Source organism: Sorex fumeus, unplaced genomic scaffold (assembly GCF_029834395.1).
Source record: "Sorex fumeus unplaced genomic scaffold, SorFum_2.1 ptg000034l, whole genome shotgun sequence".
Classification (NCBI taxonomy): domain Eukaryota; kingdom Metazoa; phylum Chordata; class Mammalia; order Eulipotyphla; family Soricidae; genus Sorex; species Sorex fumeus.
In genome coordinates this window covers 42,296,520-42,368,608 of record NW_026606091.1, presented here as the reverse complement: position 1 = coordinate 42,368,608, position 72,089 = coordinate 42,296,520, and the positions used below count along the sequence as shown (strand labels likewise).

Here is a 72,089-nt window from a genome sequence, read left to right as displayed (position 1 = left end):
CCCTGAGCACCACTAGGTGTGATCCCTGAGCGCAGAGCCAGGAGTAAGCCCTGAGCACCACTGGGTGTGGCCCCCAAGCAAAACAAAGACAAAAATCTCCCTATACATAATCTAGTTTCCCCAGGCCTTGCCAAATCGTGTGGGGGTTGTTGGAATTATACTGAACAGTAATAGCCTCTTTTTTTTTTCCCACCCATGTATGGCTGGGATAGGCAGGATAATGACAGCCCCCTCCCCAATGATGTCCATGTCTCAACATCCAACCTGTGCATATGTTAATTACCCAATCAAAGGGAACTAGAATGCAAAGGGACTCACCATTGCTGATAAACCAGGCTTCACAGCCAGAGACTAACCAGTGGGTTAATGTAATCAAAGAATTTGGAAAAGATCCCAGTAAGGTGACTGAGCTGAAGAAAAAAGTAGTGATAATGAAAGCAGAGACACGGGCTGTGTGGCCACCAGCCAGGAAGATAGAAGATTCTAGGAAACAGTAAGTTTTAGGGCAGAAATGCACTGTCCCTGGAGGCTGCTGAGAGAAACAGCCCTCCTGGAGGTATTAACCAGTGGGCCCTCTGACCCCCCTGAACTGTCAGATCATAAATCTCTTCTGTGGTAAACTGTTAATCTGAGGGTCACTCCCTGCCACAGAACTAGGCGGCTAGGCAGAAATCCCTTGTTTGCTGACCCAGAAGCTCAGCCCTGACGCCCACCCCAGTCTCACAGTTCCTTCCAGACAAGGTCCCGGCTGACTCATTGGAACCACAATCTGCCTCCCGCTCCAGCTGGGGACACATCTGGGGCCTCCATTGCCTTGGGGTCACTGCAGCAGGTGTCCTTAAGAGCACTCAGGCCCACCAGCCCCTGGAGATCACCTTGCAGGACACACCTTCCCAGTGCTGCCTCCAGAGTCTTTCTCTGTCCCCATGACCTCACCCCTTGCAACCCAGACTCTGTCACTGAAGGAACTGGGTGGAATCTCCAACCCCACGACCCTCCGTCCCCCACCTCCTCACCTCTGCTCTCCAGGGATTGCTGCCCAGGGCCCTGCACACTCTTTAGCCCTTATGACTGTCCCCCACCCCCACAGGGCTGGGAAGGGCCAGCCTCCTTTGGAGTGAAATGATGAGGATGCAGCTAAATACCATTGCTCGGGCACTGAACTATCCAGCCACCAACCAAGTCCTGTCTTGCCTGGCGTTATCAGGCAGGCGTGGGCGGTGTGTGTGTGTGTGTGTGTGTGTGTGTGTGTGTGTGTGTGTGTGTGTGGTGGGGGGACATCCCTGGCTCGCAGGAGGCCACGCCTCCCCCACCCCCACCCCCTGGGGACCCGGCTCCTCCTCTCGGGAAGCCCCCTTGGATGCCTTTGGTTGACCACAGCGGTGTTGGGAGGGGCGGGAGGTCTCCCGCAAGCTGGGCCGGACCCACCAATCAATCAGACCCTGGCCCTGCAGCTGAGGCTCTCGTGGAGCTCCTTTGCATAATTTGGTTCAATATTTACTGCGCCAACCTCATTTTCTGGGCCGTCTCCGGGGCCGACAGCTGGGAAGGCTGTAATTACAGCATTACAGGCGCGCAGGGAAGCCGCGTGCGAGCGCAGCCCGAGGGGAGCCCCCGCCGGGCCTCCCCCAGATCCCCGCGCAGCTGGCACTCTGCCGGGCCACACCTGCAAGTCAGACTTGACTCCAGACGCAGCCCGACCACGACAGTGGCTACTGGCACAGTCACGACCACGTTTTTATCAAGGTAGTCCGAAGAGCTGGCTTTTCTTGGGGTGCTTGGGTGCGTGCAGGCGCCGGGCTAAGGTGCTGGTGTGGATTTTGCCCGTCCTCAGGGGATCCCTGGGAGGTGGGGAATCCAGGACGAGGAGGTTCAGGGTTTCAGGCCTCTGTTTGGGCAAAAAAAAAAAAAAAAATTGCAACTGCTCTCCCAGGAAGAGCCTAGCTTCAGACAGGGCTCCTTCCTGACTGAGAAGGTCGCTGTCAACCTTTTCTTCCATGGAGTCCTGACTTTCTTGGTAAGCACGGAGCTGGGTCCAGGAGCCAGGAGACCACAGGGGGTGCCGGGGTCACGAAGCTGGCTTGGTGGCATGCAAGGAAAGCGCCCTGCCTGCTGTCCTTCCCAACAGTGATGCTACAGCAGCCGGAGCTGTCACCTAGTCTGGAAACAAGGGCCCTGCAAGATCAAGACGAAGTCATCAGGTGGGCCTGAATCCATGTAACTCTTCTGACCTTACAGACATATGCAAATGAGGGTACGGATGGGAGCCACATTTCTGTCAAGCAAGGAACACCAGAGCTGCCAAACAACCCACCAGACACAGGGGATTGGCTTGGGCGGAACCCCTCTCCCCCCCACTCCCCACCAGCTTCCTGAAGGGAACCCAGTAGATAGTCGGATTTGGACCTCCAGATCCAAGTGTCAACAAATTGCTCCTTTTCAAGCCTGCCACCTCATGCCACCTTTGTTTTGGCTGTCCTAGCGAACAGATGCAACTAAGAGAAGCATTCACCTTACATGTCAGATTTGGAAGCTCCATCCTCTGTCCCACAGTGGACGGCTCCAGCCCTTGCATAGCAGTTAGCCTGTTTGGACCCGGGCCTCGGTGGCTGGAGAGAGACCCCCAGGGTCACTGCCATAGTCAGGGCCTCCACAACCCTGGGAGCTTGCTTGAGCGGTCAAGAAGAAAGAAGAGGGACCAGAGGGATAGCACAGTGGGTAGGGCATGCGGCCAACCTGGGGTTCGATCCCCGGCATCCCAAATCGTCCCCCCAGCATTGCTAGGAGTAATTCCTGAGTGCAGAGCCAGGAGTAACCCCTGAGCATTGCCGGGTTTGACCCAATAAAACAAAAACAACAAAAAGAAAGAAAGAAAGAAAGAAAGAAAGAAAGAAAGAAAGAAAGAAAGAAAGAGAAAGAAAGAAAGAGAAAGAAAGAAAGAAAAGGGTGCTGTCCCTCCTGAGAATGACAGAAAAGCAGGGTCACCATAAGTAGCTGGCTTCTGAGTCAGGTCCCTCCATCTAGGCTTGTCTCCTCCAGCTTCTGGAACCTTCCCTCTGCTCTTTTGCAGCTAACCTCTTGGTTCCAGCTTTTCTGCCAGCAGAGCCTGTGTGGTTTTTGTTGTTGTTGTTTGTTTGTTTTGGACCCACACCTGGTGATGCTCAGGAGTTACTCCTGGCTCTGCACTCAAGAATTAATCCTGGTAGTGTTCAGAGAACCATATGGGATGCCAGGGATTGAACGCAGCCCGGCTGCATGCCAGTCAAGCGCCCTCCCCGCGGTACTCTCTCTCCAGCCTGCAGAGCCTCTGTCTAAAAGGCTTTTTACCTACTTGCTCTCAACTTCTGGCAACCCAACAGGAAGCCTGGAAGTCCTGGAAGCCCAGTTTTATGGAGTTCCCTGGTAGGGCATTAACTAGCTCACTGCTGTTGTGTCCTGCCCCCTCACTGCACTTTACTCCTTCCCTACTCTGAGTCTCTGTTCAGGCACCGTTTCTGCAGCACCTCACAGAGCTGCCTGCCTCTCCTAAACTGCATTCTCTCCTCCACCCTCCTTTGCCCCATTGCCAGCTTCACCGCACTTGTCATTGTTAGAGACAGACATACTTTCTTAGGGGATCAGTTGAGGGCGTAAAGACACTGCAGAGAATTCAGCAGTAAGAAGCAGAGGGAATCAGCTGAGAAAGCAAATGTGGAAGGTAGCTTCCTCAGGGCAGAACCTTCCACCCCTAGCTCTGGAGGAAGGAAGGGCGGGCAATGGGCCCCAGGACAGAATGCTAGAGTCTGCTGGACCACCTGGGGCTCGGGGTGTGAAGTGGAATGCCCCAAATCCACCACAGAGGATCTGAAGTGCGAACTGAGGAAGGCTGGGAGTGGGGAGGAGACGGGAGGAGCAGGGAGGGAAAAAGAGAAGAGAGGAATAAAAGCGAAGATTGGGGAGAGAGAAAATCCCCTTCTGTTTACTTTTCCCCAGTGTTTCTGTTTTCTCTGGACAAACCCAGACAAAACCAGTTGGAAAGAGGACCTGGGCAGGACCTTTCCTTTTAAAAAGAATTTTTGGGGGATAGTAAGGGAGAACAACTGGCAGTCATCAGGGGCTACTCCTGAGTCTGTGCTCAGAGGTCAGCCCTGGCACTGCTCTAGGGACCATGCAGTGCCGGGAATTGAACCCAGACATCCAGCATGCAAAGCCTGTGCTCAGCACATTGAGCAATCCTCTGTCCCTGAGGCCTTTTCAAGAAAGCCTCTGTGTTAGGGAAGGGTCTGGGAGCAGACTGGTAAATGATGGGCACCACTGTTCACATCCATTCAGGCTAAACTGCAGGTCTATTTCGGATAGCAAGCCTCCGTAGGCTCACTCCCTAACACTTAACCTTCTAAGAGCCCACGAGCCCTTCTACAAAGATTGACCGACTAAGGCTGCTTTCTGTTCCTGAGACACAGAATGTATTGGAGGCTTGGTTTAGACAGCCATTCGACGTGGATAAAAATAAACCACCCCGTTCCCCCCTATTGGTAGCGATGAGTCAATGAGAAAATGTAAGTATGCATGCCTAAAATTAGAGACAGCACATCCCAGGGGCTCCGCAGAGGACAGCAGATGGATGGCATCAACTCAGCTGTTTTCCATGGGACTTGGCCGTGGGATTCAGACCCAGACAACAATTTCCTATGGACTAACGTGTCTCCTGACTCAATAAAGTCATTTTCAAGAAACAAGAGCACCATTTTCAACAGGCTTTGCCCTACACAGGGCCTCTTTACAGTAATGATCTCATTCGATTCTCCCCTGGCCACGGGAATTCCATAACAATTACCAATACCTGCCGAGGGCTCACCCACGCCGGCCGCTGCGCCAGACACTTGCTGCATCGATCCATTCTCTTCTCTTCCTTATGTAGAGCTGGGGGAAATGCGGCACAGACAGAACTGGCATGGCCGTGACCATGGACCACACAGCCCCCAACGGTAAAGACCAGAAATGATCTGGCAGCACTTCGCAAGATGATGATCTAGCTGTTTCTACAGAAATCTGAGTGAGGGCGATCTCAGAGCGATCTCCACTGTAAAGCTGAAGGTGGGGTGCCCCCACTTTCTCTTTCCCACATTCCAGCTGGGAAATCCCCACCTCCGGGTACCTTCCCTAGACAAACAGCAGAGTGCTCAGGGCTTAGTTCTCCAGTGTGCAATTCTGCTTTTCCGGCCAGGGTCAGAGTGCAGAGCCTACTCACCGTGCCAGGGTGGGGGTGGGGCGGAGGGAAAAGGGTGCAGGGCAACAAGAACAGGGATCTCCTACTCTTCTTCCCTGCAGGTCAAACCTGCAGGACCAGTGAGCTGGGGCAGGCGATGGGGAGGTGGCGAGGGGCAGACTGGCTGGTAGCTCCTGGAGCCCCAGGCAAGCCTGTCTGGCTGCCTTGGTCCAGCCCCCACCCCCGTGCACTCCGCGAGCACCGGGACGTGTCTGACGGCTAAATCCAAACAAGCACAGGATGACTTGCTCCAGTGGGAGTTTTTCCACACGCCGGCAAAGAGGAGATTCCCACCAAGACAACAGTGAGCTAGCCAGATGCCGCCTTCTGGGGCAGCCCCCACACACCTGGGGCAGCCAGCGGCTCCCAAGGGGGTGATGGCCACAAAGTCTTTGTGGGAACAGCAGGCAGGAAGGCAGGAAGATCAGAAGTTCGTTTCTGGGCTTCTCTGGGGGTAAGGCTCTGTGTCTTATGCACCCGAGTTAGATCGCTGGCACCACATTTGGACTCCTGCGCATCACCACGGGTGATCCCTGAGCACAAGGCCGGGAGTAAGAGAAGTTCATATCTCTGGGATGCTAAGGGCAAGGCTACTGTATCTTGGATTTGGTTCTTCTGAAGCAGTGAAATTCACATTAAACCTTGGTGAACAGCAAAGAACCGTGTTAAATCTTTGATGGTGAGCAGTGCACCTGGGTTACTCATGTATTAATGTGCTGGGTGATGGATATACATTCGCTCTTCCTTATCTCCTGAAAATCTAAAATTATTCCCCCGCAAATTGTTTTTAAAATATTGGGGGATGGGGTGGCTCAAAGATGGCTCTGCGATGGAGCCATAGTACAGTGGGTAGGGCACTTGCCTTCATGCGGCTGACCTGGATTCAATCCCCTGGCGCTCCCATGTAGTCCCCTGAGTCCACCAGGAGCGATCCCTGAACGCAGAGCCAGGAGTAACCCTTGAGCACTGCTGGGAGTGGCCCCCAAACAAAACAAAACAAAGTCAAAAGAGATGGCTCAAGGAACTGGAGCCGTGCTTTGCCTTCAATGCTTAGTATGGCCATGTCCCTGTTAGTGACTCCTGGGCACCCATGAGCACCACTGGGAAGGGCCCCAAAACAACAACAAAGGAACAAGGGAAGGGGGAGGGGGAGGAGGGAGCGAAAAAGAAGGAAAAGAATCAAGAAGAGAAAAAGGAAGCAAGAAAGGAAGAAGAAAAGGTAGGAGAGAAGGGAGCAATATGGAATCAAAAGAATGAAGAAAAGGAAGGGAGAGAGGGAGGGAGAGAGGAAGGAATAAGGGAAGGAAGGAAGGAAGGAAGGAAGGAAGGAAGGAAGGAAGGAAGGGGGGAAGGAGAGAGATTGGGAATGATGGTCGTGACTAAAGCTCCTATCTGCATGAGACCTCATGTCCCTTGATTTTTTTTAATTTTTGGGTCATACCCAGCAATGCACAGGGGTTACTCCTGGCTCTGCACTCTGGAATTACTCCTGGCGGTGCTCGGGGGACCATATGGGATGCTGGGAATTGAACCCGGGTCGGCCCCATGCAAGGCAAACGCCCTACCCGCTGGACTATCGCTCCAGCCCCTCAAGTCCCTTGATTTCTTACAAATGCTCAACTGCTAAGTCACACCCCTGGCCCTCAAATTTTCCCTTCTTTCTTATAACCTGTGCTTTCACCAATGCTGCTCCCTCAGCTGAAACACCTTTCCTTCCCTTTCTCCTGCCCTGTACATGCCTCTCAAGCCTGATTCAGGAAGCCTTCCTTGATTTCTTGTCAGCTTTCCTGAAAGCTCCATCTCTGTGCTGACTCTGCCTCTGCGATTGGCATATTTAATGGCCTCGTGAAACTCTGCCCTAGAACCCCCCCCCCCCCAACAGGGTTTGAACCCTGTGTTCCCATTCTTTGTCTTTAGGCTTTCTAGGCTCTGAGTGCCCATCAAACATTCTATGGAGAATGGGAAGCAGGAGGGAGCAAAGAAATACCACCAACTCAGTTCATGGTAAGGAGATGCTAGCCAACATGTTGGTGGCTGGCCCTGGCGGGGTCAGCCCAGGGCAGTGCTCCTCACTATTCACAATAGCCAGAATCCGTAAACAACCCGAGTGCCCCAGAACAGATGACTGGATAAAGAAACCATGCTACATCTACATAATGGAATACTACACAGCTGTTAGGAAGAATGAAGTCATGAAAGCTGCTTATAAATGGATTGACATGGAGAGTATCATGCTGAGTGAAATGAGTCAGAAGGAGAGGACAGGTATAGAATGACTCTATTCATTTGGGGGATATAAAATCCAGGACGACAGGTCAATATTTGGAAGCTTGCCACAGGAGTGTGGGGTGAAGAGCACAGGTAAAGGGATATACCTGATAACTTCATTATCTGTATTGCAAACCATAAAGCTCAAAGGGAGAGGGAGTGAGGGAGAGAGAGAGAGAGAGAGAGAGAGAGAGAGAGAGAGAGAGAGAGAGAGAGAGAGAAAGGGCAGTGTGCCTGCCATAGTGACAGGGTTGGTGGGACAATGGGGGGAGATGGGGGGGACTGGGACCATTGGTGGTGGTAAATGTACACTGGTAAAGGGACGGGTGTTGGAACATTGTACGACTGAAATCCAATCATGAACAACTTTGTGTTTATCACTGTGAAAAATAAAAACCTTTCCTATAGCAAAAAAAAAGAATAGTGCTAGGGAACAGTCACTGGGTGCGTGTGTGTGACCCTAGAAGGCAGCTGTCGGGCCTCTCACCTGGACTGTGGAGAGCTGGGGTTGCCTCCTCCCATCTCCAACTGAAAGAGCAGCTGGTGAGGGTTGGCTTCCAGGGGCTCCTGCCCCTGTGATCTCTTTTCCAGCACCCACTCCCACTCCGGTTGGAGGCTTAGAGAAACCCTGTCCTAGGTTTCTCCAGGCCCTGCCCCTGGGACCTCCAGAGCTCCCTTAGGTATCTGTGGTGGTCAACCCCTGGGGGGGCGGGGTCTGTCCCCATGGCCTCTTGTGCTGGGTACAACTTGAGTCCCCTTCCCGGAAGTGGGGCTTCTTCCAGCTCTGAGCCCCATCTCCTTCATGATCTCTAGTGGCTGGAGGGGCTGCCTGGTGATGGAGGTCTGAGGGGGTCTCAATAAGCACACAACCTTCTGTGCATCTCTCAGAAGACAGGAAAGGCCACTCAAGACCCCCCAGAGAACTCAACCAGGTCCAAAGTGGGGACACCAGCCCAGGGGGTGCTGCACTCACATTGTGACTGTTGACCAAGCAGGGGCTGCTGGGGCATGAAACAGCATGGGCACACTAGCTGCTGTCATCTTCAGCATCATTGTGCTCATCCAGTTTTTATTAAGGGACTATGCCTGGGACTCACGGGCTTCATTCACTCTGGGGGGGTAGGGGGTCCTGTTATGAACTTCCGGGTTATGAACTTCTGGGTCTACAGTGCTGTGGCCCTACAGTGCTGCGGCCCAAGCTCAGGGCTTCACACAGGCCAAGTATGTGCTCTATCACTAAAGCCACATTGCCCCTCATCAGACTCTGGAAGGGTGTAATACCCATTGCTCAACTGTGGGGTGCTGGAGAGCAGACCAGGACTACCCTAGCGCAGCCTGCATCGTAGCCCCGACTCATCTCCCTGGCTAGAAACAGGCTTGTGTTTCAGATGAGAAGACAAAGGCCACCCGCATCCAACGGCTTCCCCAAGGAGTCACAGTTCAGTGACTATCAGATGAGTAGAGAGCACCAGCATCCTTCCATGACAGGGACTTTGCTACCTTCCCCCCCCCCCCCACCCCGCCCCGCCAAGTTCCCTCTGCATCACTGGGGAAGGGTGATGCATCACTACATCGCTGAGGCACGGCTGGAATTACTGCAGAGCGTTCAGTGTCCAGGAGTGCAATCAAAGGCATCACATGCGAGTCTTGTCCCTGTGGTGCACTTTTTTTAAAAATTTTTTTTTGCTTTTTGGGTCACACCCAGCAATGCACATGGGGTTACTTCTGGCTCTTTACTCAGGAATTACTCCTGGCGGTGCTCAGGGGACCATATGGGATGCTGGGAACTGAACCCGGTTCGGCTGCATGCAAGGCAAACGCCCTACCCGCTGTGCTATTGCTCCAGCCCCTGCTGCAGACTTTTGGGAATGGAAGCCATTCCTTGGCATCTCAGGAATTATTCAGATGACTCACCTGAGCCTTGAGCCCTGATTTATTTCTTCCACCAAACATTATCGAACACAGTAAGACACAGGACCTGTCTCAAGGAGTGGAGACTGGTGAGGGGGAAAGGAATCAGATGCTTAACTTGTGTCTGGGGCAAGACACAGGGTTCCAGCTTGATTCACTCTGGGGATTGTTGGGAAGCTCTGACACTGCGGGGGATCCCAGAATCGCCTCTGCTCAGTGAAGAGGTCAGTGGGAAGCTCTCAGTCCAATGGGGGTGGGGGGAGTCATGAGTCTTCTTGACCACTATAGGATATAATGCGAGTCTTAATCCTGAGTTGGGTATCTACGGAGGCTTGGGAGGATGTCAGATGAATCACAGAACCCCGAAGTATTTCCCAGGTGAAGGGGGCAGGAGTAGCCTCGAGTGCAATAGGGGAGCACTTGGTTCATTTAAAGAAATTAGATTTCAGGGGGCTGGAGCGATAGCACAGCGGGTAGGGCGTTTGCCTTGCACGCGGCTGACCCAGGTTCGATTCCCAGCATCCCATATGGTCCCCCGAGCACTGCCAGGAGTAATTCCTGAGTGCAGAGCCAGTAGTAACCCCTGTGCATCACCAGGTGTGACCCCTCCAAAAAAAAAAAAGAAACTAGATTTCAGAGGGGCCCCCAATTTCCTTTTTCTGAGAAGGGACGATTGGCCCAACAGGCTCAGCAACCTTTGCCCTCAAGCATTCCCTGCAGAGGGCCCTGGGTGCAGAACAGCCAGCTCTCTGTGCAGGGCCGATTCTAGTCTCCTACTAGGCAAAAAACAAGGCCCAAACAGGGGCCAGGCACTAGTTCAAACCCAGCAGGGCTCAGCGTTGTAGAGCTCAAGAGGAGTTTGCTCGCAGTCACAGAGGAGGCTGTCCAGACCTTGGGCCACAGGGAAGGAAGAGCTTCGAAAAGGATGTTGGCTCCCATCCCCACCCTGCCCTATCCCATGGTGGTGGTAGGCGCTGCAGGGATCTTATGTTGAAGAATCTACAAAGGAAGATCACTGGTTCACTCATAAAGACAGAAAACCGCCCCAAAGGAGAGCTGGAGGGTGGGGGCAGAGGCCTGGAGTCCTTGTTCCTTAATTCTAATACGGAGACAGGTGTTTCTACCTTCCCATTCCATGAGCCTTGGCTTCATTGAGATTGTCTAAACCGACTTCCCTTCTCTCCTTTCCCTGGATAGCCCAGGCAATAGTGGACCCCTAGGGCTGGGTGTTTGAGACTAACGTTCCGACTAACATTCAACCCAGCCCTCTCTGGCTGCTTCGGCACTTCCAGGAGCCGGGAGCTGCTGGCTTTCTCCACCTGCTGTCTGGCTCAGATCCCCATGGAAACACAGCATGGCCCCCCTCGCCGCCAGGGGGCGAGCAAGGGTCCAGTGGAGAACAGTTTTCCCGTCATCAACTCCTGGCATCTCCCTATCACAATGTTGGGTTTTTCATTTTTTCCTTCTAGAAAGTCAAACCAAGCCTCCTCCTCCTCCTCCTCCCACTCCAAACCTGTAGCCAAGATTTCAAAACACAGCGTCTTCCAATTTCCTTGTGAACTGTGGGTGCTGAGCGCCTACTGCCCCCGAGTTGTGGCATGTTCCTTTTGCACTGACACAAAGATACTCATGACACAGGTGTGCACATAAATAACTGCGGTCAGGGAGGCTGCCTTTGTTGTTCAAGATGCTGGACTTGGGAGCCATCCTCTGCAGGCTCCCAGGCACTAAAGTCTCCACAGAACAAGGAACATGGAAGTGGGCTGTAAAGGTTGCACAGGAATTTGAGAGAAATATGGGGGGATTTTTAGGCAGAGGGATATGCATGCGGAGAGGTGTGGGTGGGCCTGGATAGCCAAGTCCTGCTCTATGTGTTGGAGAGACACCAGCTGGAGGGTTCAGTCAGAGCCAGCATGTAAAGGTAATGAAAACCCAGGAGGCGGTTAGGGCTTATTATCCCAAAAACAGGAATGCAGGGCAGGGTGGCAGAGGGGCATCAAACAAGAGCCTGGCATGATGTAACAACCAGCAGATAGAAAGTGGCACCTCACCAGGACCTGGGACCTTCCTCAGGTGTGTTTTCTGCATTATGTCACAAGCTTACACTGGAACGACTATCATCCTGCACAGTGAGCCCCTAATTTGCCATTTGAAGACTCCTTTCTTGCCTTAAAAATAGAAAAACTTTATGGCTCCAATCACCAGTACAGCAAGCAAAAGGACTGAAAAAACTAGAGTTTTCTGTTCATGTGGGTTATCAACATTTACTTGAATATTCAAGTGGGAAACCAAAAAAAATCTAATTTATTTAGAAATAAACTCACTACATAGTAACCTTTTTTTTCTTTTGCTTTTTGGGTCACACCTGGCTATGCACAGGGTTACTGCTGGCTCATGCACTCAGGAATTACTCCTGGCAGTGCTCAGGGGACCATATGGGATGCTGGGAATTGAACCCGGGTTGGCCGCGTGCATGGAAAATGCCCTACCCACCGGGCTATTGCTCCAGCCCCTATGGTAACTTTGGGGGGTGGGGTCTTATTGGGGTTCTTCATGGTAAAAAATAAGTATTGGTAAAGGGAAATGTGTTTGATATTTGCATGACTGAGACCTAAACCTGAAAGCTTTGTAACCTTTCCCACAGTGATTCAATAAATAAATAAATTTAAAAAAAATTAAAAAAATATTGAAACAAAAAAAAATAGGCTTACCATTTAAAAACTAGCAAGGACATGTAGACTCGGGCAGATCTCTTACTCTTTACAGAAGACAGCTGCTCCTGCAAATCTGTGAGGTTATTGCAGACCTCACAATCTTTCTTTCTATTTGCTTTTCAGTGCTAGGGAGCAAACCCAGGGCCTGACATGTGCCAGGCTGAGTTCCATCCCAGGCCCCGCCATGCGGCCTCTGCGGCCAAGAGTGAGAATGGAAACAGCAGTCGGTTATGATGAAAATAGGTTTGACCCTGCAGACCCCCAAAGAGCTCCTCATGCCACAGATCCAGGGCTGCAAAGCTACAATAGCCAGGCCACTTGCCAGAGGAGCAGATGCTGTGACCCAGCGAGGAGCGATGAGAGCTGATTAGAGACAAGACAGAGCTCCGATGTGAAGAGGCAGGGATGAAAGGGTGGGGATCACCTTAGCAGGATTCCAGAGGTGAGAGGAAGGCCAGTCTCCCGGCCCTGCCACTGAGGAGTTACCTCAGTTAACCCTTCTGAGAGTGGCAGCAAAGCTGGTGGAAGAGAGGGGCACCAAGCTAAATATCAGCTCCCTTCGTGTGGGGCAGAATACAGAGAGTGTGACGAGAATGGCAGCACTTGTTCAAGAGCGTGGAGAACAGAGGTCAGATGCCCAAGAGCACGGAAACCTGGAAAATCCGGACCTGTTAGCACAGCTGTCTGATGCAAAGAGACGATGTCATGTGGCTGGCCTAAGGAGCAAGCTCCAGTTCAGAGTGCAAGGGAGATGAGTGCACAGACCCTTGAATCCTAAAACAGTGCTGGAAGGAGATTTGGGCCATTAAGGAGCGCTATAGATCATTGGAAGTCGTTAGGAAAACTCATCACTCATCTAGACCTAAAAGACTGACACATAAAGAAGGGTTGACAGACTCTGGGTGATGCCTAAACATGGTCTATTCAGAGGAAGGGACACCTGACACCTGCGTGTTCAAGGAAAGGCTGGTTATCAGGTGTGGGGCCAACCTGTGTCTGGCGACTCCATGGCACAAATCAGCTGCATTGCCCCGGGCACACTGGGAAGACCATCAGGAAAACAAAAGACAAGCTCCTGGGGAGGATGAAAGCAGCCAAGGGTGTTTTGTTGGGCAGGCTTGTTGGAATCCCTGCCCAATTGATCTGGCGGCAAAAAGCAGCCTCTGAGCCTGCCTCCCTTTGCCTAGAAACCAACAGGAAAACACTCGGCACTGCTCTGGGTTCAGAGGGATGAAGATGGTTTGTCTCAAGGATCCAAATCTGAAGCACGTTGCCCATCTGAGTGAAAAGCCAATCCTGGGAGGTGCTGCAGCCGGGGACAAAGGCCCCCTGAGATCAGACTGGGGAGACAACCTTCCCATCCTCCGGCCAAGGCAGGGAGGCAGCCAGCACCACATCCAAACACCAAGCTGGCCATGACCCGCTGTGACACGGGCCTTCACAGAGGAAGCTGGAGGACTCGAACGGTGACACAGCCGATGTAGGTGCTGATATGCAGTGTAAAGACAAGCCCAGGCCAGTCTGACTGGGCAAACGCTGACCCCACGTGGCTCCCGCCTGGCCTGAGCAGGGCTCCTGGGGGAACAGCTGTGGTCAGTACCATCTAGCACATGGCAACAGAACCCCACTGGCTCTGCAGTCCACCAGCTCTACCGGGTCGCTCAGCAACAGGTACCAAGGTCCCCACACCGAGGATTTTCAGACACTTCATGGTGCCACAACTTTTTCGTCAGCCTCTGGATGGATGAGTTGGCAGAAGAGGCAAGGAGCCTAGAGCCCTGGAAAAGATGAATGTCTCCCTATTTGTTGCCCTCTTTTTTTTAATTCAGCATTTACTGGGAATCTTTTAGTCTAGCTCAGAGGCCCCCAAACTTACTTGCCCTCTTCTCAAGAAATGAGGGGGCCAGGGCGGGGAAGGACACAGTGCTCACCGCCTCTCCACACTCCAGTTGCACCCAAGGACCACTCCAGTAGGTAGCGTCAGTCCCTGCTGGGAAAGAGCCCTGGCAGAGGCTCTCCTGGCCTTGCAGACAATTCCACTTCTGGGTTCTCTGGGGGTTATTAACAAGTGACTAAGGAGGGCCCCTGGTCCAAACAGACAGCAAAAGAGTGTCAGGTGAAGAATTCCTGGAGGAGAGGCCCCCTATGGTTTGGAGGAATTAGCAAGGAAAGGAGGTGGGAACAACTCACAGGTCAAGTGCCTGATCCTAGGGGTTGCTCCTTACTTGCTTGGTGCACGAATCAGACAAGTGCCCTGGGACGAGACACAGGCGTCAGTTCATTCATTTTTGGCGCCTCTGCGAGTAGTGTGGCCTGCGCTGAGCTCCTCTTCTTTAAGGACTCCTCCCGGGAGCCGGCGTTCTCCCACAGGCGCTGAAAGGCACTGGCGCCAGGCCCATGTTGCTGGTCTCCGGGAAAAACTCACCCAGCATTTGAATTCCATGAGCTAAGAGATTCCAGGCAACTAGGGACTGCACTGTGGCACAGCCTGGGAACAGACCAAGGCCTTCTCCTACCCTGGCAGATACGTAGCTTGCTGCTAAATTCCTGAGGAATTCGTAAAACACATCCTCACCTCCACTGATGCCCAGTGAATACTAAAATAACTGTCAACAGGAGAGCCCCAGCTGTGTAAAGCAGTGGCTGTCCAGGGGCCAGCTTGACACTCTTAACAAGAAAGGCAGTCGAAGGCTGGAGGCTGATCTGACACCCAGGGGAGGTGAGAGAAGTCAACAGAGCTGGGCAGGATGTGAGCCCAGTTTCTGCTGTCCAAGAAAGGCGCTAGAGACAGAAGGGGAGATGCTGCAGTGAGTCCCGTGGTGTTGGAGTTAAAGGAAATTCACCCTGCAAGTGTGCTCAATCTCTTTATCAACAGAGGAAAAGACGGCTACTGAGCAGACTCCAGGAGCACTACACACTCCTAGCACCATGTTGTGCTTTCAAAGTACAATCCTCACGAGGAGCAACCAGCACCCCCTAGAGAAATTAATTAACCCAAGAGGGTACAGAAAACACAAGAGCCTGAAATATAGCCTTTTTGGGGGGAAGGAGGGCGGCAGTGGGCGGGGGGCGGCTTGGATTATCCACCTGGTGTTACTCAGGGATTACCCCTGGCTGTGCTCAGATCATATGGGATGCCGAGGGTTGGACCCTGGTTGGCAGCGTGCAAGACAAGTGCCCTACCCGCTGTACTGCTCCAGTCCCTCGCCTGGAAGATAGTATTGAGGCAGAAAGAAGCACACAAGAGTCACGAGGTGATACCAAGCACAGCAGGCAGCTTTGAGAACAGAAGCAATGGCAAAACCTGGGGTAATTTGAGTATCAAATAATGACAGTTATGGATTGGATACTGGCTAATAAAGCAAGGATCTGAGTCCAAGAGGATACACATAATAAAGGGGGACAGAAGTGCCAGAATACAACAGGAGGATAAGTGTAGGAATGATACCATTTGAAAACCACCACTTGGCAACCAACTGAGACAATAAATAGTAAAACGAAAAACAAGTATTAGAAATTTATTTTTGTGTTTTTGGGTCACACCCAGCAATGCTCAGTGGTTACTCCTGGCTCCACACTCAGAAATTACTCCTGGCAGTGCTCAGGGTAGACAAGGATTAAACCTGGATGTGCTGGTTGCAAAGCAAATGCCCTACCTTCTGTACTATTGCTCTGACCTTATATAAAACATTTAAAACTTGAACACAACTTAAAAAAAATAAAAATGGAGAGCTCCCCAAGCAACACTTGCTAAATACAAAGGGGCACTAGCCCCGTGCAGTTCCACACTGGGACAGTGGAGAGAACACAGGCGTTTCTCCCCAAATGCTTGGTTTGAGTTCTTTTATGAGGAAACACCAAGCAAAAATTGAGGGATGCTCTGTAAGACTATTGTCAAGTAAACGGTAAAAAAAAAAAAAAAGAAAAAAGGTCAAGGTCATACACATCAAGGACTAAAAAAAACTATGCTTTGAAGGACAGCAACTAACTGAAGTGTGTTATCCTAGATCAGAACCTTCTATTGTGAAGGACATTATGGGGAGAAATGCAAAACTCTGAGTGGGTTGACAAGATTGGTAAATAGCTCTGTGCTGTTCCTGCAATGTTCTGTAAGCTTAAAACTGTAAGAAAAAAAAATTGTTCATGTTCTGCAAAAATGTGTAAAATTAGTAATACCAAAATCAGAAATGTGAAGTATTTTAAAAGGTGAAATAAGTCCTTTCTTCAATTTCCTTAAAACTGTAGATAGCAAAAAGCAGTCAAAACACTGTCATAAAAGCAGAACCAGAGATCTGAAAACCCCTCCCCAAATACACTATACTGCAAAGTTGCAAGAAAACCTAATGCCAAAAACCCATCTCAAGATTCATAATCTTTAAAAAATTAGAACCCCAAGCTGTTCAAATATGTATGCCATCATTTATACTCACCTAATCTCTTAACCAAATTCAAAGTAATTAAGTGTTCTTTTCATCTGCTATTATATGTGAATAAAATCCAGACTGAGGGCCAAAAGACAGTACAGGGAGTAAGGCACTAGCTTTGTACTTGGGCAACTGCATTCTGACCCAGGGCACCACATCGGTCCTCAGCCCTGCCATGTGCTCTGGTTCTTCCCCACTTTCTCCCATGCAACAAAAAACCCCAACAGATCATCAATTTAACCAGAGAATTAATACAAGTGTAGAGCTCCCCAACAGCTGACCGCAGCCAAGTTCTTCAGGGAAGAAGATAAGGTTCCAGGAGGCTGAGGCTCACAATGCCAGCTCCCCTGGGTGCCATGAAGCCCATCTCATGTTGTGGAGAGGATATTGTCTAAGAGTATGATTCATTCTCATGAGTCAGATGAATGAGGATCTTAGAACAAGAAAAGGAAATGGAGGCCCAAGACAGAGAAATTCAGGATGACAATTTTCCAATGTGTACTCCAGAGAAAGTTGTGTGCTCTGTTAAGGGATCCGTTATCATCCAGATGGATTTTTAATGATCAAGCCCAGTGGCAGAGACCACTGCCTTCATTCATTTGGAACCTGAAGAACCACCCATACAAAGTGTATTATCACAACTGATGTTTGGCCCACTTCCTCAGTAACAATGCTTTTTCCAGGTCTAACCAATTTGGTAAGACCTTTCACTTGTTACTGTCACTGTCCCCATGGCTTCCTAAACATTGCTGGTCAGTGCTGCATAAGCTTTGCTCAAGTCCAAGCTTTGGTTGCTGCCTTTCCTATCTTCCCGTTTCCTAACCCCCCACCCCCCAAGCTGCCCACACAGAATTACGAAAACCAGTTCAACACCCAGTCTGGTCCAGTAACTCACTCTAGGTAGGGACCATGCACCCATTCTCCTTCCAATCATTCCAGGTCCCAAAGGTTCGTAGAAGTACTCATCTTTCTGCCTTGGTTGATTTTTCACTATGTCAGGTGCTTTTAGAGAGTATGTTTATCTTACTTTAAGAGCAACTGCACAGAATAATTCTGGTACCTTAAGACACTACAAACATGTCAGGCCAGCACAATACTCTTTCATTTGACAGTCAAGATATTGGGGGTGATACTCCTCCAATAAGAAACTGATGGTTATGAGCAGACCAAATCGAAGCTAAGACCCCCAAGTCAAGAGGACAAGCATGCTAAAATTGGAATGAAAATATCTAATTTATGACAGGGCAACTAAAGTTTAGAAAAGAAAAAAATTTGTGAAGGGCTGAACAGCAATTATCGAGGGTTTTTAAGACATCCAAGCATAAATCTCTATTGCAGAGATACTACAGTCAATCTGTAAACACACAAGCAGTTTTGTTTCAAGAAAACTATGGGCAATTAAATTTGAGTAATTTCTGCATCATAAAAAATTTTTTTTATAGGAAAGATTTAAAGATACAAAGACCACACTCTTAGGCAGTAAGCCAGAAGGTTTGGCCAGTCCCTGGTTTCGAAAAGGCAAACAGAAAATTACATGGGAGGGCAACTAAAAAAACATGTACTCATGTGGGGGCTGAGCAACTCACTGAAATACATTTTGGTCAGGAAGCACTAACTCCCTGAAACTGCTTAATTATTAGCTGGACAGTCGGTAGGAGTCTTAGGCTGACTGCTGTAAGACAAGAAACGTAGAAAAGCTCGAATTCACTGAACTAGCTAAAGCCCCAAAGAACGTCAACTTAGGCTCTATCAAGTAATCCCATCTGGGTTGATGTTTTGGTTTAGAAAATCAAGAGACCCAATGAAATTTATCTTGTGCTGGTGTTCTCTGTGCTACGTTCACCAATTACTACAAAAAAAAACAAGCACTGGTTATATAGGCATTGTCAGTTTCAGTATGATTCTCTTTCACAAAACAATTTCAAAAAATGAGAAATGCAATGTTAGATATATTGAAAATATTTTATAATTCTAGCCATTGCAATACAGGAGGAATTTATAGGATGGAACACTACAGTATTTTTAAACAATGTAAAGACATAGTTGGCTAGAGGATGGCAATTAGAATATCAACTTAAGCTTCCTCACATTTTCCACAGAATAACTGACATTAAAAATATTTCATGAAATAGATGACAGAATACTTACTTCAAAAGCAAAACTCCAAAGTCAAATAGCCAAGTTAACATTGAGATTTACCAAGACTTAAATGAAAACTAACAGCAAAGGTCACTGAAAAGCCTTTATCTCTCCATAGTGTCTTGGTCAATTCTGGAAGCACATTAACAAGGTACTGTAAACAATGATTTGAAACTCGGCCTGAACTGTCTTTTTGTAATTATTAATCCCAGTATTTGTAGTTTTGCTGTCCAGGGCACAAACACCCACTGTCACTTTCCAGAGAAAAGAGGCAGCTTGGTATCTGCCTCTGCCCTCTGCAGGTTCTCGCTATTCTGAACAATTAGGGAGCACACACAATAGCATAAAATAAGCGAGTACTCCATTATCCAAGCACAACACATCTTCCCAACTCATCACTGTCTTGAAAAATGAATGCATTTATCAATCCTCGTTTTATTCTCCTGAGACAGTTTGCATGATTTGTTATAAAACACACAGGTAATACAAAGTCCAAAGGCCTGTCACACTTATGGAATAAACACATGAAGATTATAAACTAAATGAAAACAGAGTGATGAGAAGTCATCAATTTTCATGAAAGAAGTTATAGTGTATGATGTAAAAGGTTAAAGGTTATCATTAAACTAAGGATCATTGCAAGAGATTTTTAGGAAGATATCTGTGCAAATTCATTACAAATAATAGGGAAAACAGTACTATTTCTTTAAACATTCTTCTTTATATTCAGGAAAATAGACTTGACAAACTGAACAGGTAGACTTCTACCCCAACCCCCATGATCAAATAACAAAGCCAATGAATGAAATTCCAAAGAAAAAGCTGAGATGAAAAAAAATATATCCAAGTAAAAGTCAACACTGCTATTCAGAGTTTTCTTTTAATATGCCATGAGATATCTTGATTGTATATTTTCCAAAGTACTTTTTCAGCTGCATTTACCAAACCTTCCAAAAGACGTCACCATTCTTTCCAACGCAGTATCTGGCTTATCATTCTGTCCACCATCTCTTTTTAAGAGCAATATAATCCTAATGACTTAATGGTCATACAGTCTTACCATAAGGAAAAACATTTACAAATATCAAAAACCCAATTTGAAACATTCGCATTAATTTTGAACAGAATCAGCATTTTGCGGGTTTTTAAAAAAGGGGCAGCAGTTTGAACTCACAATTTGCTGACCAACACATTCCTGCTGAGGGAAGGGGAAGAAAGGGAGGACAGATGTTGCATTTCTCTATTGGCCCCAAAGTGCTCATTTCACAAAGGGATACATCAAAAGCAAACATGCAATGGTGTTTAAAACTTTACTGCAATGTAACCATGAAGTAAACAGTAATTAGACACCTACCATTTTCACCCCCAAAACAAACTACAAAAATGTAAACAGGAAAGTAAGTCTGCCTATGCTTGTACAGCTTCTCAAATCATGTTAGAAGGGCCTCACATTCAGCGATCAAGAAATTTTAAAATAGCAGTTATTTTCATTTTAAGAGAAGTTCTGTTCCCCACCCCAGCCCACCCAGTACTTAACATGAAAGAATGGGATTCCTTATATGTTTACTTTATACTTATTTGAAGCAGCAACAATAACCATTAATAATTTGGCATTTCTGTTTATAGTTGCTTCAAAAAAATTTTTTTTGAAATTCATAAAACCATTATCCAGTGTTGCCATGGAATAGATTGTGGATTCTAGAGAGCAAAGATTCTTTCTGAAACCAATGTTAAGCCAAAGAAATATAAAGCAGGGCATTACACTAAATTTCTGGATCTAGTACACTAAAAAGAGTAAAACCTAGGAAAAGTTACCTACTGTTTTACAGAAGAAATAAAAGACCTGCAAAAGCTGATTTTTGGTTGTATAATATTTTACACACTGTGTGGATTTGCGGCACCTGCTAATTGAAAGCAGACATGCACTGTATTTATCCCTGCCCTATATCCTAGATCCCTCCCTCCCACCCCCAACAATCAACTACCTTATACCAAGTATTGTGGATATGAGCCCAAGTCATCCCAGTCAATCCAGTGAACAAAGTTAGTGTAATGCACTGGTGTGAAGTGTGAGATTTAAAAAAAGAGTTCCTTTCAATCTTCATCAAAGTTTTGCTGTAGAAGAAAATTGGCAGCCAAGTTCTCATTCTTCTCACAAGCAAAATATGCTTGTATCACAAGTCCTTCAGGAAATCCTAATGCCTTTAACTAGAAAAAAGAAAAAAAATTAAGGGTTACATCCCAGCACTACTGGCTAATCAACACTTGAAAAGTTATGATTAAAAAAAGACAAAGTTCTCCAATCTTTACATACAAACTTCGCTTGTTTCGCCCATTATATTTCACTTTTTGGTTTTTAGACTATACCTGTTGTGGTACCCAGGGCTAACTAACTCTTGGTGACGCACTCAGTAATCACTCCTGGCCTATATCCAGTGCCAGGAACTAAACCCAGATCAGCCGCTTGCAAGATACACACCATACCCACTGTACTGTTTCTCCAGCCTCATCTTTACCCTTTAAAATGTGGATAGCCAATGAATCAAAATGGGACTAGAGGAAATCTTCACCCTTTTCTTCTACAATCACCTACAAAATTCTTTGCTAACAATGATTGGCAACAACACTAAAACATTGATTTAAATAAACAGAAACATGTGAATCAACTGGCTCAGAGAAGGGAAAGGACCTGGTCAAGAGCAACCAAGAGGTTAACTATTTCACTTTATTATTTGTAAAATAAAAATCACCTTGCATTAGACTATATGAAGAAATGACCTTAAAATACTGGGCAAAATTCCAATTCAACATTCAACCATTCATCCATAAAAGATGCTGGAAGATTATTTTGTTTTCTAGATCTTATCCAAATTAAAGTAGTGTTAAAGTAAAACATAGACATGGCACAATCCAAATATGTGCATCTATAAAACATGTAATTTAGAGTCAAAGACACACATATGCTGAAAGTAAAAAGATAAAAAAAAAAAAAGGCATACAAACAGCCTTCTCAGTATGTGGAACATTCTCCAGAAAGACAAATGTTATGTTGCAAGTCCCAATAGATTGGTAAAGATTAAAATCATACAAAATATATTCTGACCAATGAAATGAACTTAAAAATCAATACAAGGAGGTCTGCAGAGAAAGGACAGGAGGCCAGCCACTCGCTTCACAAATGCAGCCAACCAGGCTCACTGTCCGGCACCCCATCCGGTGGCGTGATCTCTGAGTGCAGAGCCAAGAGTAAGGCCCAATTTTCACCAGGTATGGCCCAGAATCATAAACAGAACAAGAAAGTAAGTAACAGAAGGAAACTTAGGAAACTGATAAACACGGAATTCAATCCTAATAACTAAATAACCAATGAATCAAAGAAGTAGAAATATAATTAGAAAATACTTAATTACAATGTGCTAAAACTTAGGGGTTTCTGTGGCATTGCCTGAAAGGAAGCAAATGGCTAAAAACATCTGTATTATGAAAGTTCTCAAACTAGCAACCTAACTGCCACACTGAGAAACTGAAACGAAGAGGAAACAAAATTAAAAGCACAGAGGGAAATAATGTAAGACCAGAAAAATTGACAACACCAAAACTTGGTTTTGAAAAATCAAGAGTGACAAATCAAGCCAACTGACAGATTCCAGCAGCAGCAGAGTATCCGAATAATCCTAAATATACAAGGAGAAAGAATTATTCCTAACAACACCCCCCCCAAAAACAAAGGTTGGACCGAGAGAGATTCACCATTTCTAGTAGACATTTACAGAAAGTGGCAGCTCTTCATTAGCTCTTTCAAACAAGAGAAAGGAATACATCCCAACTCATTCCTTGGACCCAGGATTATGAACATAAAAGTGACTTTGTAAGCCAGGAGTTGAAGAAATAGCTGCACATATTTTGCATGAAAGAGGCCCAGGTTCCATCCTCAGCAGCACACGGCTCTCCAAGCACCACTAGCAGCAGACTAAATCCAATACAGAAAAAGAATTATGCATCACGATTTATTGTGGTATACTAGAGGACATCGTGACTAATGGGGCTTATTCTAGGAAAGTATGTAAGGTTGGCCCAAGATACAAATAGTAGGTAACAGAGAGAGCACTCAAAAGCTGAGAGCATGCTTTACATGCAGGAGGCCGGAAAAATCCCTGGCACTGCACAGTCCTGAGGACTGCAAGGAATAACCTCTACGCAGAGTCAGGAGTAGTCGCCAACATCACAAGGCACAAGGTGTGCCCCCCGCCCCGCACAATAATTATGACATCAGGTTCTGATTCTAATTGTACACATTAACCAATTTATATTTTAGTGATGGTAGTGTAGAAAAAATTGAAGTAAGAATTTTAGAAGTGAATAATGCTGAACTAGGCATATACTTCAAGATTACTTTTTTACCTCCTTGAATTTTTTTGGGGGGGTGGGGTGTACACCTGGCAGGGGTTGGGTACCATACAGGCTGCTGGGGATCAAACTTGGATCCACCACATGCAAAGCAAGAGCCCTACCCATTGTACTCTCTTTCTGGCCCTCCCTACTTGAATTTTAAAATAGCAATTAATGTTGAGCTGACCTCATGATGGTATTTACACTTAACATATTTAGGCTCACTTCACTGGCACTTATATATAAAAAAAAAAAAGCTGCTGAAATTGTTGAACTGAGAAGAGACTGTCTCACTGCAATCAAACTACCAGGTTTGAAATGCCAGTGTGACTAAGGAACTCAAATTTTATTTATTTAGGTTTTTTTTTGGGGGGGGGGGGGGGTGTGGAGGACACATTTGGTGGTGCTCAGGGATTACTCCTGGCTCTAAGCTCAGGAATAACTCCTGGTGGGCTTGGGAACAATAAGCGGCGCTGGGGATAGAACCCAGGTTGGCCGTGTGCAAGGCAAGTGCCCCACCCATTGTACTCTGGGCCCAGCACTCAAGTTTTACCTTGACTTATGCTTACCCTTTCTATAGCTTCTTTTTCCTGAGGTGTTACTTGAATGTAATTCATATGACCACTTCCAGCTTCAGCAATTCCTGCACTGCCACTTCCACTTCCTCCTCCTTGACCACCAGCTTCTTGAACAGGTTCATTTAACATCTGAATAAAATGCTCCTGATGTTGACTAATTTGCTGTGGTGATTTGAAGGACAGAAAAAAATATTAAAAAAAATATTGACACAAAGTATCCTCAGAAAAGAATTCTGAAACAAGATAAAATTGTACTTATGTAATATTTTAGTAAGAGTCCAGACTTTTCAGTCTTTTGGAAAGATGTGATTTCTTGTATATTACTGAAGTATCAGCACTACACATATACAACCCTTCCACAATAGTGAGCAGCAGTGTTATATATAACCCAAATATTTCATGAACTGAGCTTTTAGTTAGTTCATGGCTATATTTTCTAGAGGCAGTACTCCCAATTTTAAGTTTAGTGGGAAAAGCTTTAAAAAAATTACAGTCTCTTTAGTGGTGTCTTCTAAACTTCTGTGACAAATTAACCACAATTTCAGTTCCTGACTCTTTTTTCAGTGTGCCATATCGCAAGTGTAGGTTGTAAGAATTGTCATGGAGCTGAGGGGAAAGAAGGCTGGGGTACAGGGTGAGTTTATGGGCTTTCACAAAATGTAATAAACACTAAACAGACTTCTGAAGTTAACACGAACGAATAGTTACCTGCAATAATTGAGGATTTTCTCGGCCTATCTGTTGTAGCAAAGCTGGAAGCAGGGAAGGATTCTGTTGAATAATTTGTCTCATCTGTTGAAACTGAGGCTGATTCCGTAAAAATTCAAGGGGATGACCTAAAACATACATATTTTAAAACAAAAATTCAAATTGCAAATACAAAGAGCTCCTTCAGTCACTATGCATACACACATATATTCTCATAAAATTTATTTACTTTTGGGTTGAGGGAGTCAGGCCTTGTGCTCGAGACTACTGCTTGGTGCTGAGGTTCAGGGACTGAAAAACTTTGACCCTAAGACTTATCTCTCTGGTCCTCAATCATAATTTCTATAGTAAACACTTGTAAGTAGAAGTCACTTGACTTCTAAGTTATCTATAAGATGAAATCAAAAACGACAAAATCTTCAACCTGTACCAACTTACAAGTTTTATACTGTAGAAATTAATGCTATCATTAAGCCGAGTGGAGAATACAAGAGATTTAATATTACTAAAATTTTCCTACAACTGCTCTGGGAACTTGTAAGGTGCCTGAAATAGGTTTGAGCCCAGGAAACACATTTGGATCCCAAGTAATGCCAGGAGTGATCCCTGAGCCCAGAGCCAGGAGTAAGCCCTGAAAACCACCAGGTCAATTACCCAAAACACACAAAAAGTATCTAGGTAAAACAGATGATATGAAAAAGTAAAAATTTACTCTATAATACAACTAATTTATCAAAGAAAACAATCTGAGTTTGAGGACACTTGTCTTGTACGTGGCCACCTGGGTTTGATCCCTGGCATCCCAAATGGTTCCCATGAGCACTGCCAGGAGTGGCCCTAAAACCAAACCAAACCAAACCAAACCAAACCAAACCAAACCAAACCAAACCAAACCCCCAATTTCAATTCAACCTTATTGACTTGAATTCCTGGGAAATTCTAAACCAGTGGGAGAATTTAATACCTCAGAGTTCAGGTTTACAGATCAGAATTCTTATTAAATATATAGATGATTTTTTATTATTGTCACTCCAAGTATTTCAAATTTCATATATTTGGATTCACAAAAACTTGAGGTTAAGTAAATTGCAAGAAATCCAATACTAAAAAATTACTGGATTAATTCTAAATAATTGAGGATTCTTAAATTCAGTATCTAAATTCATTTAGAGCCCTTTAGACCACAATCACCTTTAAGAGCATTAATGCCAAAAAAGGTATTAACTGTAACATGACTTTGGGGTAGCAGTGCCTGTTTAATTATGCTTTGGCAAACCAAAAATTACACGCAAATTAATTTTTTGATGTAGTTATCATGGTCTAAATTACACAAATCCTTTATATTAAAATAGCTATGTAGCAGAGGTAATAAAATTTTCTAAAAAATGTCCTCATGTAGCATTACTTTTATAGATGAAAAAAATGAAACTGAGAACAAAGTCATTCAATAAGATGGGGTGAACAGGACAGCATCCTAAAACTGAACCAAAGCAGGGCCTTTTCCCCACTCCCAGGCTGAATCTTCAGAAATGGAAAGTGTCCTTGGGAGAATAATCAAAATGCCTGGGGATTTTTGTCCATTAATCACCATAGTGGAGCTAGGGAATACACCCAAAAACGGTCTTTCAAAGCTAACAGCTTAAACTACTTGTCAATATGCAGAATAAAGCATAAGAAGAATGCTACACAATGCCTGTGCCTTCTACAGGCTCCAAGCTTTGTTCCAAGCATTGCTCCCTGGTCAAGTGTTGGGCAATGAAGTTTGATGCTAGCAAGCAAGAGATTGTGCCTTAACTCCAAACATACTCTCTTCTTTCTCTTTTTGCTTTTGGGCCACACTTGGGGGTGCTCAGGGGTGACTCCTGGCTCTGCACTCAGCAATCACTCCTGGTGGGCTTGGGGGACCATACGGGAAGCCAGGGATCAAACCTGGATAAACCATTATATCTCACTCACTTGTACTTCCCCAGCCCTAGATACTTTTCTTTCTCAACCAAGGAAATCGACCTTTTCTTGGCTTTATAATAATTAGTAGGGCCCTACTTGGCTTTGAATTTCTAGATTTTTTATTACATTTGTAGGACAAAGAAAGAGGAAAGCAAATTCAAAGCAAGACTCATTTACCCTTACAGTAAGCAAACCAGAATACTCTCTTTGGCCAAACTGCAGCGATGACATTTAATATAAACAAAGGTGTATCTTTTGTTGGCATTTTTTTCTATAGGGGTTTTCGTCTAACACCGACGAATAGTTTTAACCTAAATGCTTTTGGGAAGAAACCTTTCCTTAGCAATATTTCAGGTTAAATTATTTTATACTACCAATCCAGGCCAAATTCATTTCCTCCCCATGCAGAAGATTCCCTTCTACCTCCAGAACTTGATGTTGTAGTCGTTGCCGTTGTAGTTGCTGCAGCTGCAGCCACTGAAGACTGAGGAGCCACAGTACTCGCTGCCGGAGCGGGGTCAACCACAGCCTGGCTTTCTCTATCTCCAGGGATTCCCTACAACACAATTCCCAAGTTTTAAAATATCCCATCGTTAAAAGTTAGGGTACAACATTTATTAATCTGTTAACACACTAATTTCAAAAAGCATCAGATGTTTGATTCAATTATTCGATTAAATGAGAGGGATCAAGGCATTGCCACAGAACACCATCATCTGCAAACCTGATTAGAAATAGTTACAACGTGGCAGAGAAAGCCTATATGGTTATAAGGAAGCACCATCCAATAAAACACCCAATAGCCACATCTAACTAATGAGAATTTAAAATGTGGTAATGTTAAGAAATACATGCTACATCTAACTAAAGTATCAGGCAAGATTCTTAAAGCTGATTATTTGAAAGCCTCATCATTTGAAATTTTAAGATATGAGATACAAATTGTCAAAACTGGACATGTCTGGTTTTTATGATACCCTATTGCTCTAGTGTGTAGAGTTCTGAGCTCTAGATAATTTCCATCATTAGGTATTGTTTAATGATACAAAGGATCTTATTTGTAACTCAAACCTTAAAATCACCGAAAGTTTCTGATTCACACAGCATAACCCCTGGAAATAGTTTTATCCAGAAAGTGTAGAAAAATAAAGAAATAAAATCAATAATGCAAAAATTACACAACAAATTTTAAAACAAACCACTATTTAGGTAACGCACTAAACATATTTTGCTTTAAGCAAATGACTAAACTTATATACAACTTATAACAAGTCATTATAAGACTTAAGAGACTTGTGAAGAATGATGGAAATACTACATCTGAGATGGTAAATGCTACTTTATTTTCCAATCAATAGGCAACATCCAAAACACACAAAGCATACAAGGATGCTGAAATCTATTCTGTCAAACTTATAACAGAACTCTGAACAATGCATAAATTAAGACCATTTTATAAAAGAAGGTAATAGTTTTCTCTTTTTTTCTTTTTTTTTGGGCGGGAGTGGTGGTTGGGGGAGAGTAGAGTGGAAGAGGACCATAAACAGATCAACAGTAATTCTTTATTTAATTCCTAACTGATAAATTGCTTATTTATTATTTTGGTTTTTGGGCCCAATCCTGACAGTGCTCAGGGGCTTACTCCTGACTCTGCACTCATAGATAACTCCTGGTGGTGCTAAGGACTGAACTTGGGCCACCTGTGTGCAAGGCAAGCGCTCTACCCACTGTACTACCTTGCCTGCACTGTTAGTATTTAAAGACTTTTCTCAAGGGGGCAATGAAAGAGAATTCAAAGGATAAAATAACATGGTGAGAAAACAGTTCTCGTGAATCTCATATGCAAATGAGCAGCAAGTAACTGGTGAAGACAGAGGGGCTATTTACTTGATGATGATCTTGACTCTTAACCATTAGTTCTGAAAAGGTTATCCTAACAACCAAAAAAGGCCATGGACGCCAGTCACCAAGAGTGATTATTCTGCCTTTCTAAAGGGTTACTTAGTGCAGTTCAGATTTGGAAATACTCCAAGACACCAAAGAATTATAGAAAAAAAGTTAAGACTAAAAAAATGTTAATCTGTGGAGTTCATGTCCAATTCTATCAGCCTAATCAATGGCTGAATGAATAGCAATATTCCTACATTAAAATAAAAAATAAATAAGTGTTAATCTGATGTTGCTATAAAACTATGTTGTTGGGCTGGAGTGATAGCACAGCAGGTAGGGAGTTTGTCTTGCAAGGGGAAACCCGGGTTCGATTCCCAGCATCCCAGATGGTTCCCCGAGGAGTAATTCCTGAGTGCAGAGTCAGGAGTAACCCCTGAACATCGCTGGGTGTGACCCAAAAAAGCAAAAAGCAAAACAACAACAACAAACTCTATGCTGTTATTTTGGTCTGTGATAAGTTGATAAGTTCTTTATGATAAAGTAGTTCAGTCCATGCCCACAATAACATATTTAAAATTTCCCTGACTACTAATGATATATAAGCTAACATGAAAATGAATAATAAAATCAGGCAAAAGCGGGCAAAAAATCTTAGGATCTAAAAGGTCTTCTAAGTCCTAGTGAAGACCTAGGATTTGAATCATCCTGATAAACTGGGTATCTGACTTTTGTTTTTTCGATGACACCCAGCTGTGCCCAGGAACCCGTATATGATGCTGTGGAAGTCTGCAGTATGCACTCTACACTATCTCTCTGGCCCTGATATCTGAATTTTTAGGTGAACACTCCCATTTTTAAAAGCTGCCGTTAATTACATTAGTAAAATGTTGGATTATACTGGGAATTAAAAATCTGCAACTGCCCGCCCCCCACCCCCTTTCATCCTCTAATGAGGATATAATTAGAGCTGAAGGTACAACTCCCAAGTGGACGATCAACTTTATAATTTATTTTATCAATACAGTTAAAGTGCTATTAAAAAGTATCATGCAAATTATTTTATATAGTCCCCCCCCCTTCCAGTGATTACTTTTTCTTTGAAAGCTTTGAGATTCTGGTCTTAACTAGAATAAAGTAATAAATAAATATTTCTCACCATTAAGAGATATTCCACTGCTCTGTCAGGATTGTTGAAACTGGCTCTCAGGGCTGCAATCACTTGCTCTCGTTCATAACCCATTGACATGATCTCAGTCACCATATTCTCGTAAGACTGACCTGTCACTAAAAGAGGATGTGTGGGACAGGAGAGAAAAGGAACATTAATGAATAAATGGTCTCCTCCTGTATATATGTATATAATGTTTCACGGAGTAGACAACTGGGAATACAAAGATGAAGAACAGCATTTGAACCATAATACATAAAGTGGCAGGCAAAATAATACCCTCAAATCTGATTTCTATGCCAATTCTTAAAATCTACAAATATCTAAGTTTACAGGAGGCAAATAAGGTTGCTAAACAGCTGACTTTGAAAGAGAAAAGTAGGAGGGATGGAGATGAGACCATCAGAGAAATAACTCTACGGTAGAAAGGACAGAGTGTGGTTCAGAGATGCTACTCTGCCTTTGATGACAAAGGAAGGGGCTTTGACCCAAGAATGTAAGTTCCTAGAACTGAAAAAACCAGAAAACAAATCTTCCCTAGTTTATGTGCCCAATTTTTCTCTAGTGAGCTATGTCATTAGTACCATTAGGGAAAAAATTGGTGTTACTTTGAATCACTAAGTTTGTGGTATTTTATGCAAAAGAAAACTAATACAGGAAGTTCAATAGCAGACAAAAAGTCTAGTATAAATGGAGCACAAATATAACAGGATATAACAAGACCGTAGAAGAATTCATTTCTGAAAGCAAATAGGGTGGATATTTCAAATAGTTAACTCTGCTGTAAACAAATTCAGTTTTCCTTTGGTGCCTTTTATTTTCAAAGCAGTGGGGACAGGAGGGGAGGTGGTTAGCAGGTAGAAATTCATATAACCACAAAAGCTGGTAAGCACGGTTACCCTATAGTCTCCACCCTTTTCTCAACTCTATGTGCTTGCTGCTCATGGAAACCTGGACAACAGACAATAGAAAATACTGAGATGGAAAGAAAGTAAAATTCCTTCTCTCAGGGAGCACCAAATAAAGGGTGTTGGGAGGATCCTCCCAGGATGGGGGATGCATGCTGAAAGTAGACTATAGACCGAACATGATTGCCACTCAATGCCTCTTTTGCAAACCACTGGACCCAAAAAGAGAGAGAGAACAAAAGGGAATGCCCTGCCACAGAGGAAGGGTGGGATGGGGGGAGGGGGGATGGGGGTGGGGTGGGGTGTGAGAGGGATACTGGGACCCATGGTAGTGGAAAATGGGCACTGGTGGAGGGATGGGCACTTGATCATTGTATAACTGAAATCCAAGCACAAAAATTTGTAAGTCTACAACTGTACCTCATGGTGTTTCACTAATAATAATAATAATAATAATAATAATAATAATAATAATTCCTTCTCTCCCCAAACTGACCTCACATATACCACCTTTATTCCACTCCTATTATAAGTACTAGTTCCTTTCTGACAAAATAAAAATTTGGACCATTTAGCTATCTTCTCTCTTGCTCATCTTCTACGGTAATTTATTCTGATCACTTGTTAACTATGCCCTATTATGTCGTGCTAATAGCAAATAAATATACTTCAAGTCCTTTCAGAAATAAGTGGTTCTTTTCCTTGCACATGATTTTGATATTTTTCCCCCTTTTCAGGTCAAACTCTCCTAAGTGACAATAGCGTTGCCCCTCTGAACCTCTAAAGAATTTCCCTCCAAATGCATCACAGCACAATTCACTTTTCAATAGAAGAACTTCTATCCTACTAACTAAACTTGAACATCAGTGATTTCAATCCCTCTTCCCTCTTTTTACATCTCACAAGCTCTTCCTCTAAATGACACCCTAGACCAATCTGGTGCCTTCTTCTCTACGGCCTTCACTCAAAATCAAATCACAACACGGCTTGCACCTTCCTGACTCCCAAGCCTACAGGCTGTTGCAAATATAAGTTAAACAACACCCCCCCCCCCCCCGCCCCGGCATCCCACCCCACTCTATCTCAGTCTCTCAGCCTTTGACAATCCTCTACACACAACAAACTTCAGTCACAACGATCTAGACTTTGCTTCACCAGCCGTACCATCAACTATCCCAGGCCTTTATATAACATTACAACATACTCTGACAGCCAGTTTATGTACACTCTGGTTCTTAGTATATTACAGTTTCAGAGATGTATTGCTTTATTATTCAAAACAATCTTTTGTTTTTCCTAATACAAAAGGACACTGGTAGCAGTGATGAGGAACTTGTAGTAGCTAGTGATGAGCAACCTACAAATGTCACCAGAAATAAAGCTCAGACTTCTCTTTCATTCCATGAGAAGAAAGTGCTTCAATCAACCTGCCTTCTAGAAAATTGTTAAGGGTAGGGAAGAGAACAGTTCAAGGAGATAACGCAAAAGTATCAACGGCTGAAGAACATTAAGGAAATGAAGTGTCATGGAAATAAAATATTTCAGAGATATTAAAAAGAGGATCAGTAAGACTCACGGGCTCATTGCGTTCAGGGAGGCAGAGGGTCAAGGATGCTTGAGTAGAGGATGAAAGATGAAGATGATGCCAGGAAGTAAGAACAGAGAAGACACAGAGATAATGAAAGGCGAGTCAATACTGATCTTGAGAAATCTGTGGAAGTTCCAAGTATTGCAGCTGATGGCTTACAGAATGAATCTGGCAAAAACTGAGTGCTGAAAGCAGGTAAAATGATGTTACCTGATAACCATTCAATACCAGTACTGCAAACCACAATGCCTAAAAGAAGAGCGTTGTACGAGTGAAACCCAATTATGACCAACTGTGTTTACCGTGCATCCCACAGTGATTCAGTAAGAAAAAAGGGGAGGTGTGGAAGGAGCGCGGCTAGGACTCGGGGATAGCTCTGCGGGAGAGCAGATACCTGCAGCTGAGAGGCACTAGAGCTGGATGCCTGGAACCACCGCACATGCCGGGCATGACAGAAGCAGCGGCGGCTGCCTGGAATTCTCAACACCGCTGGAGTTTGTGATCTCCAGCGGATGGCAACCGAGTAAATGCAAGCACAAGGAAGCAAGAGTGTGAAACCTGGGCACAGCAGCAAGAGCAAAACCGGGAAGAGGGAAAAACAACAAAAACAGCCTGGGGATCTGGAGACATAGTTTAGCAGTCAAGTACAAGCCCTGTATGTGTGATGCCCTGGGTTTTAAGCCCAGAAAAAAAAAAAAAGAGCAAATAAAAATAAAATAAAACAATTATGACTGGGAGGGGCTGCAGTGATAGTACAGTGGGTTAGGGCATTTACCTTGCATGCAGCTGACCCCAGTTCAATCTCTGGCATTTCAAATGGTCCCCTGAGCACTGCCAGGAGTAATTCCTGAGTGCACCCCTAAGCAACACCGGGTGTGATCCAAAAAGAAAAAAAAAAAAAAAGACTAGGAGTTCAGAGGAAAATGTGTATAGAAATTTTGGGAATCCACAACGGATATATGCAGTATCTCTCATTCTTATAGTTTGAACTTTTTTTTTTTTTTGCTTTGTGGGTCTCACCCAGCAATGCACAGGGGATACTCCTGGCTCTGCACTCAGGAGTTACTCCTGGAGGTGCTCGGGGGACCATATGGGATGCTGGGGATCGAACCTGGGTCAGCTGTGTGCAAGGCAAACGCCCTACCCCTGCGCTATCACTCCAGCCCCCAGTTTGAACTTCTGAGTTTGGGCCCAGAGCAGAATCACAACCCGCCCCGACCCCTTAACACGCACTGACACTCAGTTAAAATTAAAAAAAAAAAAAAACCTAGAAAGTCTAAGAAGAAATTGTCAGAAATATTAATCAAGGAAAGAATGGTATCAAGAAGACAAAAAAGGCAAAGTTTAGAGAAGGCATCAAGATAAATATGGGAGATAAACATGGGATGAAGAATGCGTAAAACCTTAGGGGTCCGGGGACCATAAAGTTCGTGGTTGCTCTGGGAGACAGAAGATGTGACAGTCAAGTGCCATCAAGGATTCAGGTGGAGCAGCAGCAGCTACGAAAGGGCTTTGGTGTATTCCTGAGCCCTTCCAGCATCTTCGTAACAGATGCCTAGGACTGCCTAAACCCTTTCTCAGTTAAAATCAAATGGTTAAGACTTCCTGACGGAGGCACTCACTCCTGCTCATTTTGCAGCTGAGCTGCTCCAGAAAATAGTCATGCATGTGAACAGAGTTTGAAACATGCTGGCAATATAAGCTCCATTATTCAACAACTACTCTGCCATTACTGGTTTTTGAGGGCAACCAGTAAAATACTTTTCCACGCAATGGGCACCTAGACATTCAAATCAAGCGGGGAAAGAAGACCAACCCCAAACCTGAGGAGGTACAGTTGCTGTTAGAACTCTGCTGCTATAGTAGCAAACAGGACTCCAGAAGACTTCTTTGAAGCTGCGATTCCCCTGCTCCTTTCCACCCTGCCACCATTTCCAATAACATAGGAGAGTTCCAAAGGGAAGAAACAGAGTTGTCAGCCAACAGACAAATAATTAGAAGCACAGCAGGAACAGTAGAAATGTCTTAATGAGGAAATAACCAAAATTACTTCTGACAGATTGGTGTAAAAGTTGAGATAAGACGGTATACTCATTTCAAGTACAATAAAAAAAACAGGATGAAACTGGAACCCTATAAGGCTAAAAAGTAGAATAAAGGCTGGAAATGAAATGAAATATCTAAAATATGAGGCATCTGGGGTGACATTTTATACCCATTCCAAAGATACTATGACAAATCAACACAAAAAGTATTTACTTTAATGAGAGGCATATGCCTAACTCTCGAAGTAAATTTAAAGGATTAAAATAAAAATCATTCACTAAAAAAATTAATCTTTAAATCATTTAGCAACTTGACTAGAAGAACCATGAAAATTATCCTATTAGAAAAACAAATCTTAAACCTCTTCCCTTCCTTTTATAAGGCTATTTACCCTGGAGATACTTACCAAGTGCACTTGTTGCATCTTCAAAGAGGTTTGACCTAGAAGAATCTCCTGATGTACTGTAAAGATTTTTAGAAAACAATATATCAGAAAGTATTACATTAAAGCTCAGGAGCTGTGAAATTTACAAAGAGATTTTTTCTTCACTTTAATGAAATGTGAAAGTCTGGCAAAAGATGTTCTAAATTAAACTCCAAAGTTTTATCCATAAGAGTCATGACTTTGCCTGACCTTCCAATCTTAAAGCTCAATCTATTCTGCAAATTCACATTTGAGGGCTGTGTGGGAAGGGAGGAGAAAGAGAGCTGGGACATACCCACCAGCTGTGCTCAGTATTTACTGCTGGTTTCTGTGGGCATCCCTTTCCAGGTATCACTCCTGGAAAGGGGGCCGAGGATAGAGGATAATGTTTGTGTTGCTGGAGATTGAACCTGGGTCAGCTGTGTGCAAGGCAAGTGCCTACTACACTTTCTCTCCAGCTCCCTGAACATTCATTTCTTAAATGCCCAAAGATATAAAATAACACTCTTATCCACATCTTCAGAGTTAAGGATTAATAATTATCACAAATTTCTGAATTTTGGGAAATTCTTTTCTTTATATGAATTCCCCAAATTCAGAAATTCATATACAGAAAAGAATTTCCCCGGTTATCATTTCCACCCTATGTTCTCCTCTACAGTTTCACGTTTACATTAAAATATTTATCTAGAGTTCACTTTTATGAATATAAGGCACGAGAAGGTCTAACTCCCCCACTTCGATCCACTAAGCATTTATCCAAAAAAGCAGTTCCCCGTGTCCGATGATTTGAAATTACCGTATGGTACAAATTACCTTAAATCACCTTTACTTTAGGTTACATTCCCGTATATACTTCATTGAGCAGTCTTCCTAATAGGAACCATACTAATCATTCCTATTCAGTATCATGCTTAAAATACTTTTGAATCTGTTAGGGCCCAGTCTCCCTCACTACTATTTTTTTATCTAGCAATCAGTATTTTCATAATCACTTTAAAATTTACTGTTGAACATGAAGATTCGGGTACTATTTAAGCACCATTCCTCAATCTCAATCTAGCTTTATCTCCCCCTCCCCAAACAGAGAAAACTGCTTACAAGTGTCATCCCTTTCGTCCTGCTTTCCTCTACACTGACAGCACTGCACTGGAGATAAACATTGTTGCTTTGGGATTCTGCTCGGTTTATTGTTATTGCCTTTATTACTTGGCAATTTTACCCTGAATACATTTATGTTGTTCTGCCTTTTCCATGTAGTAGTAAGACTTTGAAACATCCATTTATAGAGGATTCATTCATTGAGGTCCAGATGTGGCTTAAAGCATATAAAAGGATATAAAACCTAGATCTGATCTCCAGCACCTCGTGTTAGAAAAACAAGTGCATACATTTGACCAGTAGTTCCCAAACTAATTTGCCCTACATCCTCTTTCAGAAGAAGCACTCAGCATGCTGGAGATCTACGTTAAGTGAACAGAAAGCACTCTGTAGTTGCACCCGAGGCTACTACTGACCTTCTGAATCAGTTTAGTGCCTCTGGAATTGGACACGGTTTCTCAAACTTTAGGAATCGTAAGGATTCAGCAGGAGAACTTGTTAAAATTCTTTTCTGGGATTCGTCCTAGAGGTCGGGGCTTTCAAACAACCCTCCATAGATGTTACTGCTGATTACCACAATCTCAGTAGCACTGTTCTTTAAAATGAGTCAATCTCGGGGAAAATTACTCTGCTTGGAAATTCAGGTTGTCTCTTCTATTTTCCTCAATTACAAATATCAGTCATTTTACACAAGAGAACATGGGGGGTTTGTATCATAATAAAATGGTTTTCCAAGAATAAAACTGACCTGGACAAACAAACTCTTAGTAATGAAATGTCAGACCAACAGCAAGGGCCAGCCTCAAATTCATACTGCTTATCTCCGGATACGTATCATTACTCTAAATTCTGTGCTTTAAAGGGCAATGCAAGTGTTTTACAACTCAAAAAAAGAGCTGCTCCATTCGTCACTCTCTGGGCTGTATTTCATTAAGGTGTATAGTTCGAAGAAGAATAAATAGTGCATGTATGAAGCCCTACTAAGCAAGGAACTCTTGGCATCTAGGCTATAGGATCGCTGACTATCGACTCAATGCAACTTCAATTAAGTTTGTACAGGCAAGCCTAGCTCTTTAATAGGTAAACAGGGGCTGAAGAAGTAGCACAACAGGTAGGGCGTTTGTTGAACTGGTAAGATCCCTTGCCATACAGAATTAACCAACAGCCTTTAGAAATAACTGATCCGGACTTTGGGTTATCTCATTTCGGCTGAATTAGTTTAACACTACTACCAGGCAAGTGAGATTTGCTGGTAAATCTCACCAGCATGTGCTGCTACTTCTGAGATACTGCTGCCTATTTATGCTTCTGGGATCTCAGACTAGTCAAGTCACACCTAAGACAAGTTTAAAGAATTTATTTATTAATTTCTGGGGTTCACAGTCAACAACTCTCAGGGGTAACTCCTGGCTCTGGAGTAACTCAGGAACTACTCCTGGAGTGTTTGAGAAACATATGGAATGCCTGGGATTGAGCCCGGGTCAGGTGCACTCAAGGCAAGCACCTTACCTGCTGTACTATCTCTCCAACTCCAAAAGGATTTATTAGGGACTGTGTGTCCTCTTTCTGATTCTTCATGAAGAAGCCCCAAGGAGCAATGAATTAGTTCAACTAGAACCCTCCACCAAGGCAGACTGGGTCATACACTTAAAAGGTACTACACTTAAAGATAGAATACTAAAATATTCTTTCTGATCATCATTATAAATATCAAAAACATCCCTTCACATGACTTGCTTTCGGGGTTAAGTCTTGGTCATACAATGAACCACCTGTACCTTCATACCTTCACCAGTGCCCATTTTCCACCACCAAAAACCAGTATACCCCCATCCAAAACCTTCCTCCTACCTGTGGGAAGAGGACTTTCATATTATTCTATCTACTTTGATTACATTCAATATTTTGACACCAGATCCACCATTATTTGGGATTTTACCCCAACACTCAGATCTCCTGAAAAGGCAACACTAGATAATTTGTTTTCTATTGCTGGTTATGAATAACATATGGTATCATCACGTGACTTTTCTAATTGCTACAGTTTTCCACTGTTTCTGGGTCAGATTCCAAGGAGACCATTTACTCCACTGAGGTCTGCAGTGAAGCCATGACATATTAACAGTGCCAGTGCTAGTGAACACTGGGCAATGTAACACACTCTCAGAGGGGATTCCCTTGGAAAATTTCCATCAAAGAGAACTGGAAGCATTAGCTTTGGTTATTTTATCACTGGTGGGGGTGGGGTGGAAATCGTCATTATTTCCATAAGGAATTTATTCTTGCTTTTTTGCTTTCAAGTTCTACATAAGCCAAAGCTTAAATTTCCACAAATTTAATTCTTATACTAACACGACTAGATGAGTTCCATTTTCACCCACTTTAACAGTGAAAAATTTCACGACCCAATACAATGTTCACTATCACTATCACCCCGTTGTTCTTCAATTCGCTCGAGCGGGCCCAGTAACGTCTCCATTTGTCCCTGTCAAGTGCAAGTGTAGCCCGATGACATATTGGGGGCTCCTTCAGGATCAGGGGAATGAGGATCATTCATTGTTACTGTTTCTGACATATCGAGTACGCCACAGGTAGCTTATCAAGCTCTGCCGTGCGGGCGGGATACTCTAGGTAGCTTTTGGGGCAGCCTCTAATCACTTTTACAGGTGTTCCTAGTCAGGCATATAGGCGGGTATGATACTCTCAGAAACCTGCCGGGTTCTCTGAGAGTGAGAACTAGAGAATAAGAGTTCACGTGGCCATGAATGCGGCCATGCGATTTTGGATGGCCATTGATGGGGTTACAAGGCAGTTGGTGGGTGTAACTGTCTAGCTACTGGAAGGTGGGGCAGCTGGGTGGAGGAGGCCCAGTCCTAAACTGAGCAGGCTTGGAGATTTCAGCCCTGGGTCCCGTACACTTGGGTTCCGCAGCCAGTTCCTCATCCAAGCGTGTGGAGAGTGGTCTCAGCATGGCTTTGGCTGGGTCCCGGAGGTCTTCAGCTGTCGGGGCTCTGCTCGGGGTGGAGAGGGAAACTCAACCCGCCCTCCTCCAAGGGGCCCCGGTGAGGACAGCCAGGCGCGGGGGGAGGAGAGTCTACATAACTACAATGTTATGTAGCAAATAAAAATATTTTTAACTGACATGGAAGAAATTTTATAATATACATTAACAAAAGATTATAGATTAACTACTAACAGGGAGGCAATGTCAAACTTTTCATAATACAAATTGTTTGTTTGTTTGGAAAGGGTTTTGGGCGACAGCTACCTGTGGTCTTCAGGGCTTATTCCTGGCTCTACTCTCAGGGATCACACATGGCGAATATAAGGAATCACAAAGTGTGTCAGGGATCAAAGTTGGGAAAATACTCTACTCATCATACTACTATTTATTCTGGCCCCATCTAGCCTTTTAAAAATCTGACAAGTATTTACTAACATTTTAACTAAAATGAGTAAAGACCTAGGTTCAATCCCCTGCACTGTTATGAATCTCCAAGCACAGAGCCAGGAATACCATTGGCGACTTACTGATTCCCCAAACCAAAAATACATATATAACAGAATAAAATGAGTAAGGGTTCTGACCTCTTTCCTAGGGTAAGAGAATACAGATAGAAGCTGTGGTAAACATCTGGCATTAACCCACATTACAGAAATTCATGCACACACAAATGGTTTGCAAGCTTACAGTTCAGAAAAAGGTAAACACTGTAGAAATTCAGTTAGATCAAACCAAAAATCAAAATACAACACAGACCTTTAGTTCTTGGTATAAACATACCCTGAGAGCCTATTTCCTAGAATTTCGTTCTTACCTGTCAGTTGCTGTTGGGGTGGTAGCCACCACTGGTGTTTCTGCTGGTTTTTCTGCAGGTTTCTCCTGCTTGGTTGCACTAGCAGATGTAGGTTCAGAAGATGCTGTGGTTGAAGCTGGAGTGATGGATGCAGGTGTGGGAGTGGGAGCTAAAGCAGAGGTGGGGGTTGAGGGCTGGGCCACAGGTGGTGCTGCAGGGGAGCTAACTGTTGTGGTGGTGGTGGTGGTGGTAGTGGTGGCGGGATTTGACTGCTGAGCTGTGGGTGGTGCTGGTGCTGGTGTTGTCACTGCTTTAGGCTAAAAATCAAAAAGAAAAGGAACGAGTCATGGATAAAATACTACATGTCTCTAACTAAATGCACAGTTTCATGTTTTGCAGCACCTTGTACTAAAACAAACTTATAAGTTAAAAATAATTTTGCAAAATGACAATTTATGAATCTAAGTTATTTTATGCAAACTCTTTCAAAGTTGATGAGTTTATATATTAACAATCAATGAGCTTTAGGAAAGAACTTCAGGCTCTGTATTAAGTAAATAAAAAAGAACAGAAATCAATACCCCAAAAAAGACCACGTAATTTCCTCCACTTATTAAAGTGGCCTCTATAGTATTAATTTGTAAAGAAAACCACCATAAATGTAACTAGAATCTCGTGTAAAGGTAGATTAAGTTCAGATCTTAGCTAGCTCTTCTCAAATGCACACACCTACTGAGATCTATTCTGCTTAAATTTTAGTCATGTTCTAAACAGTCATGGCTACTAAACTATAGAACGCCAAAAGCAAACATACATCTCAATGTATTTCCCATTATGTGCAATGAAATTACAGGATGACATTACACTAAGAAATAATTGTAGCACTGTCCTCCCGTTGTTCATTGATTTATTTCAGCGGGCCCAGTAGCGTCTCCATTGTGAGACTTGTTGCTACTGTGTTTGGCATATCGAATACGTCACGGGCAGCTTGCCAGGCTCTGCCGCGCGGGTGAGATACTCTCGGTAGCTTGCCAGGCTCTCTGAGAGGGGCGGAGGAATCGAACTCGGGTCGGCCACGTGCAAGGCAAACGCCCTACCCGCTGTGCTATTGCTCCAGCCCAAGAGATAATTACAAAGGGCAAATGTATAGAGGTGGGCGAAGGGTGGGATGCAGGGGAGGGATACTGGGGATACTGGCCGTGGAAAACGTGCACTGGTGGGGGGATGGGTATTCAATCGTTGTATGACTTTGTAACTATCTCACGGTGATTCAATAAAAAAAAAATAAGGGCAAATATTGTATACTACAAGATGCTACAAACATCATACTAAAACCATTAACTCACAGACAACTAGAACAGTGGTTGGCAGGAGTATGGCAGAGGGAGGAAAAGGAGGGCTGCTAATTAATGGGTACAAAGTTCTAGTTTGGAAAGTAAAAAAATCTCTGCATACTAATGACACTGGTTGAATATGCCGACAATCACAGAATTTTACAGCTGAAGATGATAAATGGGTAAATTTTGTGTTATGTACATTTCACCACAATTAAGAATACAAGAGGGGAGATAAAGTTTCCTCATCTGATTCTATGCCCCTGTGCTCAAATCGCTTAAATACAGTATTGCCAGTATCATGCTTCTTTGGGGGGATGAGGTGGCGGTGTCCAGGACTTTCAGCTGGCTCTGTGTTCTTGGATTACTCACAGTGGGCTTGTGCAATTATCCGAGGTGCTGGGGCACTGAACCCAGGTCTGCTGCATGTAAGGCAGACAACTACCACTCTGTCCCAATGTTGCTCTTCATGGATTTGAAGGGGTTTAAGTCCACATATGTAAACTGGCATGTTTCATAGTTCAAAAGTGCAACAATCAAAACTTCTTTAATTCTACTGCATATATAATTTTGTGAATGTAATTAGTATCAAGTGCTGTCACTTCTCTACCTTAATGTTTCACTTCATGATTATGTCTTTTGGGGTTTTCTTTAAATCATACCCAATGATGACCAGGGATAACTCCTAACTCTGCACTCAGGAATTACGCCTGGCAGTGCTCACATGGGCTGCTAGGGATCAAAGCCAGGTCATTCTTCAAAATAGTATAGTCGAAGTGACATCTGCACTTGTTTGTTCATTGCAGCACTCTTTACAATAGCCAGAATCTGGAAAAAACCTGAATGCCCGAGAACAGATGACTGGTTAAAGAAACTCTGGTACATCTACACAATGGAGTACTATGTAGCTGTTAGAAAAGATGAAGTCATGAAATTTACATACAAGAGCTACAATATGGAAAGTATCATGCTAAGCGAAATGAGTCAGAAAGAGAGGGATAGACATAGAAAGACTGCATTCATCTGGGGGACATAAAGTAACAAAATAGGGGATTAATACCCAAGAATAGCCGAGATTAGTACCTGGAGGTTTACCGGGAATTTCGCTCCATTGCTTGGAGGCCAGCCACACATGGTAGGGGAAAAGGCAGCTCAGAGAGAGAAGGGAGCACCAAATAAAGGGTGTTGGGAGGATCCTCCCAGAATGGGAGAAGCATGCTGAAAGTAGACTACAGACCAAACATGAATGCCACTCAATGTCTCTCTTGCAAACCACAACGCCCAAAAGGAGAGAGAGAACAAGGGAATGCCCTGCCACAGAGGCAGGGTGGGATGGGAGGGATGAGGGGTGGAAGGGATACTGGGATCTGTGGTGGTGGAAAATGGGCACTGGTGGAGGGATGGGTATTTGATCATTGTATAACTGAAACCCAAGCACAAAAATTTGTAAGTCTACAACTGTACCTCATGGTGTTTCACTAATAAAAATTTAAAAAAAAAAAAAAAGCCAGGCCATTCTTATGCAAGACAGCCGCCCAACCTACTGTGCTATCTTTTCAGACTCAGATTCTGTCCTTTGAACAAGTACATGAGCAAAACAAAACCTCTATTCATTCTGTGCTTCTTAGGAAAACTTTGACTTTTACAAACTATTCTAAATATAATGCCTAAAATTTATGGGTGAAGAAAAAACCCACACTATTCCAAATATATCACAGTGCAATTAAGTCACAAAAAGTTCTTGTTGAAAATTTCCTCACAATAACCATTCTATTATAGCTTTACTTGCCTTTTCCTTTGTTTGGTATCTAAAAGTCTATTTCATTCACTAAAAATCATGGAAATACGAATTTACATGATTCTCCTGCTTAGATAAGTTTGTCAAATTGTGTACACAACTGGCAAGTCAATTTATGGTAGCCTTATTAAAAACTACAAAATGGGCTGGAGCGATAGCACAGCGGGTGGGGCGTTCGCCTTACACGCGGCCAACATGGCAGACCCGAGTTCAATTCCTCCGCCCCTCTCAGAGAGCCCGGCAAGCTACCGAGAGTATTCGATATGCCAGACACAGTAACAACAAAGTCTCCAATGGAGACGTTACTGGGCCCGCTCGAGCAAATCGACGATCAACGGGAGGGCCTTTACCTTTACCTTATAAAATGAGAAACATACTAATTCCTTCGAAGCCCACTTCCTAATAGTATATAATTAAAGGTTTTAGTACTCTAGCAAAACCTCATTAACTTTATGTTGTGTTTTTGGGCCACACCCAATGATGCGGCCCAACAGTCAACAGTCATTCCTAGCTTTTCGCTCAGTAATTACTCCAGGCAGTGCTCTGGGGACAACATGGGATGCTGGAGATCGACCTGTGTGAAAGGTAAGAATCCCACCCACTGTACTAGCACTCCAGCCCCAAAACCTACTCATCTTAACATGTTTTATGTGTCAATTGTTTTGATTACATTGGACCATGTCACTATGGGTGTACGTAACTCTAGTCATTTATGCTGCCAGATCCGGGATGAATATTTTACAGACATAAAGATGATGGGATGAGACAGAAACTTACTTTTGTCACCATGACCACCACAAAATTCTTCTCATCAATTTTATATTCCTTCAGCGCAGTCTCATCGTTGAGAATTTTACCTAACATGATGAGGGAAAAAGAAGTCACTTAGGCAGAGTAAACACTGTCTTCTGTGTAACAAACCAGAACAATCGCCACCATTAATTTTCCCCTCTTCACAATGCTGGGGATCACACACAGGGCCTCAAAAACAAAATGCACTTCTATCAGTACCCCAAGAAAAACATGGAATGATCATCCCAGATAAAGGGAAACGGAAACATGATCAACAGGACTAAGAGCTATCAAACATGACCTGTACATCAGAGATTTTCAAAAGATACGACTTTTAAAAAGCTCTGCTTGATATTACAGCATGGGAAAGACTTATATGCCTTCCCATATAGTCCTCCCCGTCTGCCATAGTGATCACTGAGCAAAGAGCCAGTAGTAAGCCCTGAGCACCAGCAGGTGAGCCCCACTCAAACATACAGTGTTGCTGCTAGGAGAGATCCCTGGGCACAGAGCATGAGCAAGACCTGAACACAGCTGGATTTAGCCCAATCCCTCACCCCCAAAGACAATACATCACTAAAAAGAAAATCGAAGGAAACGTGAAAATTAATACCATTTTCAAACATCTGCCCATTCTACCTATGTAATTATGTTTTTCTGATCAACTTGCATCTAGTACAATTCAGAAAAATAACAATTTCTAAAACTAAATGACACTGCAAGAAAGTAAAAGACACATTAAACTTAATATTTAATTCATACCTGCATAAATTAATTTTTGTCCTGCAACAGGAAAGGCATCTTTCCCCTTTTCAGATTCAATCTTCTCTTTCAGTGCCTTCACCTATCAGAAAAACAAAAGATTTCAGTTTTAAATCTAAACAACAAATATCGACCCAGAACCTAAACAGAATGCAAGATGAAATTTTTATATTTTTAATTAATGCTACCCAAGACTTCCATGTTTTTAGCCTACTGCAGCAAAACAAACAAACAATAAGGTCGTCAAATTGCGTTGGTGGTTCAGAGGCTGAATTTAAATCCCGGTGCTGTCAGATATTTTCAAGTGATGATGACATTTGTGACTACCAGTAAGAAGGAGCTGGAGGTGGCTCAGAGGCTTGAATGCACTTGCCTGGCAAGAATGAATCTTACCAGTTTAATCTCTGATGCTCCCCAGCTAGATGCTCTGAGATGATTCTCACAGTCCCATGATCTGGGATGCCCAGTGAGGAAGAGGGGGAAAAAAACGCTAGGCTAGTTTGTGGCTTATTTCCAGAGGAGTAAAAAGTAAAGAAAAAGCCATCTCTAAAAGGTTTTAGAGGTCTGCGAGAGGGCTCAACATACTGAATACATGCACCAGGATTTGACCCTGGAACTATCTGGCTCCCCCAGAACTGCTTAAGTGACCTCCGAACACCAAACTTGGAATAATCCAAGAGCCACAAAATGGAAACAAAAAGGGCCTAAGAAATAAAATTACAGTCTTACAACAATACTTTAATGTTAATAGCTAAAAGTGAGTGTTAAAAGGCAAATGATTCATTGTGCAATCACTTCAGATGAACAATTTCTGAAGGCGTGGCCTACACCTTAGTATGTCTAAAAAGCTTTAGTTCCAAAGTTCAGACAAGGCTAAGAAACACCTGTACTGAAATAATCTTAAACAAGTACCCTGACACAGTGTCCTCTATAAAATAAGGGCGAGATGATATTTATAGCCTGTCTCTTCGATTCCTAAAATGACACAGAAAGATTATAAAACTTAAAATCAATCATCATTTTTGGGAAACTGATTAGGAAATAGTATGACATAGGAGTGAAAAAGGCAAGATCCTGGGACTGGAGTGATAGCAGAGCGGGTAGGGTGTTTGCCCTTGCATGCGGCCTGACCCGGGTTCGATTTCCAGCATCCCATATGGTCCCCTGAGCACCGCCAGGAGTAATTTCTGAGTGCTTGAACCAGGAGTAACCCCTGTGGATCGCTGGGTGTGAACCAAAAAGCAAAATAAAAAAAAAAAAGGCAAGACCCGATATTTAAAAGTTATTCATTGCTTAAGTAATTCATACCATTTCCTTCCATTTTTCCAATCACTCCTGATAATGAACTCATGGTTGCTTCTCCGGAAGGGAGCATAAAATGAGGCTCCCATAACCATACCACGGAACTCCGTGCCAGGCTGTTTTCATTCGGGGCACCCCAGAGGGGGGTGGGTGAGAGCCCTCCTCGCCCCAAGGGACCCAGCCTCAGCAGTGGACCTCCACTACCCAACCACCACCACACTCCAGGCTGCTTTCCCTACTCAGGCCAAGTCTCACGCATGAGTGAATATATTCCTGGACCATGCAGCCTTGACACATCATAAGACACTCCCTACCCATTTTCCATAATTACCACACCATATTTGATCAGGTTGAGACAGTGGGCAACAAATCATAGAGGAAAATATACACATATGCCTCTCAGAGAGCCCGGCAAGCTATTGAGAGTATCCTGCCCACACGGCAGAGCTTGGCAAGCTACCTATGGTGTATTAGATATGCCAAAAACAGTGACAATAACAGGTCTCATTCTCCTGACCCTAAAAGAGCCTCCAATATGGCAACATTGGGAAAGATGAGTAGGGAGAAGCTGCTAAAATCTCAGGGCTGGGACGAATGGAGATGTTACTGGTGCCCATTTGAGTAAACTGATGAACAACAGGATGACAGTGATACAGTGATACTCCTGATAATTGCCTAGGTATATTATTCTGAGTTTTATATAAAAAAATCTATTTGATAAAAAGGGACAGAAGTTTCATTTGCACAATAAGAAGCAACGGTGTACTCTTCTAAAGCAAAAAAAGTATTGCTTACACACAGCTTTAAATATATTAATATATACAATTTCACATAAGCCTCAAAACTCTGGAACAAATGGAAATAACATCCATGCAATTTTAAAGATGAGTAAACAGATGTAAAGAGGCTAAATCATTTCACAAATTCACACTGCTACCAAAACATAGCTTAAACCTCAACTTCAGTAATTTGCACTCTATAAACAGACCTTACTTTACTAACTTTTCGTTTAAAAAAGGAATAGTAGCATCACTGCTATTCTGATGTTCTCTAAAGTCACTGTCCTCCCGTTGCTCATCGCTTTGCTCGAGCAGGCCCAGTAACGTCTCCATTGTGACAATTGTTGCTGTGTTTGGCGTATCGAATACGTCACGGGCAGCTTGTCAGGCTTTGCTAAAGATAACACGAGAAACAATTCCCCCACCCTCCAACCCCCAAAAGCTCACAGAACATTTGATCTCAACAGCAGGAAATTCAGTGTCTCAGTGGTAGAGGTCATGCCTTACATGGGTAGAGGCTATGGTTTCTATCCTTAGTACTGCAAAGCCTGAAGGGAAAAGGTTTTGAATTTCCCGTCTTTATCCAGTTCAGGTCGGCAGGCCCTCAAATGTTCCATTTTTATTTTGATGAGGAAGAAAAAAAATACAATTTCAATCTGCATTTAAAAATTATGGAGGACGTAGTTTTGTTGTCATTTTAGCTTAATGTGCCCGTTTCCAAGAACTCATCAATGATCGTGTGAACGAATTACATACTGGAAAATGTGGAGACACTGGAAAATCTGTGTATGAGGGGTTGGGGTGGTGGTAGCAGCCTTGGGTGAAATTGTGAAACATTATTTGCGCACTTGAAAGAAGATGGATGGGTCCAAGAGACAGAACAGTGTCTTGTAAAAACGTAAGGGCATTTGTATGTAGCCAACCTGAGTACTGAATAAGGTTCCCCTGAGCACTGCCTGGAGAGACCCCTGAGCACAGAACCAATATTAAGTCCTTAGCATTGCCGGGGTGACTCCAGAATAATGATAAGAGACTTCCAGGGGGACACTGAGTAATCACTCTTCTTTCCGGAGGAGTGGACACGTCAAATAAGTATGGGAACGAGCATTATTAGATGGCATATTTTACGCTATAAGTGGTTCAGAAGAATAATCCTCAACTTCTTATGGTTTATCCTTGATTATAATCATGTTGACAGTTCTGATCTTATACATACTGTTAGTATTTGATGAAGATTACCATGAGAGAGGAATTAAAAAGGTATAATCGAAGGTACTATGCCTTGCAGGCGCTAAGCCCCTGGTTCTGCCCCTGACACAGTTCATTTCAATGAGCACCTTACATTGCCCTGGTGCCCCGATCCAGCACTCCTTGGGATTTGACCTACCAAAAACAACAGTACCAAATTTCTTGGGTAAAGGCCATAGACCACTGCCTACTGGTGCCTTTCAGGGGAATTTTTTTTTTAATTAGTATACCCCTGGAAATCTACCTTCTTTAAGCAAACAGGAAGAGCCTTCAATTCCAGTACTGCCCCCCATCCCCACCCCCCACCCCCATGTGTTAATTACTCATGTGGGTAAACACCTAGTTAACCCTTTATACAGCTACCTTTAGGGAATCAAACCCCTATTAGGTGGCTTATAACGCCAAGACTATTTTGCCTTTTTCCCCACTGTCAATTTTTCACAAGTATACAAGAGTGTCTCTGCATGAGTGTTCTAAAGCATGTCACTGTCACTGTCCTCCTGCTGTTCATTGATTTGTTCGAGCGGGCCCAGAAATGTAATTACTACAAAAAAATTGTATACTGAAGCAGATGAGAATCCATCTTTTATTAAGTCAAACATTTAAGAGATTTCATGGGCAGGAGAGATACGAGATACTAGAGGCTCCCTTGAGTCCTACCACTATGTCCTCGCCCATTTACACAACTTTCATCTGTGTGCCCTGGTGAGAATCAGAGTTTGAGAACTCCACAAATGTCTCTGATCAGCTATCCCTTTTCAGATAAGGATTTGTTCGGCACACTCCCTTCAAAAGCTGCCTTCTTTAAGAAAACAAAGTGCTCCACAATTGCACCCTAGGATATAACACCCCCCTCCACCCACTCCCCATTATTCCAAGCATTTCCCGGGCAGCAGTAGCACTACTTTGAGAAATACTGAATTAAAGTAACTGGAGTCTGAGCCAGAGTAGCTAAGTCACTCCTGAATTCACAACTTAAAGAAATTATGAATAATGTTTATACTTTAAGCTACTGGATTTTTCTGTTATTCCATTATGTAGTAAAAATAAACACAGATATATATATATACATATATAATTACTACAATTCTCAGTTTGAGACAGATATTTCAGAGCACAGAAACAGAAAGATCAACACAGGAGGTACAGTATTCAGCTCTAAATCCAGATTGGTGCTCCTATTGGTGCTCTGAGTAGAGAGAGGGGGCATTTTTTTTAGATAGTTTGTTGACTTTTTATAATTCTACATCAATCAATTCTTAGGGGATGCTCAAATACTTCAAAAACATGAACAAAAATTGTGTACCACAGTAACTACACACTATGCGATACTGAAAACCACGCTAAATATCCATCAGTGGTGAAATGGGAGAAACCTTAACTGAACTCACTTGAATAGTAAACACTACAAGACTGATGGGCTGGAGCGATAGCACAGCGGTAGGGCATTCGCCTTACAAGCGGCCAACATGGCCGACCCGAGTTCGATTCCTCCGCCCCTCTCGGAGAGCCCGGCCAGCTACCGAGAGTATTCGATATGCCAGACACAGTAACAACAAAGTCTCCAATGGAGACGTTACTGGGCCCGCTCGAGCAAATCGACGATCAACGGGAGGGCCTTTACCTTTTACCTTTACCTTTATAAGACTGATATAAATGGCCCAACTTCAAAAATAGGTAAAGGAACAATAATAACCTCTCCGTACCTGTATTGCAAACCATGACGCCCAAAAGCGGGGAGGGAGAAGGAGGAGAGGCCCACCATAGAGACAGTCTGAGAGGAGGGTGGAGGGAGGGAAACTGGGGACATTGGTGGTGGGAAATGGGAACCGGTGGAGGGATGAGTTTTCGAACACCCATCAGTTGAAATAGAACTTTGAACAGCTTTGTATCTCACGGTGATTCAATTTAAAACAAACAAAAAAAGGCCCAGCTTCACAAATGATCTTGGAAGAGACACCAAGCCAACAAAACTCACCCAGGGTCTCTGGGCTGAAGACTCTGGGGCCTCTCTGAAGGCAGGCAGGCTGTGAGGCCACATGTGTGACCTTGTGACACCTCCAAAATTCCACAGCAGGAGCAAAGTAAATTAGATGGGAAAGTAGCAGAGCAGCCCACTAAACCCAGTAAGTGAAAACAATAACCCAGAAGGTTTATCTAGCAAAACATAGTTCTGTAAAGCCTCAAAGATTTAATAACACTACTGTGAGATATCACAAAACAGCTATTTTTTGATAATTCCACTTACCATTTCATTGTAAAAAAAATGTTGATAACTCTGTGCCTGCTAAGGGGACAAGCTTGAGGAGTGGGTAGGAAACTGGGACAATGGGGAGAGAAGGTCACACTGGGGGTAGGGCTGGTGCTGGAACACTGAACGTTCAAAAGAACTGTATTATGAACAACTTTGTAAACCATGGTGTTTAAGTGAAGTTAAAGGGAAAAAAAGGAACGATGACATTAGATATACTAAGTATTCACTGCACACACACACACAAATGAATAAAGTATACTAATCCGTAGGAAAAAACTCTAGTTTCTGATTCATTAGGGGAGGGGGGCTTGAGCCACTCTTTAGGGTTACTCCTGGCACTGCAATCAGGAAATCACTCCTGGTAGTGCTCAGGGGACTAAAGTGGATGCCAGAGATTGAATCCTAGTCAGACGCTTGCCTTACCTGATGTATTGTATCTCCAGCCCTGCTAATTGAGTTTTCAAATATATTACATATATTTATGTAATAGATAAAAAAATACTTTTAGTTTAAAAGTAAAAAAACTCACGGAGCTGGAGCGATAGCACAGTGGGTAGGGCGTTTGCCTTGCATGCAGCCAACATGGCCGACCCAGGTTCGATTCCCAGCATCCCATATGGTCCCCCGAGCACCGCCAGAAGTAATTCCTGAGTGCATGAGCCAGGAGTAACCCCTGAGCATCGCCGGGTATGACCCAAAAAGCAAAAAAAAAAAAAAAAAAAAAAAAAAAAACCCACCTCACTGCACTGCCCAAATACTGCTTACCAATATTACACAATACAGTGAAGTTTTGAAAGAAAATTTTATTTTTTAAAGTCTCAGGCAGTAGTTTTAATACTACATAGCTTAAATGAAAAAACAAGAACTAGATTTTAGGAATTAACAATAGCAAAAAAGGAAGAAGTTCCCTAAACCAAACAGCAATTTCCACTACAGATAAAGCTATTCCTATCTTGTTCTTCAGGTGGTAGGCTTCCATTTGTGAAACCTGAATAGGCACCAGGGAGGACTTCCTAAATCTCTCACAGGAAAACATGTTCTAGCTAATTCTACAGAGGTCAGGAAACTTCAGTGCAAGAGAAAAAAACAACCCTGTAGGACCCAAGGAATGAAAGAATGTAAAAGATAGTTTTCGTTCAAATAGAAGCACCACAACAACACGGAAATTAAAAGCAATCAAACATCAAGCTGGAGCTATAATCCAAAAGGCAGCAGTAATTTCAAGTGTAATTTGAAATTCAGAATGCAATTCTCAGAAAACTATGCTATGTATACCCCCAATGGCTCTATGAATATCAGCGCAACTAATTTTATCATAAAATATATTACGGCAATGACTAAAAAACACTACCACATCGGCACTGAAGATTGAGTACACTAGAAAGATGAAAGAAAGTAAAATGGGGTTGGAGCGATAGTACAGTGGGTAGGGCATTTGCCTCGCACAAGGCTGACCCAGGTTCAATCCCCGGAATGCCATACGATCCCCTGAGCACCACTATCAACACTGAGTGCAGAGCCAAGAGTAACCCCTGTGCATCGCTGGGTGTGACTCAAAAAGCTAAAACATAAATTTAAAAAAAAAAAAGTAAAAATGAGGGAAAAAGTAAACAGAATTGAGCTACTCTTAACACTTTGCTGCCAGAAAGAGCAGAGAAATGGGACAATAAAACAGTGCGTTGGTAAAGGAGTTTTTTGTTTTTATGATTTTGAGGCCCTATCTGGCAATGCTCAAGGTCTACTGCTGTCTCTGCATTCAAGAATTACTTCTGGCTGTGTTTGGGGAACCACGGGGGATGCTGCGGATTGCACCAAGGTACACAGCGTGCAAAGGAGAGGTTTTATCAAGACGGTGAAAATGTTCGCATGCTCTGGAAATAGAAAAACTGATGATGCAGACAAAGAACAATAAAGGTGATATCCTTTGCAGGTAAGAGGAGGCAGAGGCCTTAGCCCCATTCATAATAGCTACCCTCAACAAAAAGAAGCAAGCAGGTAGGTAGCTCAGAAAGAAGGTCCTTGTGTAGCTGTGTCCCAGTTGTTTTTATAGTCTCAATAAAAACCAACACCTACAGTCATCCACTGAAAATAGGAGACAGGAAATCTTCCTGTGGCAGTAGAAGGGTAACAAACTAGTGAATGGTGTGACTCTCACAAAATAACGAACATTCTTCAGTTTAAATGAGAAAAGCGAAATGCTGCTATATGTTGATTTAGCTGGCCAAGTGCAAGTAAAAAAACAGCGAAGTGCATTTAATCACATTTGGCTTTTTCTAAGCAAGAACAGAGTGTGAGAGAGAGCCCATGCTGCCAAACACTGTATTATCTCAAACTCGCAAACCTTCCCAGCAACACTCTGCGGTAAGTACTTCCAGTACCAGTATCCTCATTTCACAGATGAGTAAACAGGCACATAATTGGGTCACACAGCAAGTGTATAGCCAAGAACTGAAATCCAGGCGGTCTAGCTCAAGGGCTAAGCTACGCTGACCCTTGCAAGGGAGTGACTATAATCAGTGACCCAATTTAAGTGATAAATAACGTAGGGGAGGGCCAGTGATTAGCATTAAAATCAGAAAAATGGTAAAGCATGATAGTAAAAGCAGGTAGCTGGAACTTCCCCTTTCTCCAGTACTGGAATGGTATGAGTTGGTTTATTGAAGATGGGAGTTCATAACTAGGAAGAATAGAAAAATCACTAGATGAGATTGATGAAGAAAAATTAGGACGCAGGCAGTAACATCCTTCTTTTTCTATATATAGAGAATATGCATAATATTAAATTCCATTACTATGTAGCACTGTAGCATTGTAGCACTGTCCTCCTGTTCATCGATTTTGCTCAAGCGGGCCCAGTAACGTCTCCATCACTGTGAGACCTGTTACTGTGTTCGGCATACCGAATACATATGTCAAGGGGAGCTTGCCAGACTCTGCTGTGCGGGGCGGAGGAATCGAACAAGGGCCGGCCTTGTGCAAGGCAAACGCCCAACCGCTGTGCTATTGCTCCAGCCCTCCATTATTATATATAGAACATATTTCTATAGTATTTGCTCGAGCGGGCCCAGTAACGTCTCCATTGGAGACTTTGTTGTTACTGTGTCTGGCATATCGAATACTCTCGGTAGCTTGCCGGGCTCTCCATAATTTCTTAATATATAGAACATGTTTTTTAAATCAGATAGGAGATGTCTTTTTTCTATATTCTTGAGCCACACCTGTTAAGAGTAGTGCTCATGGGCTATTCCAGGTTCTGTGTTTAAGAGTGACCCCTGGAGATGCTCAGGGGAACATACATGGTGCCAAGGACCAAATGGGGGGAGTGTGTGTGTGTGGGGGGGTCTGATGCATTCAAGTCAAGTGCCTTACCTTCACTACTATCACATATGGCGGGTCAGAGGGATTACTGTACAGAGGGCTAGACTTGCATGCAGACAACACAGGCTAGACCCCCAGTGCAACTACGGTCTCCTGGGCATAGTCAGGAGTGATCCTGGAGCACAGGGCAATGAGTAAGGCCAGAACACAGCAGGGTGTGGGGTCTCCCACCTCCAAAAAAGGACATCTTTCATAAAAATGACTAGTAAGTTTACTAACCAGATTTAATTGCTTCTTATTAAAGCAGCCACTACCAAAGATTCTTTATCATGTAGTATCACGTAGTATGTGGCAACAACACATCATCAGTAGGGTAAAACTAACCTGCCTCACGACGGTCTAACTTGCAGGCTATCGAATGTAGCCTGCCCACAGGGCAGAGTCTGGCAAACTCCCCGTGGCGTACCCAATATGCCAAATACCAGTAACAATGATGGGTCTCATTCTCCTAAAGAGCCTTGAATATAACCTCAGGGCTAGGATGAAGGAGACGTTACTGGGGCCTGCTCGAGGCAATCGACGAATAACAGGATGATGAAATGAAATGAAATCACGTAGTATATTGCAGATTTATAACAGTATCATGCCGTGAAGCTCAAAATTGTTATGAAAACCTTCACAAAATTTTAACCCACAACTAATGGCTACTACACATCAGGAAAATGGGCAGTATGTACACATCTCCTGATGTGTAGTAGCCATTATTGCCAGTTAAAACTGGCAATGTCTCCATTACTATGTACACTTATCTTCCACTCATTCTTCTCAAATTTAGCTTCTAGTCGACTTCTCCATGGAAACTAATGGGTCACTCATCTCCAGGCTGCCAAAACTGAAAGCCAAGCCTATTTCTTAATCTTATTTTTGATTTCCAAAAACTAGATATATTTGACCTTCTCCTACTCTGTGAAATGTTTTCTTGGATTTCTCCTACCTCAAGATTACTCCTGCACTGTTCGTTTTTTAAGAGCATTCCAGGATTCAGTCCTACTCTCCAACTTCACAATCACAATCACAACCATCCTGTTATTCGTCGATTGCCTTGAGCAGGCCCCAGTAACGTCTCCTTCATCCTAGCCCTGAGATTTTTTTTAAAAAGTGTCATATTCAAGGCTCTTTCAGAGTTAGGAGAATGAGACCCTTCATTGTTACTGGTATTTGGCATATTGGGTACGCCACAGGGAGTTTGCCAGACTCTGCCGTGTGGGCAGGTAACATTCGGTAGCCTGCCAGTTTGTCTACTCTCCATCTTATTTATCACTTAAAAAAGAGTCACCAAGATTCCTCAACTCAAGTAGCATATAATATGCTGTGGATAATACAGAAATTACAGTTCAATTTTCTTAAGCAATGGGCAATGTAAAAGACTGCTTTCGTTCACTGACATTAATCAAAATAAACCATATACAACTGGTTGTATACATACACCCAACCATACATATTGCGCTCTATGAAAATTTTGATTCCTCTATTTCCAGCCAAAACTTCTCTCTGTATCAGAATTTCTAACAAAGTTCTCGTGATCCCTATTTCTATGTTTAATAGGCTAGTCTTTTAAAAACAAATTTTTAACGAACCATGATTTACAGCTATTGCCAGCTGAATTTTAAGCATATTTCAACACCAAGGCCCCCACCCACCTGCCCTCACCCTCCTGCCATCCGACAGGCACATTACAAAGTTCAGTAGTCACCCTTTTTAGATCTCAGGTGTTTCAGGGCTTCTGGGCCTTGCTTTCGTTACGTAAGTATACACTCTCCCACATCACCAGTGTAACTGAGGCCCAGATTCCTTTTCCCATCACTTCCCTTCCTCCATCTTCTCCCCCCACTTGATTTCTCTCCTTTTCTGTCCTCCTCCCTTATCTCTGGGGTCAAGGGTGTTCTAAGCAATCCCCAAAAGTTAACTTTTAAAAAACGAAACTTTATTTAAACACCGTGATGTACAAAGCTGTTTACAATTCAGTTGTTTCAGATATTCAATGTTCCAAAACCAATCCCACCAAAGTGTGGCGTTCTGTCTACCAATGCCTCCATGTCCCATCCCCCACCCCCAGTCTGCCCCCTGGCAGGCACAAAATAATTTTACATTTCTTGTTACAACATATATCTCACAACTGTGCTTACTAAAGTTATTGTCTGAGGATTTACCGATCTATTAGATGTGAGCTGGGCCTTCCGTATTTCTGTTTTCTCTCACTGAGCTTCTATGCTTCTAGCTTCTACTGGACTTCTATGCAACTTTCCCACTAATCTGCTATGCTCCTACTCAGCTGTCAGTACTGCTGAGCTATGGAAATGCTGCTCGGCCAAATATATGGCTGTGTGCTCCAGGAGCTAACAGGCTAACTTAAATTTTGAATTTTTATTCTAACTCCAAACCAGTTTATTTCCCTGGCCTCTACATTTCAGTAAGGAACATAATTATTCATACAAGTTATATTTAACTTTTGCTTTTCCAATTTCCCCCCACTCCAACCCATCAAAAAATTCTCACAACCACTCTAAATCTACTCACATCTCTCCAATTAACTGCTCCTACCTCCCTACTCAAAGTTTCAATTCCTTAAGACTGGTTTCCTTAACCCAGGTATGCAGGACTTTGTGACTGAGAACCCTGGGTTCAACGGACCAGGGAGATCCCATCTCCAGCGACTCAGCAGTCACGCCCAAAAACGACCTCTGGCTGAGGCCAGATGATCTCGTCATAGGCCACCATCCAGATTGCGTGTCCTTCTCTCACCGAAGGGAGCATAAAATGACACTCCCCATACCATGTCCCCATACCCCCCGCGCCAGGCCGTTTCACTCAAGGCATCCTGAAGGGGGGCAGGTGAGAGCCCTCCCCACCCCAAGGGACCCAGTCCTGGCAGCTGAAAACCTCCAGAACCCACCTACCACCACCCTCACAGTCACTCTCCACATGCTCCAGCCAAGCCTCACCCACGAGTGAACATTTTCCTGGACTGCACAGATGCAAATGCTTCATAGGATACACCCTACCCATATTCCAGGAGTACTGCGACACATTTCACGGGGTTCACAGTAGTAGGCAACCAATCTTAGAGGGAAATTTACATATATATTATAGATAAATATATATACACAAAAGCACACCAGGCTCAACTTTTAACAACATGTTAGTGATCTCTTGTAGAAGGTCTTAATGGGCCCTGTCAAAATACAATAATCTTCACACTCCTTCCTCTAAGGATACTTTCTGTATCGCACACACACACATACCTATCCCATAAGGCCTGTGAGCCATTATCTGCTCATTCACTATCACAGCACACACCTTTCTTTTTTTTAAGTTTTTTATTAGCACATCACACACTTTTCTAACTCCACAGTGATTTCTCCATAACAAACAATACAAAATACATTATTTCAGTTCTGTTTTGGGGCAGGGATTGGGGTTCGGGACTGAAACTTCCCAAATATGCTGGTGGGAAGGTGTAATGATGGTGGAACTGGTGTTTGAATATTAATGTAATCGAATATCCTATCAAATTAAAAAAAATTTTTTGAAAGTGTTTCTTTGCTTTACTCTTCCACATCATACTATCCCTTCTCATTTTAACTATTTGAGGGTGGAGGCAGGGCATATTTGTCAAGGCTTACTCCTGGCTTTGTGCTTACAGCTCTCACTTCTGACAGTGCTCAGGGACATTATGTGGCGCCAGCATCAGTGCAAGCACCATCACATACTGTCTTATCTCAGGCCCCCAACATAACTTTTTTTTAATCATAAAAAATATTTTTCTCTCTTGCTTAAAATCCCTCAGTGGCATCCTATTTTATTGTGGAATGTCCTGCTTCTTTCAAAGCACATTTCAAAGTCGTGCCTGACCCCACATCTCAACCGCAGATTCCCCTAACCTGCTAGGATCAGGTAAGACAGTATGTAAAGGTTTGCGGATTTAAAAAAATACACACACACACACACACACACACCATCTCATAAGGCCTGTGAGCCATTAATTTATCTGCTCATTCACTATCACATCACACACCTTTCTTTTTTTTAAGTTTTCATTAGCACATCACACACTTTTCTAACTCCACATAGCCATTTGTCAATTCTATTTTTTTAATTAATTCCAGAATGTATGCATCATAACAGCACAGTAAGTAATCAACAAACAGCAAGTAAATTAATCAATATGGAAACTGGAGCAATAGTACAGCAGGTAGGGTGTTTGCCTTGCACACAGGCAAACAACATACAATTCTCTGTATCCCATATGGTCTCCCAAGCACCGCCAGGACTAATTCCTGAGTGCAAAGCCAGGAGTAAGCTCTGTGCATCACCAGGTGTGACCCAAAAAGCAAAAAAAAAAAAAAAAAAGATCACCAACACATATAGTTCATCAAATATGCATTTTGCACAAAAGTTCTCTGTAAATGCCTAGTGAAGCCAGCAAACATAAATTAATCTGGTAGAAACTATACACACCTGATTTCCCAGGTACAACAATTTTTCAGTGTTTCCCCAATTAGGTGAGGGGAGTTGGAAAGAGGAGATTGTAGTAACAGCCTTGAGTGCAATTAGAAAACACTTTGTTAGTTTAAAAGTTGGGGAGTGGGGGTGGGGTTGAAAAAGGACTGATCTCTGAAAGGGAGCAGCAGACCAGTGAAATTTGGGAACCTCTGTATTATAACAATATGCAAAGAAATCTTAATTTCACCTCTGCTTATGGCATATTAATAATTTATTGGTTAATATTTTAAGAAACCACCATAATATCACTGTTTTCACACTTTTTTAATTTAGGTTTTTGAACTTTTGTTTTTTTCTGCTCAAGGGCTTCTCCTGGTTCAGTGTTAAGGAATCATTTCTGATAGTGCTTAGGAAAACATACTTGGTGGTGAGAAGAAATACTGAGGTAGGACAGGCTGCATGAAAGACAAACATCTTAATCACTGTACTATTTCTCCAACTCCAAGAATGACTGTTTAAAATACAGTGAGTGCAAAAGGAAAAATTCAATACACATTGGGCAGCAAATACTGTATACAGTAGGGTGAGATTATAGTATTTTATAGCCGAATCACCACTATTCAAATAATCCATAAAGCAAAATCATTTTTTTTTTACAAAAACTAAGAAGCTAAATATATTGTTATTTAAAACTGGGCTGAAGCCAACAGTACAGCGAATTGGGTACTTGCCTTGCACACAGTTGACCTAGGTTAGAGATTCCCTGACACCACATGTGGTCCCCCACCCTGGCCAGAAGTGAGCCATGAGCATCACTGGGTGTGGCCCCAAAACCAACCAACCAAAAAGATTCGTGGTTAAATCTTTACAATTCTTTTACCAAAAATTTAAAGTGTACACACATAGCTTTGATGTCACAGAGTAAATCTCATTTTTGTGCATTTCAAGTCTTTTCTCAACCTGTTGGGACTCTGTGGGTTAATTCCACAGAGGAAAGAGCAGAGACCCTGTTCTTCAACAGGCACTCATCACAGGCAGTTGCCATTTACATGATTCAAACTTCACCTAGCAATTGTAACTGCTAGGTTTTCCTTTTTTTTTTTCTCCCAGCAATTTCAAAGTACTAACAGTGGTAAGCGCTAGCAGACTGAAGGAGTTAATTTGTAAATCACCTATTTTTTGTCATTTCAGTACCATTTTCAGTAAACAGCAAAAATGTCCACTTTATAATCATCCAAACTTCTGTTCTTTGATATACCTGTTCTTTCCTCTGTTTTGATTTGTGGCCACATCTGGCATTGCAAAGAGGTCACGTGTAGCTGTGCTGGGGAACCATATATGGCACCAAGAACCTACCCGGGACTTACCACGTGCAAAGCAAGTGTGCACCTTTTCTCTTGTCCTCTTTTCTCAGGTCCAATATATCTGATCTTAATGAGCAAAACAAAATTACCACGTGACCATAGATCCGACTATAAAGAATGTGTGTATACCATTTGCCTCCAAATGTCCATCATACCACCAGAAGTTTAAAGAACAGCAATTAGGTATCTCTGAACACTATTAATCCCATTAAATTTCTCCTACATCTTTTTTTTTCCTTTTTGGGTCACACCTGGCGATGCTCAGGGGTTACTCCTGGCAAACGACCTACCCACTGTACTATGGCCCCTCTCCCACATTTTATAGTAAGTCATGTTTCAAAATAGAATACCATATATACAACATTATTCTCTTAGCTAGGTAATTAATCCCACAAATTTTGTTTCTAATGGTTTGAATTTTCTTGTAATAGGGGATGCACTCTTAATGTAGTAACAAAAGCCTGTTTTGCAATGAGTAACAGCGGAAGATAACAGAAAATAGTTCAAAGCACCTAATGTTAGGGAAGGGACCCTAACAAGTAAGTCACTTGTCCCAAAGCCTGCCAGGTATGATCCTTGATTGCAGAGCCAGGACTGATCCCTGAATATCACTAGTGGTGTCCTCCACCTTCCCCCCAAATTGAGGAGGGGAGCAGTAACAGAGTGGGTAGGGCATTTGCTTTTCATGCGGCCAATCAGGCAGGGCTTGATGCCCGCAACTAGAAGGTCCCTTGAGCACTGTCCCCAAAACAAAACCCAAGAATTGTAAAAAAAATTTGAAAAATTATGCTAATTTAAAGGGGGAGGGAGAATTAACAAAAACCATAATCCTCTTGTTTTTCTCATTTTGTAGATTCCCTATTCTACTGAGCTCCAATTCAGGCAATGTTTCCCAGAAAAGAAAATACAGATCTTGTCTGACATAGATATACCAGTACTACATTCCTGTCAAAGGTCACTCAAGAACTGCGTGTAAAACAAATGAATCATTACCTGGTCCTCATCTCCCAGTCCATTTTTGCTGTTCATCTCAAAAGGAGTTTCTATATTCCCTAAGGCACTTAATTTCCAGTTACTTCTAAGTAAAAACCAAAGACTAACATTGAGCAGAGAAAATAGAGGTCTCAGGATACTGTCCACTTAATGTAGCTTTCCCTATGAATCTTACCAAATCTGAATCACGGTCGCGGTCCTCCCGTTATTCATCAATTTGCTCGAGCGGCCCAGTAACGTCTCCATCATGAGACTTGTTGTTACTGTGTTTTGGCATATCGAACACGTCACGGGTAGCTTGCCAGGCTTTGCCGTGCGGGCGAGATACTCTCGGTAGCTTGCCGGGCTCTCCGAGAGGGGCGGAGGAATCGAACCCAGCTCGTGCGGGCTGGCTGCATGCAAGGCAAACACCTACCGCTGTGCTATCGCTCCAGCCCCAAATCTGATTATATTCTTTATTTTTTAGCTGTATATCTAATTTTTCTGGTTTAATTCTACAAATTAAAACCAGAACGAAGTCTCCTTGAATTAGTATAATTTTCATTGCTTCTTCTTACCGGAATTCTTGAGTGCCATGTCAAAAATAAATGTTGGGGCTGAGACAGAGTAGATGAGGTAGGGCACTTGCCTTGCAAGTAGCCAACCCAGGTTCGATCCCTAGCTCCCCATATGGTTCCCTGAGCCATGCCAGGAGTAAGTTTAAACACCAAGTATGCCCTCCACCCCCTCCAACAAAAAAAGTTAACTTAGGGGAGAAATAGTATAGTCCATAAGGTGCTTTCCATGCACAGAGCCAACCAAGAATGGTCGATCCCTGGCATCATATATGATCCCCAGATCACAGAGCCAGGAGTAAGCCAAGAGGACAGCTGGGTATAGCCCAAACTCCCCTCACCCATCCCACCTTCTCAAGATAATCTATATGCTGTGTGTGGGTGGGGGGAAGTTAATTTAAAAACCTACAGAGATGGAACTAAAGTATGTATCTTGAAAATGTTATAGTAATCTACAAACTGTTTTAAGTAAATGGTCAAGCACCAGGTACTTTTCCTTTGCTGCCCAAAATTGTTAATTTTTGTTTCTGTAAATTGCAACAAAATTATAATAAACAGCAACAAAAAAAGATGAAGCAAGGGCTCCCAAAGATGGTAGAATGGGGTAACTGCTCAAGTTTGATCCACACCCCACCCCTCATATGAATGAGGGGAATCACCCGTAGCACCAAGAGTAATCCCTGAGGGGCTGGAGGGATAGCACAACCGGGAGGGCGTTTGCCTTGCACGCAGCCAACCCAGGTTCGATTCCCAGCATCCCATATGGTCCCCGGAGCTCCGCCAGGAGTTAATTCCTGAGTACATGAGCCAGGACTAGCCCCTGAGCATTGCCGGGTGTGACCCCCCCGCCCCAAAAAAAGGGCAAAAAAAAAAAAAAGAGTAATCCCTGAGCAGAGATAGGAGTAGCCATGAGTACCCCAGATGTGGCCAAAAAAGATGAAGCTCTGGGGACCAGAGTACTAGTAGCAGTGCCTTGCATGGCTGACACGCAATCTCCAGCATTATATGGTGGCCTGAGCCCACCAAAAGGGATTCCTGAGTGTAGAGCCAGTAATAAGCGCTGAGCACAACTGGGTGAGTCCCCCCCAACCTCCAAAGATGAACAATCAGCCTTCCAAAAATACACTTTCAGAAACATATTTGTAATTCATAGAGCTAATGTATTCCCTTAAAACAAACTGGAGGATAGCAAGTATAGTTAAGAATGTATACTAAAATATTTCTAACTATAAAGTGCCCCAAGAATCAGTGAAGACGGGCTGCTGGAGCGATAGCATGGTAGGCATGGTGTTTGCCTTGCACGCGGTGGACCCAGGATCGAACTCCCAGCATCACATATGCACCCCTAGCACTAGTGTAGAGCCAGGAGTAACCCCCGTGCATCCCCGGGTGTGACCAAAAAAGGAAAAAAAAAAAATCAGTGAAGCAAGTAGCAGACACTTCTCAACTTCAAGGAACCCAAGCAAGGATTTTTATAAAAAATGCATTTAGGTTTCAGTATTTCTGTAATTTTGAGTATCATAGACTGGTAGGTAAATTTCTTGCCACAGCAACATTTATAAGCACAAAGAATATATAAAGTCAAAGAGCTATATTTTATATATATGTATATAGTCAAACAGACATTTACGAGCGTAAAATTTTTTTTTGTTTTTTGGTCACAGCCTGCGGTGTACAAGGGATTAGTTAGTCCTGGTTCATGCACTCAGGAATCACTCCTGACGGTGCTGGGGGGGGACCATATGGGATGCTGGGAATCTAGCCCGGGTCAGGCCGCTGCCGCGCGCAAGGCAAACACCCTACCCGCTGTGCTACCACTCCAGCTACAAGTGTTTTATCTGAAAACATTAAAGGCAGCTGCACGTTAACTTTCATTCTCTAACCTGGAAGGGCACAACCAGTAGAAGAATCTGACTTATTAGTATTAAGAATTCACAGGTGGTCAGAATATTGTTTCATAATTGGTATCTCCTGCATCTTAAAAAGGACTTATCACATGTAGACACTAGACTAGAACATCTCAGGATCAATTACTTGTCACAATTCCCCCCAAAAAGTTACGAAATCTGTTCAGGAAGTAAGCAAAACAGAGAGAACTTTAGCATTAAATAATGTGTACATTATTCACTCACTCACTGGTAGTCACTGGTCAACTATCTTTTTTATTATCGGTAAAAACAGCATGTAATCTTCACGTCCCCGCAAGGGAGGCACAATCCTCACTGAAGCAGAGGATGCAAGTGGAAGAGATTACCCGAGTCTCCGGGTCACATGAAACGAACTGCAAAACCCACAAAAAGAGCTCGAGGTCTGCAGTCCCCGAAATGCGCCCCAAAGGAACCCAGCCCCTTCTGAAAATACAGAGGGACAAAAACTCGCGGGTCTGAACTTAGCACGAAGCCCGTCCCTGCCCGTGTCTAGAATCGCTATTCCAAAAAACGCAAGCAGCAAATCCCCACGGGTGGCGGCATTCCTGGACTCTGCACATGTTTTTGTTAAAAAAAAAAAAAGAAAGAAAAAAAAGGAAAAAAAAAAGTTCCTGCCATTTCAAACTAGGGACTCGGAGAGGCACAACTCCGGACGAGACGGCGGCCCCAGCGCGAATTCACCACGTGGACGTCTCCGCGTCCAAGGGTCTAGGGACAGACGAGATTCCAAAAGTTCTTTTTCTTCCAACCTCGAAACGGGGCTAAAGAGATCACAAAAGGGGGGGGTGGGGAGGAGGGAGGGGGGGTTGTCGGCGGCAGGCCCGAGTTCCGACCCCTACCAAAATCTTACACGATCGGGCACTCGAGGCGACACACAATAATCCGGGAGGGAGGGGGCCGAGTTTCAGGGGCGGCATCTCGAAGACCCGAAGGCCCAAAAAAAAAAAAAAAAAAACCCACAACCCACCAAACAACAACCAGAACCCCCAAAGACCCCGAGGAGGCCTCCGAGCGTGCAATCTGGGTCTGGGGTCCGGGTTGGGGTGGTGGGAGGGGGGGAGGGGGAGGGACTTCCCGGCGGCGGCGGCGGGAGGGCTGCAGCAGCTCAACGGTCCCACCAGGTTTACGCCGATGAAAGGGTTAACCAAGCACGGGGAACGGGGGGGGGGGAGGGGGCGCGCGCACATAATGAAAACTTCCACGACCCCACACCCCTCCTCCTCGGGCAGGCGCAAATCTGCGAATATCCTACATATATATATTTTTTTTTAATTTAAATTTAAATTCCTAAGCGACGACCACCACCACGTCGAGGATCTCGGGGCCCGGCCCGGGTCCGGCTGGGCAGCCTCCGGGGCGCCGCCTGCATCTTCCCTTCTCCCTTCCCTTCCCTCCCCCCGCCCCCCACTCCCGGCGCGCCCCTCCCCCTGCGGCCGCGCCGCCGACCAGCTCCCCGGGCCTGCCTGGGCCGCGCGGCCCCGCGCGGGCGCGCTCCGTCCGGCCACGCCATCCGCCAGCAGCCCGCGGCCCCCGCCGCCCGCCCCGCCCCGCCCGCGGCCACAAAGCCCCGCCGCCGGGGGCGAGGGTGGCCGGGGGTGCGGGGCGGGGTGGGGGTGGGGGTGGGGGTCGGCCCTGCAGGCCCCGAGCCCGCGCGGCCTCGGCCTCCACCTCCACCTCCTCCTCCGCTTCCCCCAACGCCCGGGGCTCGCGGCGCCGTCCCGGGGGGCTCCGGGGGTCGCCCGCTCGGGCCCTCGGGGGCAGCTCCGGCCGCGGCTTCCCCGCACGCTGCCCAGGCCCCGCGGCCGGACGCTCCCGGGGGCCGCCGCCCGCCCGCCCGCCCCGCGCGCCCACCCCCCGCCCGGCCCCGCGCGCGCCCGGGGTTGGCGTGGGTGGGGGGGGTCCCGCTCGCTCGCACCGTCTCGTCGGGGTCGATGTCGATCTTGAAGGTCTGCTGCTGGAGGGTCTTCAGGGTGACCTGCATGGTGGCCGCCGCGCCGCCGTCGGGGCCTGCCCGCCTGCTCCGGCTGCTGCTGGCCGCTGGGCGGGGTCTGTGGCCTGGCGGGGCCCCGGGGTCGCCGCGCGGCTCGGCGCACTCGGGAGGAAAAGGCGGCGTGGGGGGCGGCGTGGGGGGTGGGGGCGCGTCACATTCGCCCCGCCGCCGCGCGGGCCTCGCCCCCGAAGCCCCGCTGGCCCCGGGCCTTGGCGACGGCCGCCGGCCTGCTGCTCCCGCGCGCCGGCCACAGAGTCCCGCGCTGGGGCGAGCGCGCTGAGCCTCCTCAGGCCGAGCCCGAGCAGCCGCGGAACCCGCTCGCTCGCTCGCTCACCACAGGCGGGTGGCGGCCGCCATCAGCGTGACTCGCCGAGACGCGCCCCCTCCCCCCCCCCAGCCCAAGGAAAGGAAAGGGGGAAAAAAAAAAAAAAGCTGGTGGCTGGCTGGAAACCCGGGCGGGCGTCAACGCGCAGGCGCAAGGGTGCGGCGAGGTGCTGCGCAGGCGCGGCCGTAGCTCCGCCCACCCCCACACCGGGGCCGGAGACGGCGGCCCGGGCGGACTGGGCGCGCGCATGCTCGGTCTGTGGGCGGCGCCGGGGCTGCTTCCGGGGCTCCCTCGTCGCGTCTGCGGCCGGCGGTGTTGTCCCGCCTGCGGCAGCGGCGGCAGCTGTCGGGCCCCGGTCCAGGCTCCGCCCCGCGGCCGGAGTTGCGCAAGCCGTAGCCCGGGAGGCGCTACGTGGAGACCGGACTGAGTGCATGCCAGCCAAGCCCCGGAGCTGGGGAACTGGAGGGCGGTAGGTCGGGGCGGGGTTGCAGTAGAGGTTGGGGGCTGCCTCTCCCCGGGACCCGGGGGGCTAAGCCTTGGAGACAGACAGCAGCGGGTTGCTTTAAGCCCGAGAGCTCGGACGGGAGCGCTGCACTGCCCGGGTGGACCCTGAGCCGATTGAGGAGGTCAGATTGTCCCTGCTCCTCCAGGGGCTTCCCCGTTTCGCTTTTTTTGGAGAGAAAGAACGGGCGATGCAACTCAGTTCAGAAAGGAAGCCTTTTTGCATCTTCTTACGCCCGTGGTTTGCCCTTGGCATTGATGTCCAGGCCTTTGCTCACGCCGCGGCCGTTCATGCTCTAGGCCTGGGAGACCGACCGCTATCTGGTCCCCCCTTCAAGCCTTTGTTCAGATGTCGCATTCTCAGTTCCAAACTTGATACCCGACTTTAAACCCCGACTTCTCTAGGTCTGGCCTTTACTGTTTTGGTTTTTTTTTTTACCTTCCAGTGCCATTTATCATCTAATTATTGCATGATGCACGTTTATTCTGTTGACTACTTTTTCCCTCTCCTTTAAACCCCAGAATGAAGCTGCACAGGGGCAAGGATTTTGTGTGACCGGCGTCTCCAGCTTGAAGAAGCATAGCATGCTTGACACATAGCAAGTACAGGATAACTACTTCCAGGATGGGTGAATGTGTTTCCAGTGGCTCCTTGCTAAGACGGGACAGTAATAACAGTCAACTTTATCAGTTATTAGGAGGGGGAAATATTTAGTAATGCGTTTAAAACCTTAGTAAGGGAGCCTAGTAAATAGTTCGTTATAATTATTGATAGGATATACCTTGATACAGATGCAACTGAAATGGATATTGGATGACGTGCCAGTCAACCATCCAGAGACCAGCCCATACAGAGCGACTCCTAATCCTGTCCTCCTGGTGTCCAGCGTATTCTGTGCCATAGGGTACTCTGTTTCACAGTTTACTGAAACATGATTTGAATATAAAGGAAGAGTGGGAAGGAACTCAGTAGTAGAGAATAATGACTTTGAGCTCTGGGCTTGGTTCGCCCTCTTCTCGTTTCATACACAAGAATATAAAGGAAAGTTACAGCTCAACCATTAGTTGTATGACCAATTCCAAATATCCTCTCTGGGCTTACCTTCTCACTGATAAGTGTGACTGTAGTTTTCTGTGGGTTCCAAGAGTTCCTCAAGTAGAAGTCTTCCATAGAGTTTTTCCTGACCAATCTCTCTCTTCATTAATCTGATATTTGTCTTCTCACAGCACACCATTCCCTGGACGATGATTCAATATGTAATCATCGGCTCAGCATCTGTCTTCTGTATATCTATAGCTAGTCACAGTTGATCTCACCTTGTCCCTTGTTTTGAGATGCCTCAACAACTGCTGTACCTCTGTCCTTAGACTAAAGCCAGGGTTTGGCATTTGCCTGCACAGTATTTTCCATTGAAATTTAATAAACCTCTAAAATGCAGCATAGCATAGCTAAACAGAGCCATTGATTTCTTCTAGGTCCTCTTAACTCCACCCACTCCTCAAATGTCCTCCTCTTCTTCTTCTTTTTCCACCCCATAAGCACCAGCTGCTGAGACCAAACTTCTGGTCATCGTCCCCGATAATTTTCTTCTTCCCTCTTCAACCACGACATCTAATTTCTTAGCTACTCCTCCCAACTTTAGACCTTCAACTTTAGACCTGGAACCAAATCCCTAGCTTGTCAATTTCTCATCATTTCTACTTGTCCAGTCCAAGGCTATCATTATCCTTTATCTGCCTCCTAGCTTGGCCTCTTTCTACTCAGCAGCCTTCACAAATCGAATCATGTCACCATCTGTTCTTTTCTTTTTTAATATTATTATTAATTTGGTGTGTGTGCAGGTGGGGGGAACATCACAGCCAACAGTGCTTGGGGATACTCCCCACTCAGTACTGAGTAGACCTTGTGGTGCCAGGGATGAAAGACTTGGGCTCTAGCATGCAAAACATGTGCTCCAGCCCTTTGAGGCATCTCCCTGGCCCTCATACCTATTCTTAATACCAGGTGTTAAGATTAGAATAAAATTTAAATTCTTTTATCAGGCCTTCAGGTGCTCACATGATCTCACCTCAGCCAGATTCTCTGACCTCATCATTCCGACTCCCACTCTTCGCTGTCATTCCTCTGTGCTGCCTATCTTTAAGCCCTCCAACAGGCTAGACTGGTTCTAGCCTCAGACCTTTGCAGTTGCAGTTGATTTCAGTTTGAAATTGTCTTCCCAGACCTCTACATGACTAACTCCTTTTTATCATTCATGCTCCAAGTCAAATTTACTTCCTTATAGCGTATGAGGATGTTGATAATGCATTCAACCTTTACACACCATTCTAGGCATTTTACATGGATAATCTCATCCTAGGACCAGAAAACTCTGAAATAGGAACTTGTTTGTGGACCACACCAACTAGTGCTTAGGGACAACCCCCAGCTCTGTGCTTACCAGGCCTCCTACTTGCAAAGCATGTGCTCAGCCCATTGAGTCATCTCTCTCGCCCCAAATAGGCACATCTTTATCTTGCTGTAAATTCTTTTATAGATCGACCTGAGATTATTTTTGTATTTCACTTTTTGTTGTGAGACCATAGCTGCTGGAGTTCAGAGCTCGGCTCTGCACTCAAGGATCATTGATGGTGGTGCTCGTGGGACCATATGGGGTACTGGGGATCACAGCCAGGTTTGCTGCATGCAAAACAAGCACCCTACCTGTGGTACTCTTTCTGTCCCTGAAATTACCATTTTTAAGTTTTGGGCTTTTTCTTTTTAACCTGTTTTACATTTCTGCTCATTCCTGATCCTTATTCACGCTTCTTCCTCATTACTTAGAAAACCCTAGGTGTTCAGTAGCCTACGTTGACTGATGCCAACTCAGCTATAAGCTCTGTCACCAGGTATTAACATGGTCTTTCTTGTTCATAATGCTTTCTTTAGAGGCTTATGTAATATGGATATAAGCTGGTGAAAAACATGAAGTCATTTTAGTTAAAATTGATAAGTGTGGTGTGAAGACATGTAGCACTGTCCTATTATTCATCGATTTGCTTGAGCGGACCCAGTAACGTCTCCATTGTGAGACTTGTTACTGTGTCTGGCATATTGAATACGTCACGGGTAGCTTGCCAGGCTCTGCCGTGCGGGCGAGATATTCTCAATAGCTTGCCGGGCTCTCCGAGAGGGGTGGAGGAATCGCACCCAGCTCGGCTGGGCCAGCTGCACAGAAGGCAAATGCCCTACCGCTGTGCTATCGCTCCACCCATGAAGACATGTAAAAACCAATATTTGCTGTATAGAATTATTCTATTTAAACTGGTTTTGCTATACATAGCAACTACTCTGTAAAAAGAAAAAAATGACCAAGAGATGCTTCCGTGAGGTCTATTTGTAGTATATATTTCAGCTCATGGCAAAATCCAACAATATAGAAAGGAAAAATATAATGGAATTAGGGGGAAAATAAAACCTACTTCTTAGAACAGTTGCTTTGACTGCCTTTAGGATTTTGTTAGAAAATTATAAGAGTATATTCACTGAAGTGAGTGTGACAAGATAAGGTTTTATTTATTTATTTGACCTTTAAGTCACATCCAGCTGTGCTTGGGGATCACTCCTGGCAGGGCTTGAGGGACCAAATGAGGTGCTGAGAATTGAACCTAGGTCAGCTGCCAGAAAGGCAAGGGTCCTACCCACTCTTCCCTCTCTCAGCCCTGACAATATCAGGTTTTAAATGTTAATTAAAAGATTCATCCTAGGGACTGGAGCGATAGCACAGTAGGTAGGGCGTTTGCCTTGCACGCGGCCGACCTGGGTTCGATCCCCAGCATCCCATATGGTCCCCCAAGCACTGCCAGGAGTAATTCCTGAGTGCAGAGCCAGGAGTGACCCCTGAGCATCACTGGGTGTGACCCAAAAAGCAAAAAAAAAAAAAAAAAAGAGATTCATCCTCTAATATCCAGTTTTCCAAAGTAAAGGTTTTTTTTTTTTTAAGGTTTTGTTGTTTTGTCTTAATTTCTAGAAAAACAGTGTGTCAGAGATACCCACTCTTAACCCATTAGTACAAGTTGGGCAGGTTTTTTTTTTTTTCAAGTGAATAACAGTGAGAAACACAGTTACAAAGCTGTTCCTAGTCCAGTTTCAGTCATACAGTGTTCCAGCACCCATTCCTCCACCATTGATCATTTCCCATCACCAACAGTTGGGCAGATTTTGTCTCTATAAGATATAGTTACCTGAACCCAGAGTCCCACATGACAGATCATAGGGACCTCATCCCCTTGCCCTCAGCCCCCACCCCTCCATACAGGCCACAGTAGTAAAAGTCCTATCAGCAAAGCCTTGTAGGATAGTCCTTCAGCTACTTCAAGAACTATTGGGCCAAAGGAAAGAGAGAAAGAGAGTGTGAGAGAAAGAGAAGAAAAGTGTGTGCCATAGAGGCAGGCAGTGTGTGGGAGGGAAACTGGGGACATTGGTGGTGGGAAGTGTGTACTGGTGAAGGGACGGGTGTCGGAACTTTTGTTACATGACTAAAACCCAATCATGAACAGCTTTGTAACGTAGTGTGTATCTCATTGTGATTCAATTAAAAAAATGTTTATTTTTTTCTTCAAAGGAACTATTGGGACAAGAAAAAACATGGGACTCAGTTGTTGATTCCAGATACCTGGTAATAAGCCAGGGAATTTTGCTTACATTTTTGAAAATCAGATGATTTATGGGAAAAGGATGAGTGAGCAGATGCACCAAGTGCTGACTTAGGGAATTCCAGAACGACAGTGCCAGACTTTAGATCACTCATTCATTCGTACAGCAAGTGGGGTGCTCGCCTTGCATGTGACCAACTTGGTTCATATATGGCCCAAGCATCCCTGAATTCCTGAATTCAGCTAGCAGAATGTGCTTAGCACCACCAGCTGTGACCCCAAAACAAAAGCACTCAATCATTCAACAAACAATTTTTGAAACTCTCCTTGCCAGAAACTAAACTTGATGCTGGGTTTATCATAGAGAACAAAACCAAATCCCTGTACTCAGAGAGTTTGTATTCTAGTAGGATAATCGTACACATACCTCTTGGAGAGCCGGGCAAGCTACTGAGAGTATCCTGCCCGCACGGGCAGAGCCTGGCAAACTCCCCGTGGTGTATTCGATATGCCAAATACAATAACAACAATAGGTCTCATTCCCAATGACCCTGAAAGAGCCTCTAATCGTGGGGAAAAGACAATTAAGAAGAGGTTGCTAAAATCTCAGGGCTGGGAGGAATAGAGACGTTACTGGCGCCCACTCGAGTAGTTTCGACAACCAATGGGATGATAGTGAAAGTGAACAGATACACATAATAAACTGAAAATGCCTGTTCGGTGAATGAAGTACAAATTGGTGAAGACCCAACATTGATTGCTTGGCGAAGGAAAGAGAGTTGCTGCAGTAAATGTGCTGGTAGCTTTTGTTTTCCTTCATTCAACCATTGACCCCCACCCAAGAGGGGGCTGTGGTCTACTTAAGTCGATTTTCTGAGCCTGCCTGCAGGAGATAGAAGTGTGAAGTTTGGGAACTTTTTCCTCTTTGTGTCCTTTATCAAGGTTCTGCAGGTTATCTGCTGCAAGTTCTGTTGACGTCCCCCTTTTCGACCCAGGGAAGCCCCTCTTTTCTTATGTCAGAGTGCTATGTGCTGCTGAAACTTACTTCTGCTTTCCTACATCATTATCAAAAATCCTTTTGTAGAATCTTCCTAGGAACGACCTGTGTTTGTTTTATAGAGATGGGGGGGGTGGGTGGGAGGGGGTCGTGGAAATGGGCTGGGGGGATGGGTGGGAAAAGGGGAAGAAGCATACCTTTAAAATAACTGAGATGTGTTGTGTTCACAGTTTTGGCGACTCGCAGTCCAGAATTAATTAAGGATTAAGGAGCTATGCTCCTGCTGAAATCTGCCACAGAGACCCCTCCTGTGTACTTAGCTGCCGGCAAGGAGGCTGGCAATTGCCGGTGGTTCCCTGCTTGGCTCCCCTTGGCTTGCAACCACAGCTTCTTAGTCTGCGCTTCTATCATCATGATGGGCTCACTTTGTGTGTCTGCGTCTCTTTTAAAGACACCACTTGAATAGGAAAGCCTTTATTATGTCTTCTGTACTTAACCATATTGCTGCTTTCAGTACTTCTAGTCCCCAGATATGCGGGGTTCTTTCTCATGCTGAGTAATTGTCTTGTTCTCTGCGAAGAACAGCTTTCAACTGTGATTCAGTTCAGTGCTGACATTCTTCTGCCTGGAGTTCGCATCAGTTCCCACCAGACTGCCCCCAGTTTAGATGCTGATCACAAGCCCCAGTTTGTCTCCTGGACTGCAGACTAACTAGCTGTAAATTGGGGTTTCCACCATTCCCAGAACTCAGGGAGACACCAACTTATGATAAAGGGTCCAGGCAGATGAGGAGATCCACTGGGTACCATCAGAGAGAGTCCCAAGCATAGGAACTTGTGTCCTTGTGGACTGGTACATACCACCCTTCTGGATGTGGATCCGTTCATCAACTCAGAAGCCCTCCCACCACTACTCTCTATGGAGGTTCTTCACGTAGGCTTGGTAAATTATTAACTCACTTTTTAGCACTTTGCCTCTTCAGACAAAGGTTTGTCCTTTCAGCCTTGCCGCAGGGAACTTAGGCCTATCAGGTTATACCTTTCACAGTGCCCCGGAGTCATTCCCTTTCCTTTGTTTATCTGTAAACTCTTCTCTGTGCCCTCCTCCCCAACTAGTTAATCACCTTTTTCTGTAATCAGATTCTGTTAGCTTGTAAAATCAGATCCTTCTAAGGACACTGAACTTGTAAGTTATATTTCTTCCATAGTTTACCTTAAAACAATGTCCTTTCTGTATGGACACTGACAGTTAATATTATGCTTTTGTAACTTGGGAGTTATTTAACTCTGAATAATATTTACTCCTCGACATCTGCTTTCTCGACTCAGTTGCCTTTAGTTCCTAGTACCCCAAAAGCAGGGTCCCGATGAGGGACTGAATGGACCCAGGGCAAGCTGTGAGTTACCCTGGCATCGAAATGGGCCAGGCCAAAGCGCTACAGTACTCAACTATAGGTTGAGAGCA

The 72,089-nt window shown here is 44.5% G+C and overlaps 1 protein-coding gene across 1 annotated transcript; it reads right to left on the bottom strand.

Moving 5' to 3' along the window:
- Positions 1-20,785: 20,785 nt before the first annotated feature.
- On the bottom strand, positions 20,786-64,490 carry RAD23B (RAD23 homolog B, nucleotide excision repair protein). The gene is made up of 10 exons (XM_056117205.1): positions 64,093-64,490; positions 43,935-44,016; positions 43,158-43,237; positions 39,270-39,565; positions 34,333-34,388; positions 29,373-29,500; positions 26,750-26,882; positions 24,380-24,507; positions 23,663-23,833; positions 20,786-20,912 (listed from the first exon to the last, which is right to left on the bottom strand). The coding sequence occupies exons 1-10, from the start codon at positions 64,156-64,158 to the stop codon at positions 20,799-20,801; spliced, it is 1,254 nt and encodes a 417-aa protein (XP_055973180.1). The 5' UTR covers positions 64,159-64,490; the 3' UTR covers positions 20,786-20,798.
- Positions 64,491-72,089: the final 7,599 nt, after the last annotated feature.

Bases quoted from the DNA above. Each gene is read 5' to 3' on its own strand.
- RAD23B (XM_056117205.1), bottom strand. From the start codon at position 64,158: ATGCAGGTCACCCTGAAGACCCTCCAGCAGCAGACCTTCAAGATCGAC. The intron at 34,389-39,269 runs GTAAGAACGAAA...AAATCTTTACAG, and splicing joins ACCCCAACAGCAACTGACAG to TACATCAGGAGATTCTTCTA. The intron at 29,501-34,332 runs GTAAGTATCTCC...ATCCTCTTTTAG, and splicing joins AGATGCAACAAGTGCACTTG to TGACAGGTCAGTCTTACGAG.